The sequence below is a fragment of the Suncus etruscus genome, chromosome 7, assembly GCF_024139225.1.
Source record: "Suncus etruscus isolate mSunEtr1 chromosome 7, mSunEtr1.pri.cur, whole genome shotgun sequence".
NCBI lineage: Eukaryota > Metazoa > Chordata > Mammalia > Eulipotyphla > Soricidae > Suncus > Suncus etruscus.
Window position 1 is genome coordinate 40,786,530 of NC_064854.1, and position 72,089 is coordinate 40,858,618.

At 41.7% G+C, this 72,089-nt stretch overlaps 1 protein-coding gene and 1 non-coding gene across 2 annotated transcripts; one reads left to right on the forward strand and one right to left on the reverse strand.

Annotated features, from left to right (window-relative positions):
* Nucleotides 1-10,406: 10,406 nt before the first annotated feature.
* Nucleotides 10,407-12,416, forward strand: CCDC185 (coiled-coil domain containing 185). Its single transcript, XM_049777550.1, has 2 exons — nucleotides 10,407-11,396; nucleotides 11,523-12,416. The coding sequence occupies exons 1-2, from the start codon at nucleotides 10,407-10,409 to the stop codon at nucleotides 12,414-12,416; spliced, it is 1,884 nt and encodes a 627-aa protein (XP_049633507.1).
* A 10,307-nt stretch (nucleotides 12,417-22,723) lies between these two features.
* Nucleotides 22,724-22,828, reverse strand: LOC126015347 (U6 spliceosomal RNA). Its single transcript, XR_007498219.1, has one exon. It is a non-coding gene; the product is annotated as a U6 spliceosomal RNA (small nuclear RNA).
* Nucleotides 22,829-72,089: the final 49,261 nt, after the last annotated feature.

The following is a 72,089-nucleotide window of genomic DNA, read 5'->3' on the forward strand; positions in this document are numbered from 1 at the left end:
TAATTTTTTTATTTCTACTCAATGTTCATACGACAATTTTTTTTTTATAGAGAAACCATGATTTATAATACTGCTGCTAACAGAGTTTGAGGCACTCCAAGTTCCAAAGCTACACCCACTGCTAATGCAGGAGCCATGACAGCAAGTCTCTGTGTTTGTTCATGGTTCCCAGGTTCTTCAGTATTTTTAAGAATGAAACTAATCAGTAATGAAGATGTTTAGAGCTAGAAAATAGAAACACTTGTTAAAAATTAAAAGATAACATATTTCAGATGGGGAGAGATAATATAGGGCTATGTTAAGTATAGTTCATTTTGTGGGATTTTTTTTTATAGGAAAACTGAGTCTTTGTGATACTTGTCAAGTGACAAGAGTGTTATAAAGTGGGCTAGAGCAATAGCACAGTGGGCAGAGCATTTGCCTTGCATGTGGCCAACCCAGGTTCTCTCCCTGGCATCTCATATGGTCCCATAAGCTTGCCAGGAGCTACTTCTGAGTGCAGAGCCAGGAGTAACCTAAGCATCACCAGATATTGTCCAAAAACCAAAAAAAAAAAAAAAAAAAAAAAAAAAGGTATAAAGTATGCCAAGAGTATACAGAGAAGTCTGGTTTAGATATGCAAGGCTATTTGAGCATTTAGTTTAGGTATGACCCATTGTCTCTTAGTCTCTGGTACACCTAAGCTTTAGGGCAGAATTTATGGTTTTGGGAAATTACTAACTCCTCAGGAAGAGCCCAAGCTTTTTCAAAAATGTTTAAAATGTGATATGGAGACATCTAACATGGAACTTTTTGTAGCAGCTGGCAAGGGGAAACTGGGGCTTCCTTTTTTGCACCATTCAAGTACCTGTGTCCCTCCACCAATGTAAAGTCCCATCCCATCCCTTTGCTACACTCAATTCTGAAGGTAGACTCTCAGAGATTTTTACCATTAGTTACTTGTTATTCTCTTATGAGGTTTCTGTACATGCCACATAGCACATGCGTTTAAAATACCCACATAATAAATTATGTTGAGGATGAAGTTAACAGCAAATTGGATAAGTTATTAAGTGTAACAATTGCCCCCACAATTTCACTGGGAAAACTCTTCCCAGTGTGAAAATCAAAATACCTGAGATAATATTTCAAAACTAACTCACTTTATTACACCAGCGTGGGGCTCCATGTCCCTGCTGAGTGACCAGGTAGCTGAACTTCCTCTATTAATTCACCATAGAAGTGAATTCATGTTCATATCTGTAAGCACTTAAGACCTCCTTTCCTTTTAATTATTGGTCCATTACCATTTGCTGCTTCTAATTGCAGGATGGTTTCAAATGTGATGGAAAAACAAAACATCAAAATCCTAAGAAGCGGAAAAATTAGAAAGGTTTAACTCCTCTCCAATTCCCTGGGCACATAAGATTTTTTCTTGCTATGTTTGTGTGATGCCAGGGTAGAAGCTCAGGTCTTGGCTCCACTGCCCTCATGGCTTCCTCATCCTGGGGTTTTGTCCTCAGGAAAGAACAGCGCTTACCCATTGTGGTTTCAGTTGAGATTTACATAAAAGCACTTAAAGCTAAGTCCTGCACAAGCTCTATAAATCAGCCATCATTTTTACACACATCAGCTCTCACATGCATGGCATATTTGCATTGTGGTAAATGATTGTTTCCATGGGAACTTAACTGTTAGATTTTTCAGGCTCTTACCCCACTGTTTTATTTTCTTGGGGAAAAAATGCATAGGCTATGATTTTGATTCTTTCCTTTGCATCAACATGAGTATTTCATTTTCTGCCCTGGGCAGTTTACCTAAGATTTATTTTATTTTTTTTTTATTTTTACAAATGGTTTTATAGTTCTGGTATTGTCAGTGAGTCTTAGGCAAATGTGAAGGGGACCCTGTTCTGAGTTCTCAGATCCTATTACTTCAGGGCATCTGCTTTCTGTGCATAAGGAAAAAGTGGGGGTGGGTGTGAAAGAGCTGAATGCCTGTGAAATTGTGTTGCAAAACTGTTTCTGGAAATCAAATAATTTCCCCTATTATCCATTCACTGTGGGTGGGGGGAACTGTCTGACCCAAATATGCCCTTCTTTGGGGAAAAAAAATTATTTTAAAGCAACACATTTTTGTTTCAATAAAAAATGCTGAGATATTGAAAGATTTTATTTATAACTTGAATACTACATAAGATCCATGATCTATAGCCATGTTAGTATAGAACTAAGCCATGGTGAAGAATTACAAATAAATAATGTGATTCTAAACATACTTGTAGCCATGAGACAACAAGTAATAAGAAATGTTGAATTAGTTTCATAATTTGTGTTTCATTTTAGACTATCATGTTCAAAACTGCCCGTTTCACAAGTCTCAAATATTCCAAAAGGTCTGATTGTTGGTTTATTTTTCACTAATGGCTGTTGGAATCCAGTGTAATAGAGGTCCCGTGTCAATGGGAAACACCCATATTATTCATGATTATATGTTATATTGGATAGAGCAGCTCTGGCTTCTGTCTCCTTTTAACCATCCCAGAAAGAGCTAGGAGCTTTTGCTAAGAGATGGGATTGGAGGAACCAGAGACATAGTACAGAGGGTGAAGTGCTTACCCGGGTTCAATTCCCAGTACCATATATGGCTCTTGCTTGTTTAGGTGACTAGAGAAAGTATAGCTGGTATTTTCCTTGCATACGGCTGACCATGGTTCAATCCCTGGCACTATAGATGGTTCCTCAAGCTTTACCAGGAGTGACTCCTGAGCACAGATTCAGGAGTAAGCTCTAAACATAGCTGAATGTTGCTTAAAAATAAAATAAAATAAATAAATAATAAAAGCTTAGTTTTGAAGTGTAGTCAAGATATGGATCCAGGGACTTATATTCCCATCGGAGGTTTCTTTAGGGTCTTGTTTCCTCTGCAGGCTCTAGAATTCATTATAGAATTGATGCTGATCTTTCACTTCTGTTGATGACAGAATAAAGGACAAAAGTTTAACTTCATGGAACTGGAGAGATGGTAGAGTGGATAAGGTGTTTACCTTGCATATAGCCAATGTAGATTTAATCCCAACACCCCGTATGGCCCACTTAATCTGCCAGAAATGATTCCCTAAGTACAGAGCCAGGAGTAAGCCCTGAGCACAACCATGTATGGCCCCAAAATAAAAGTAAGAGATTGAAATCAAGGGTAGAACTAATAAAAGTCTTGAAAGCAAAACAGGATGCTATTGAATTTTTGTGGTAGAAAACAGCCTGGCATCAGGGTTGAAAATAAATTGCTGGGGGCTGATGGGGAAAGGAAAGAGAAATTGGAGTCAGAGGGGCTAATTAGGAGGTTAGTTTATTCATTCCCAGGAGCTTGTGGGTAGCATAAACTCAGACAACTGATGAGGATAGAGAAAGGAACAAACTCAAGGGAGAGTTCAGTGGTCGAAGGAGCATGTGCTGTGTTGGATTCTCCCTGGAGAAAACTGGGATGTCTGGACACATAATGGCAGTAACAAGAGGGTTCAGTGATCTTGGAAGCAGTGCTTTTATGTATCAGGTGAATGAAGCCGCAGCGACAAGCAAAGGTGATGTGCTATAACAGTACGGGGAAATGTCTGACAGCACAGAGAAGAGAAACTTTTCCCCAGGGGCCTGCTGAGGATGTGGGAACTTTCCAACTCAGCGGGACAGCCCCCCCCACCCCCACCTGTTCTTTAGCATCTGATGAAGGCCCTGGGGAAGGTAACATGCTGGGAAGCTTCCTCAGCTCCTCTGTGGCAGATGAAAGAGATGTTTTGCAAATTCTGAGCTGCCAAGCATTCTCCTGACACTGACAACAATCAGCTTTCTTTTTCTTTGGCAGAAAAATCCTTACTGCATTTCTCTGGTGACCTTAGCATTTAGGCCTTCTGCCAATTAAGACCTTTGCCTCCTTTCCTCATTTGCTAGAGACTGGAGACTATGAGCAAAATAGGCTCTGACCTCCTGTGCCAATAAATCCAAGGAACAAAAATGTTCTCTGCACCTCTCCCCAGAAAGACAGTTAGTGGCGATGACCTCCACTTTCTCTCTTTCTTTTTTGGGGGGTGAGGTGGCACAATCAGTGATGCTCAGGGCTTACTTCTGGTGGTATAGGACCATCTATTGTGCCAAGGATTGAACCAGTGTCAGCTGTGTGCAAAGCAAATGCCTTATCAGCTACCCTTTCTCTTTCAATTCATTTCTAAGGCCAAAAGAGATAATACAGGGTATTAGGTACTTTCCTTGTATCTGGCTGACCTCATTCTATACCAGGCACCATATGTTCCCCCTAAGCATCACCAGGGGCGAACCTTAAGCCCAGAAATCTATAGTAGTCCCAAGGACCTCTAGGCGAGCCCTATGAAAAATAAAGAAAATCTAAAATAAACTCAGTCCTGTACTGCTACAATTTTAGAACCCTTGGCATTACAATAATTATTCTAATGGCTAATATTTATAAGACAGCAACTCCATGCCATGCCTGCTGTAAGCATGTTCCCCAAGGATTAATAGAAGTTTGGCTTTACAGAACAAAGGCTGCTGCATTTAGAAGACTGAGCATCTTCCTGGAAGCAATCTCACAGATAATCTGCAGTGATGAGGATGTTTTGAGACTCAGAAGAGAAACAAACTCAGCGGGTGAGAGGTGGCTGCTGATGGGTCTCCTGGTTCTGGAGCAGCTGTGCCCATTCCTGGGATAGCAGATCACCTGGTAAAGGCCCATGAGTATTCTCAAAACAATCACAGCATTTAGAAGTTGGATGAGAAATAGGACACCCAGGTATCAGCATGACTCAGTTCACAGCCAAATACTTCACAACTTAAAAGTAAATGACATGACTGCACTGCCGATCTGATTGAATTGTTTTCATTGCCTGCTAGTAAAGATTACTATTACAAAATAATTTTTCAGGACCTGGAGCAATAGTATAGTAGGTAGAGCATTTACCTTGCATGTGGCTGACCTGGGTTCAAGTCCTGGCATCCTATATTGTCTCCCAAGCATAGCCAGAAGTGGCTAGACACCGAACCCCATGCAGGCAGAGCGAGCTTCTGGAAAGGGATGGGTCATTCTCCTCCCAGTACCATCAGCAATAAAAGCCTGGCTGTCATGACCCTTTGGTATAGAGCTGACTGTAGTTTTTTCCTTTCCTTTTCCCATAGTGCTTGAGAGACTACCAGGAGTTGATCCTGGGCCCCTTATACACAAAATAGGCACTCACCCCTCTGAGCTATCTCCTGGGTCCAGAAGTGTTGTTCATCATAGTGCAATTCAGTGCAGTGGTGGCATACATGCATAACTCCAACACCTAGAGGCCTGTATTGATGTTTCTGGACAACTCCTTTGATTAATTTTTATATATGAACCAATACCCTTGCCCCTTCTTTGTTTTTGTCATGGTTGGTCTCACTTTTGGGGTCACATACTTGTTGCAGACCCACTTGAATATTGGAGTATGCTAGGTTCGCACATGTATCATGGTACTCAGATATTCAAGCAGCAGGTCTGGGGATTGTACTTGGAAATGTTGTGTGGTTCTTGAAACAAAAGTTGTGTCTTGGTGCATGCAAGATGGGTGCTCTATTAAGCAACCACATTCCCTGTAGCTGGGTCCATAGTTTAGTCACACAACATAAGCTTGGACTTGACAGATCAGAGCAATGTTTCACTGTTGATTTGTTCTTTCTAGAAGCCCTGGAATATAAGGATATCTGGGGTATGTTGTTAATTGAATGGAATAAAACAATCAATTTATTATTTGAATAAATATCAAACCTATAAATAGAATGAGGAAGAACAAAGTGCAGGTAATTGCCAGTGTTTACATGAGGCCAGTGACTCAGGAGAAGCCCCTCCCTAACTCCTGCTGTCCACAGCTCCGCCATATTGCTGGAAAGGGGTAGGAAAGGAGAGACTGACCCCTGAAGGTGATTTCAGCTTTGTAGTCCTCTTTAAAAATCTATGGGGCAAGAGCATTAGTACAGTAGGTAGTGCTCTTGCCTTGAATATGGTCCATCTGCTTCAATCTCCAAACTCTTATATCGTCCCCCGACCCCTCCAGGAGTGATCCTTGAGCATAGAGGTAAGGGTGAGCATGAGCCCCACTGGATGTTGCTTCCAAACAAAACCAAATTATAGCTTAGGCATTAGCGTTAAGGCTATAGTATCAATTAAAAATTACTCTATCCCTCCATCATTAACATGCCCAATACCCTTTTGATTCCTGACAAGACACTGCTGACCTGCTGACACTTCTAATCCAGTCTTCTCCTCCCCCATTGCACCGTTATCAGTTTTGCATTATCATGATGAACCCCAAACCCCAAGATCAAGGGGTTTGTCAATTTGGCACTATTTATTCCCTTGGTTTATCTTTCTATGTTACACAGATAAAAGAAATATTCCAGTGTTTGTCCTTATCCCTCTTTATTTCTTTCACTTACCATGATGCCCTCTAGTTCCAACTACAATGAAGCAAACTGTAAGATATACCACAACTTCTTCATCATTTTCCACTTGATTTACCACTAAAGTACTAGTCAAAGCTACTTTATTGTTTTGACCAAACTCAACAGTGCACAGGGGCTTACTCCATCTAACTACTTGGGGGAATATATAGTGCCAGGAGTTAAATTGGGGTCTCATGTTTCAAAGCCTGCACTCTAGCTCTTTGAGTAATTTCCCTGCCTGATCACAATTTTCTTAAAAACATATCAATTTAGTCATCTCTGTTTTCTCTAAAGATAGACTGAAGAGTTGGGGGAGTTTAAACAATAGACATTTGTTTCTGACAATTCTGGAGATGAGGACATCCAAAATTAAGGTGCGGGTACTCATATTTTGGTAAGAAATCACTCTTGGACATCCAGATATCCACCTTCTACAGGCTATATCCTGTCAGGGTGTAAAGAGCCGGTCTCTTTTCCTCTCCGTTTAAGCACACTTACCCCATCATGGGGCCCCACCTACATGATCAAATCCCAACCTCAGACCCTACCTCTACATACCATCACACAAGGGGTTAGGGCTTCTACCTGGCAATGCAAATTCATTAGCCACTAACACAAATCTATCAGGCACCTGCTACAGAGATGATCTCAGTCCTACTCTACTGTGCTAATCCCAACCTCATTGCCAAATGTCAAGTACCAAAGCTCATTCTGCCAAACCCTGCCAATTATTAGACTAGCTGAGGGCCATGGGGAGGGAGCCTAAATTTATTAGAACTGTGCACATTCCAGCTGTCTTCTTGTAGTGTCCCTATGCTCTGTAGCAGTTCAGGTTCCACTCTTTGATCTGGGGCAACCTATGGCTCTCAGAACTCTGCACACATTGTGCTCTTTCTTGCAGCCATGCATTATTATCTTAGGGTTCTCATCCCCGATTGCCTGGATCCAGGAATCTCCTAACAGCAGAAAATGGTGACCTGGGTAGTTCACTACTTTGCTGCCATGTCTCTTAGTCATCACTGCAATATTCTGCTCTTTCTGCTACTCCATTATATCTGCCTTCCCATGTCTCTAGTTACTCACTGTTGTAGTTTTCCTGCTTTATTCTCTTGCCTTCCTCTGTCACAACCATGGGCAGCAACAACCTTATGGGCCCTCCTAACCTTTCAGGGTTTCTTTCAGTGACCAGCAACAGCATATCATCACCCCTTAGGTAACTGTGTTGGTATGCTGTTAGTCTGTTCATGCAGAGTTTTCTTCTTCCACTTCAGTCTCAATTTTAGGGACCCTTTTTACAGGGAGGGAACAATACTGGCACAATGCTAGGGATTCATTCCCTACAAACACTCCATCAGTCTTGGATTTATGTGCTCAAGGACTTGCTGCTTTCTTAGGTTCCAATCTTCAAGGCCCACCATTTTTGTCTAAGCCAAGGGCTCATTCCTGTCCTGTGACCCCAAAATGGTTGCAATTAGGCATGTAACCTCTTCCAGACCAAAGACATAACTGTACTTGGTGTTGGAGAAAAGTCTAATACTTCAACCAAGAGCCTTACAATTCTGGGGGATTGTCAAGCAATAAATAGTACAGCAGGTAGGGCATCTTTGTACATGGCAAGTCTGAGTTTGATCCCTGGCACTCCATATGGCCTCCTGGGCACCACCAGGAGACATTCTTGAATGCAATAATGAGTAAGGCCTGGGCACTGCTAGCTGTGCCCTCTCTCCCACACTCATTCATACACAATAAAAAAGCTTTATGATTTCCAACGCAAAGATAATTTCCTGAGAGGCATCAAGATGTTATGAGTATGAAGTCAAAACTCCTGTCATTACACATTAAAGATAGTCCAGCATGAAAGGTACTTGCCTCTTACACACCCACCCAACTTCCAACCCTGGTACTACATGTGGTCCCATAGATGCCACCAGGAGTGATTCCAAAGCACAGAGACAGGGATACAGTCTGATTATCACTAAGTATGGTCCCATCTTTCCTTCTTGGCCCCTCAATAAAACTGCCATTGACCAAGTGACCTCTGGGGGAAATCAAGTAATTTGGCCAAGTCCTAAACTGGATTTAGGAGAGAGTCTCAGTCTTTAGGGATTGCTGAATTGAGGGAGAAGTAGATGAAGAACATTTCTGCAGTAGGCAAGTGGACGTTTATCACCTCTGGAAGAAGTGTTCATCTCTAGAGATCCGTTTTGAACTGTTTCCCACTGCACCTACAGAGAAATGACTTAGGCCATACCTCAGAGCAGGATCAGCCTCTTGGTAACTAACATGTTAGCCTTTACCCACACAATTTTAGGGTTCCTTTAAATTAATTCTTTTTTTTTTCTTTTTGAGCCATACCCGGTGACACTCGGGGGGTTACTCCTGGCTATGTGCTCAGAAATCGCTCCTGGCTTGGGGGACTATATGGAATGCCAGGAGATAGAATCTTGGTCTGTCCTACGTTAGCAAGTGCCTACTGCTTGCACAACTACTCCGGCCCCTAAATTCATTCTTGATTTAAGTTTGGACACTGAAGAAACTTCTATAAATTTGTACATTGATTTGGTTCACATTTTTTTTTGAAAAAATGTCTGTCTTTGTTAGTTTTCGCTTTTTATCTTTTTTTTTTTTGTTTTGTTTTTTGTTTGTTTTTGGGCCACACCCGGCAGTGCTCAGGGGTTACTCCTGGCTGTCTGCTCAGAAATAGCTCCTGGCAGGCACGGGGGACCATATGGGACACCAGGATTTGAACCAACCACCTTTGGTCCTGGATCGGCTGCTTGCAAGGCAAACACCACTGTGCTATCTCTCCGGGCCCCTTGGTTCACATTTTTAACTAGAGTAACAAGACAACAAAATAATTCCTGGCTACATTAAGAGAAGGAATTTTTGATACATCCATTGCTTCTTAGCCTTCAGATAGCCTGTCTGTGCTGGTATTATTACTCTCTCCTGCTTCCCCTTTTCCAGATCTTGAGGGTCAGTCAAGACACTTTACCCAAGACCACACAGGTAAAAAGTTGGTAGAGGAGATGCAAACTCAAGTTGGCCTGGCCTAGTACAATGCTTCCACCATTAGCCCAGGGTGCCTCCACCAGGAAAAACAAGAGACTGGAAAAGGAGAACAAACACCTATAGATGAAACTTGCCATGTAGGGAGTCATTTCAGAACCTTACACACAATACAGAATAAACAGTTGGCTTAGAGGGAGAAGAGACTGGTGTTTTGTATTCTGAAGTATTGTATTTTGGGACCAAAGAGATAGAACAATGAGTAGGGCATTTGCCTTGTGCTTACCTCATACAAGTTCCATCCATTGCACCTCACATGCCCCCCAAGTCCTGCCAGAAAGGACCTCAAAGCTTAAGAGAGTCAGAGGTAAGCTTTGAGCACCACCCAGTATGGCTTCTAAACAAACAAATATAAAAATGGTTCTTTTAAAGTAAACATTAAAACACACTGTTCTTGCTAACTTGGAAGAAAAAAAAAAGATGAAAATGGCAGCCGTTGTGCACAGTTAATGTGCATGGCTGGTCCTTGGAGACCTTGGAAGATGAGGGGAACGCTAACCCGCAGCTAAGGGCGACTCAGAGGAATCTCCAGGCCACTGCATCCGAATCCCACCCCAGCCCCACCCTGTTCCATTCTGGACGTGACGTTTTCATCCCAGAGCTTCTACAATTCAGCTATTTTAAGATATACACATAAGGAGCATATTCAAATTTCTGCCTCGACCCTCTTTATAGGTGACACCCGATTCCTTCTAACACCCTCTCTACCTTGGCACCATCCTCAATCTCCAGCGCCATCCCACTCGGGAGCTGCTGCGTCGTTGGGGACCAGGCGGCTGTAGACCCATTGTGAAGTCGCCTAAGCGTCACAGTTGACTCTAGCAGGGATCGGAGGGCGGGTGCCTGTCCGTGGCACCTCTCGGAGGCCTTGGGGGCCTGACTCAGAGTAGCATGGATGGCTTTGGCCACTTGTCCCCACCGCCGTGCAGGGAGGCCCCGGAGCCACGGCGTCCCAGAGTTCGCGCGTCGTCTGCGCGGTCGAGGAGGCCGGGGGCGCCCCTGGACCCCACACTGTGCTGTTGGACCAAGACTGGGGTGACGGATCAGAGCGAGGAGGCCCCGTCCTGGTCTGCCCGGCGCCGTTCACCCTCCAGCCAGCGGCCTCGGCGGCGCCGCCGCTCCCACGTCTCGCCCAGGGAGAGTCACAGCTTCACCGACTTGTCCCGGAGGCCGTCGGCGGAGCGCGCCAAGAAGCACCGCGCCTGCAGCCGGCGCATGGACGATGCCTGGCGGGAGACGAGGCCCAGGCCGCCGTTGCCGCAGGGCAGCCAGCACAGCCCCTCTTGGCTCTCCCCTAGCCAGCTGCGATCCCAGCAACCGCAGCCCTGCCCCAAGTATACCCGAGTCCCCAGAGATTCGCCCTCTCCACCAGGCCCCGAAGCCTCTTACACCTCCTTGACCGGCGCCTTGGAGGCAGAAAAGAAGCCCGGTGGGGATAAGTGGGCAGTGCGAGTCTGCAGAGGTCTGGATCGCTGTTCTCTTTCCTCCATCCTCACCGACAAGTCTTCTGCACCCTCCCAGGAGGGCAGAGTGCTCCCCGCTTTTGAGTGCTCCCGGAAAAGAGCGTCAACAGACAGCCAATGCTCTCAGCATTCCATGTCCAGCAAGGACACGCAGGTCCTCAAGAGTCAGCTGGAAGAGGCCATCGTATCCTCGAGGGATGAGAAGATTGTGGCCCTGGTGCTCAGCCGGCTCAAGAAGGCCCAGAAGATGCGCGAGCTGCAGCAGCAGACGGCAGTAGCATGGGAGGAACTGAAAGCTTCGGACCACCAGGTCCAGAAGACACTGGAGAAGGAGCGGCAGCTATTGCTGCAGCAGAGCCAAGATCAGTGGCAGCGTGCAAAGGAGCCGCGCAAGGCTTTGCTCAAGCGGGAAACGCGTGTTCGCCGCCAGGACCGCTGTTCTCACCATGCAGGGCAGCAAGATGAACAGCAGAAGTTGCAACTGGAGGAGAAGCAGTGCCTGGAGAGAACCAGCCCCCAAGATCTGCTGAGATTGCGCCAGGAGAAGCTGAGCAGGGCCAGCGCCCAAGACCTGCTGAGACCACCCAATGAAAAGTTGGGCAGGACCAGCACCCAGAACCTGGTGAGCCAGCGGCTGGAACAGCTGCAGAGGAACCGCAGCCTGGCGGAGCATAGGAAGCTTTGCCAAGAGCAGCGCTTGCAGGAGCAAGAGAAAATGCTGCAGGGCGTTCGCGAGTTCAGCAACCTGCAGCTACAAACGAGGCTAGAGCAGGCCAGTCAGAGGAAAAACCTGTACACGTTGGAGGGGCAAAAGAAGCTACAGGAAACCAATACCAGTTCCCTGGTCAACTACCAGGCCCGGAAGGTCCTCATGGACTGCCAGGCCAAAGCAGAGGAGTTGCTCAGGAAGCTGTCCCTGGAACAAAGTTGCCAGAGGTCCCAAGACCTCCATCGGAACCTGATGAAGGAGCGTCAAAGAGAGCTGCAGGAGAGAGTCCAGAGGGAGGAGGAACAGTTCCAACAGGTCAAATGTCGCGCCCAGGAGTTTGAGGACCAAAAGAAGGCTCAGAAGCAACTGCTGATGGAGCTGGCCAACCAGAAGATCCGCCGGGCCCGGACCACGGTGCATAGAAACATCCAGAACAAAGCACAGCATGTTCGTGATCTCAACATCCAGCGGGAGAAGAACCACCACGTCCTGAAGCTGAAAGCCGAGAAGGAGGAGAAGTGCCACATTGAGGGTATCAAGGAAGCCATTCGGAAAAAGGAACAGAAGATAGAGCAGATCTCCCGACAGAAAGAGGCCGCCTTGGAACAGCTGCAAAGGAGCTCAAAGGCCCTGCGGAGAGAAGGAGACAGCACTGCTCAACGCTGTAGCTTCTTTAGCCCAAAGGTGCAGGAGACACAGTTATGTGCTTGTCAGCATAGAGACTACTGAGAAGTCTGGTGACAAATAGCTCCAGCCCAACAGGCCAGAGAGAGATGTGGCAGGGTGATTCATTTTATAACCTGATTATAATTGAGCATTGATTTTTTTTAAATATATATAAAATCACTGCAATTTCCTCTTATGAACTCGCTTATTGATTTGCTTGGATGGATCAAAGTGTTGGAGATGGAAAATTGGGAGTTTTAAGGAAGTGATTTGCCTTGGTAAACTTTTATTTTTACAGGAAAGATTCATTTAGGTCTTGAGTCACCTTCAATACATGGAACAGGCATATTGGAAGAAGCAGGAAACATTTCTAGTTAGGAGACAAGAACGATGACATGACTTAGTAAGGTTTTCTGTGTCCTAGAACTAAGGGTAGGTAAGGTATGAAATGCCTGTCTGAACTATACAAAGATAAAAGAAATCTGGAGCCAGAGGAATAGTAGTATGGCAGGTAAAAGAAACTTAGCCAACCTGTTAACCTGATACAGCATGTGGTTCTCTAAGTACTTTTAGGGGTGATCCCTGACCACAGAGACAGTAGTAAGCCCTGAGCACACTGTTGAGGATGGCCCAAAATCAAGTGAAAGAAAAATCTCCAGGGTGGTGAGGAAGTCCATGTCTGGGGTGAGATGATTGGGACACACCACCATGTACCCAAATGCTTGTATCCTCTCTCCTGTACTAGCCATGCAGTCCCTGGGAGAGGAAACTCTGTGTGTTCATAAGGCTTTGTATAAGGAAACGTACCTATTTAGCCTGACATTTTTTACAAACACAAAACCCTTCTTTTGGGGGATCATGTCTTAGATCTGGGGCTCTGTTATATTTTTGGAAATAAATCTCTCCACTTCCTTGCAGGCTGGATACACTCTGGGCTTCCATGATGTGTTGATAATAGTATTGTTAGCCGAGGGACCGGCCACTCTGTAAGAGGCTGGCTGAGAGCACATTATATCTATTGGGTCTGATTCTCAAGCTCCTTCTTGCCTTTCCTATGTAGCCATGTGGAACGAAATGCTACTGAAATCTTCCTTTCCCCCTCTGTTTCTCCTTCGTCTCTTCTGAAGGAGGTTTTCAATGGCATTCTGTCTACCCACATGTGTCTAATTAACCTAACTAGGATCCAAAAAATATATAACTAAGCATGATTCAATAGCATGACATTTTAAAATCAGGAGCCAGACAAGGAGTAGAGTTTAATTCATCACATTTCAAAGTCCCTACTGAACAATTCTACAGTCTTTAAAAGAAAAAAAAAAGTCAAGTATTTTCTAAGAAAGGGGCCCCTCATCTAACCTTACAAAGAAAAGTAGAATAAACCTCATAGGAAGAGATAAGACTTTTCTTTGGTTATTTGCAGGTCGTACTTGGTGTTGCTGAGGTATCACTCTTGGCAATCCTCTGGAAACTATATGCAGCTCTGGGGAATTGAGCCAGGGTCAATATCATATAAGGAGGCAATCCTGGAGAGTTAACCAGACCAGACCAGTCAGTCAGTACCTGGAGAGGTGGGCCCAGACACAGCAAGAAGGCTCTACTCCACAGTCAGGCATTACTTCTAGTAAATGAGCCCCTAGCACAACACATTAAAAAAAATATAACCACACTGCAAAGGTCATAATAGAGAAGCAATACAGAGCATTGCCATGTTCAATGAAGATGAAGGCTCTGAGGTCTCAACTAGTGTTAGTCACCTATATAGCCTCTCTGATTAGGACTTTAAAGAGTAAATGTGGAAGATGTTCAAAGATCTCAAACTATGGAATGAACAGCCAGTAAGACTCAAGAGGTTATGAGAGTAGAAATTATATCTTTCTTGCCTAATTGCTATGGCAAGTACTTCCAGTTTTGTATTGAATAAAAGTGAGACTGGGCAATTTTGTCTTGTGCCAGACCTCAGAGAAAAGACATCTCCCCCCCCCACACACACACACACTGAATATGTTTGTTGTGGCCATGTAGTAAATATTTTTTACTATATCAAAGAAAATTTCTTCAATTTCCATCTTTTTGAGAGTTTTATCATAAGAGTGCTGGATTTTTTCAAATTCTCTGTATCTATGAGTATTAACATGATTTTTATTTTTATTTATATGTATGATGTTAATTGACTTGTGTGTGTTTAACCATCTCTGCATCCACAAGTTGGCTTTTTCTTGGTCAGGTTGCATAATCTTTTTTGATGAATAGTTCAATTCTATTTGCTTGTATTTTGTTGAGGATCTTTGCATCTGTGTTCATCAGGTATATTGGCAGGTAATTCTCTTTGTGTCTGATGGTGGGTCTCTAGTTTTGGGATTAGAATGATATTAGCTTCATAGAAACTGGGAGTATTTGTTTCTTCAATTTCCTGATGGCCTTGAAAAATATTGGCAGTAGGTCCTCTTTAAAGGTCAGAAATAATTTAATAATGAACCTATCGGGGCCTGGCTTTTTATTTTGGGATAGCCCTTTCTGACCATTTTATTTTCCTTTGTGAAAACTCTGTTCAGATATTTCAAATCATTTTGGCTCACCATGGGAGGTTATAGAAGTCTAATAATGTATCCATTATATCTAGGTTCTCTAGTTTTGTGACATAAATCTTCTCAAAGTAATATCCGATTATCCTTTGAATTTCTGTGGTGTCTGTTGTGATATCTACCCATTCATTTACTATTCAGTTTATTAGGGTTCTCTTTCTTTGTGATTCTTTCCAATGATTTATTGATCTTGTTTATTTTTTTCAAAGAACCAACTTTTGGGGGGAGGGACACATCTGGTGACATTCAGGGGTTACCCCTGGCTATGCACTCAGAAATCACTCCTGGCTTGGGGTCCATCTAGGATGCCAGGGAATCGAACCACAGTCCATCCTAGGCTAGTGCAGGCAAATCTTACCATTTGCACCACCACTCTGGCCTCCAATTCTTGCTTTTATTGATCTTTTAGGTTGTATTTTGAGTTTTTAATTTATTAAATTCTGCTGAGTATTATCATTTCCTTCCTCCTATCTGCTTTCATCTCATTTTACTGATCATTTTCCAATTAAGCTATACCATTAAGCTTTTTATGTATGCTCTTTTTTCCTTCCTGAAGAATTCTTGCAAAACTATAAATTTTCCTCTTAATACTACTTTTTCTATGTCCCATAAATTCTAATAGTCTGTATCCTCATTCCCATTTATTTCCAGGATATTTTGATTTCCTCTTTGACTTTGTCTCTGAATTCAGTTGTGAGCTGTTTAATTTCCAGATGTTATTTCTCTATTTCTGTTAGTAATTACTTCTATTTCAATGCATCAAGGTCTGAAAAGATAGTTAGATACAATTTATTTCCTCTTGATTTCATGGAGGTATGTTTTGTGGCTCAGCATATGGTCTATCTTGGAGAATGTTCCATGTACGCTGGAGAGAAATGTGTATTTGGCTTTTGAGGGATGAAAAGTCAACACCCTCACTTCTATTTCTTCCTTCTAAACCAGTATAACCTTGTTGAGTTTTAGCCTGGTTGATCTATCAAGCGGTGACAGAGCAGGGTTGAAGTCTCCAACTACTATAATGAATCAGGGCCAATCCCATCACCAGTGTCAACTTCTGTTGCAAGTCAGCCCCTGAAGAGGTTGACTGATGGAGGGATGGAGGATGAGGTCTTTCTCCTCCAGCTCGAAGCATGGGTCTGCCACCCTGTTCAGCCGGCGGTTCTGAGGTGAAGCGGCAGGTAAATAGCTCGCAGTCAGGCTTGTGGAAATATTAGCTTTATTCAGTGGACAAGACTGAAGTCCAAAGCTTCAGCATCAGTTCCAGCCAAAAGCCCCTCGCCTTCCATGGACCCTTGTTTTTATCCCCCAGAATCAGGTACCACCCAATGGTGGGAGCAGAATCAGGTACCACCCTAGGGTGGAGGCAGAATGCCAGGTCACATCCTAGAGTAGGGCATAATCACCAATCAGGGTAGGGTCAGTAAGATAATAATCCCATAAAATGTTTACATACACAACAAACTTCCCTCAACTAATATTTCCAGAGTGCATCCCAACCACCACGCCCTCTTCCCCAACCTGCCGGTATAACAGGCCCATTTTAAGTTTAGATTGTTAGAGTCTGGGTTTCTTGATTCCATTGTTGTTGAATTTGTCTTCAATATTAAGTCCTGTACTTTTTTTGAGCTCTACTAATGTATCTGAGATCACTTGGCCCCTGGCCCCCATCCTTTCATATTTCTGCTTCTTCTCCACTCATTTCTTTCTCCTCACTATATTTGGGGGCCAAGGATGTTTGAGATAATTCCCATTTGGACTATTGCATTTCTTCATGCAGTTATTCTAAATACCATAAAAAAGTGATATTCTGTATTTATCCTTCTTCTGACTTACTTTATTTAACATAATATCTTCTTGTTTCATTCATGTTACAGAAAATTGCAGAATTCCTTACAGCTATGTAGTATTCCATTGTATGTATGTATGTATGTATGTATGTATGTATGTATGTATGTATGTACCACATCTTCATGATCCACTCATCTGTTGTTGGACATCTAGGTTGACTCCAAGTCTTATCTATTGTACTGAGTACTGTAGTGAATATTGTTGTGCATATATCCTTTTAGATAAATAGTTTTCTGTCCTAAGTCATATGGCAGTTCAATTTTTAGTTTACTGAGAACCCTCCAAACTGTTTTCCATAGGGGTTAGACCAGGCAGCATTCTCACCAGCAGTGAATGAGAGTGTTTTTCTCACCACATCCTTGCCAACACAGATTTTTCCCAGTATTTTTGATATGTGCCATCATCACGGGTATAAGATGATATCTCTTTGTTGTCTTGATTTGGATTTCCCTAGTGATAAATGATGATGAGCATTTTTCATGTACCTTTTGTCCATCTATTGGTCAAATTTCTTATTCCCGTTTCATTTCTTATTCCCGTTTTTGATGGGATTTTTAGGTTTTGTTGAGTTTGTGAGTACTTTGTATATCCTAGATATCGAACCTTTATCTGATATGTTGTTAAATGCAAATCTTTTCTCACTCAGCTGTCTTCTAATTTAATTCTGTTTTTTTGTTTTGTTTTGTTTTTTGCAATATAGAAACTTTTTTGTTTGGTTTTATTCAGATTTGATTCTATATTCCTTACCATTAGCATCCTATCATTGAAGACTTCTTGAAGGTCTAGTCTTGGAGTGTTCTGCTTATGTTTTCCTCAATGAACTTTATGGATTCAGGTCTAATCCCAAAGTCTTTAATCCACTTTGAATTGACTTTTGTATATGGTATGAGATTTGGATCAATCTTTGAATAACATGGCTATCCAATTGTACCAACACCATGTTTTGAAGAGACAATCTTTTTTCCATTTTAAGTTCCTTGGCTCCTTTGTTAAAGATTAATTTATCATATACTTGGGTTGTCACCAGATATTCAAATCTGTCTTTGTTCCTATGCTGTTTTGATCACTATGGCTTTGTAGTAGAGCTTCAAGTTACATAATGAGTTGCCTTCCAGTTTCTTATTTTCCAACATGGATTTAGCCTTTTGTGACTTTTATGTCTCAGGTCTTTTATGATTCCACACAAACTTTATAATTGATTGTTCTTACAATTGTTCTTCAAGTCCTTGAAGAATGTATATAAATTTGGATAGGGATTTCATTGAATCTACATACCATCTTTTTCTTATCATAGGACACACTTCTCCCCCATCCCCCCAATATGCATCTTATGGAGGAAATGCTGTCTGGAGCTGAAGCCTGAGTGCATGGGAGGAGAAAATCTAAAAAACTATGTGCAGAGTTAAAGCATGTTGTAAGCGTGCCCCGAGCTTAATACACAGAGAGAAGGAGATGGCATTGCAAGTTGTCCAACCAAGGAAAGGAGAACAGTCTCAGAGGTTTATCTCTTCAATCTCAGCACCAACAATTTGGTTTTCAATTCCTGCTGTGTGCTTTGGCACACGACAGACATTGTGAACTGTCTGTGCTCTGCTCTGCTGTGTGCAGGACCTTGAAACCCCGCCTCCCAGAAGTTCCCCGAGGGCACTTCTTCAGAGGTGAGCTGTCCCCACCCACTGGCAATGGTGTGAGTGAGAGAAATAGAATGCCTACCTCTAATACAGGCAAGAGGTGGAGGAGGAGGGAGATGGGGGAATTGATGGTGGGAATGTTGCACGGTGTTTGTGGGGGTGTTCTTTTTTTATAACTGGAACTCAACTACAAATGTTTGTAATCATGGTGCTTAAAGATATTTTTAAAAATTAAAAATACTTTAATACTTTTATGGTCAGGGGCATCTTATAGAGAGAAAATAAGGTAACTGTTCAGGTAAGATGATAATTTTGATAATATTGATTTTGGGGGCCAGAGTGATAGCACAGAAGTAGGGCATTTGCCTTACACACAGACAATCCAGGACGAATCCAGTTCAATCCCTGACATCCCATAATGGTCCCAGAGCCTGCTGGGAGTGATTTTTGAGATTCAGAGTTAGGAGTAAATCCTGAGCACTGCCAGGTGTGGCCCAAAAACCAAAAAAAAAAAAAAATCAATTCTTTCAATTCATGAACATGGCATGCTTTTCCATTTCCTTAGGTCTTCAATTTCTTAAGTGTTTTGAAGCTTTTGTGGGATAGGTCTCTTACCTCCCTTGTTAGGTTAATTCCGAGGTACTTGATAGTTTTGGACTCTGTTTAAAATGGGATAGACTGATTTATTTCTCCTTGAAGTTGTTATTGGTATAAAGGAATGCAAATGTCTTTTGTGTATTGACTTTGTAGCCGACCACTTTGCTGTATTGGTGTATTGTTTCTAGAAGCTTTTTTGTGGACTCTTTAGGGTCTCTGATGTATATATCATCATGTCATCTACAAATAGAGATAGTTTTAATTCATTTTCAATTTGTATTCCTTTGATTCCCTTCTCTTGCCTGATTGCTATTGCTAAGACTTCTAAATTATGTTGAGTGAGAGAAGCCTAATTGTTCTTACGTTGTTTCTGTTGACGTTATCCCAAAATTAAATTGTCTGTTCATTTATTTTGATAATTCTATCCTTCTGTTAGTTTATTTTGATTTTTTTTCCATATGCTGTTGTCTGGAGGTTTTCTGCACTTTATCTTCAAATTCACTGATTCTGTCCTCACCAGCTATTACTCTGCTGGTGAGGCTTTCCCATGATTATTTTATTTTACTTACCAATTTAGTTATGACATTTCTGTTTGTATTTTCTCATTTTTGCACCCATATTCCCCTATATTTTATTGTCAGTCTGTTCTATTGTTTCTCTCAATTTGTTGAACATCCTAAGAATTTCCACTCTGAACTCCATTTCAGAGAGCTTATATGGTGGCTTAATACTGATTGGATCAGCAAGATTGCCATCTTCACCCAGTGAGGTGGGTTTTTGCGCTGCTCTGCCATGGTTCCTTTTGCAGTCTCATGCTGCATCTTTTCAATGACACTGTCAGCTTTCCTTCTACTAGAAAGGTCTCAGGGGGGATTTTATATAGGTGATAGATTATCTTGCATCCTTGTTCGTGTCCACACACTTAGGAGACTACACTGCTGGACATGGCCTCTATTTGGGTGCATGGGTAAAATTAGTCTCCTGCATGCTTGGAACTAGAGTCCCTGGGTGTGGCTTCACCTGAGTGCATGGGCGAAATTTGTTCTCTTACACAAATTTGTTCTCTTATGCTTGCTTGGGAGCATTGTCCCTGGGTCTCTCTCTCTCTCTCTCTCTCTCTCTCTCTCTCTCTCTCTCTCTCTCTCTCTCTCTCTCTCTCTCATTTTTTATCTTTTTCTTCTATCTTCCTCTATTTCTTTCTTATTATATCTACTAAAATTTCTGCTGTGTGGCTGCTATCAAGATTACATAAAACACCTTACAATTATAATATATATTTTAAGCTTATAACAGTTTGAGTGATGATATATAAAACTGTTTTCTCCTTTCCTATTTCATGTTTTTGATGCCATATTTTGCTTCTTTTTATACTGTGTATTCATTAACATATTATTATATCTATATCTTAATACTTTTGACTTTTAACCATTGTATTAGAACTAACCTTTGTACTAGAACTAAGAACTAAGTAACCCATCATTAAATATTAGAATATTATTAAAGTTAATATATACTTATACCTTACTTGTGAGCTTTACATTTTCATCTTACTAATTAGCATCCTTTCAACATGATGAATTCCCAATAACATTTCTTGTTCAATAGCTATAGTGAGTATGTATTCCCTTAGGCTTTGTTTCTCTGGGAAAGTCTTTATCTTGCCTTAATTTTTGAAGGACAGCTTTGATGGGGATATAAGTATTTTTAGCTGGAGGGTTATTTTTAAAAAACTGAGGAACTTAGAATATCAACATATGCTCCTTGACCTGCAAGGTCTTCTGATAAATCTGACAGCCTTGTAGGAGTTTCCTTCTGTGAGATGAGGTTCTCTTACTCTTACTTATATCGAAATTTTCTCTTTGATTTTGATTTTATTATAATTCAGTGAAATCTTCTTCATATTAAAATTTTAAGAGGACCTATCATGATCTTTATGTACTTGAATATTTATTTTTCTCTTAGATTTGAGGGAGACTTTATTATTTATTTAAATTAAGTTTCTATCATTTTTAATAATGTGATATTATTTTGCTTGATGTGTATATAATTCGCATAAAATTTATTTACTGTTTTTATTTCTCTTTTTTTCTCTATCAAGTGGCTAATACCAAATAACTTATGTTCGAGTTCATAGGAACTTTCTTCTGCTTGATAGTTTATTATTGACACTTTATATTATACCCTTTTTTCATTTTATTAACTTTATTCCATTTTCTTTTTATAAATTCTCTATCTTTTTAATTCTCTTTATTCATGTGTTGTTTTGCTGAATCATGCAGTTATCTAACTAATTTCTCTCATGGCTCATTGGGTTTCCATAAAACAATTATTTTTAATTCTTTGGTAATTTGTTTATTTCCATTTCTTTAATTAAAAAATAATGTTTTCTTTGATGAGTGCATTTATGTTTGTTTTTTTTTTTTTGGATTACATCTGACTGTGCTTAGCCTTACTCTTATCTGCTGGCATGTTTGGAGAACCATATGGTGTACTAGAGATTGAACCCACATCTGAATAGAGCAAGGCATACTCCCTACCTGCTGTAATACCACTCTTGGTCTTCCACCCCCCCCACACACACGCACACATTTTAGTGTTTTTTTTTTTATAAACTTGTGTTTATGTGTATGCATTTATTTGTTTATTTTTCATTTAATGGTGCTGGACCATTCCCAGGACACATGTCACATCTTCCAGATTTTACAGATTGTTTTTAGTAAAATATTACTTTCCTATTTAGATAGGTGTGTGGTAGCAGCTGGATAGACTATTTTAGTTCTAGCTCTAGTGAAGGCCCAGCACTCTGAACTCTACAGATCTATCAGCTGAGGTCAGCATCCACAAAGGCACAGGAAGCTCTGCTCGGGACTTCAAGTGTCTGCAGTTGCAACAAGGACTGTTGAGGATCTCACCAATAAAGGCTACTAACCTTTTTACTTCCTAGAGACATGATTTCTAAATATATCCCTTTTGGTGTGATAATTTCTATTTCTAATAGCCCTTGCTGTGATGGTGGCTTACATGCCTAATGTACAGATGTCCATCGAGTGGCCATAGATCCAGGAACTTATAGCATAGTCCCTTATGTAGTAATAAAACTATAGGACCCTGAATGCTGATTAGTGCACATGGAAAGGTGTAAGAAAGATGTGGCAGGCTACTTCTTAAGTGACTGTGAGGATGAGGTCTGCAATGTAGGCCTATATGAAACTGCAATGACTGTAAAATCAAGGGGACTATGTAGCTAGTAGTGATGTTAACTATATAGCCTGAGACATAGGGAGCAGACTAGTCCAAGGAACACAGGCACTTGTCAGGAAGCATTAGAACCCATATATAAATGGCAAGTTTGAGCAGAATAGCTGCAGCTCTAGGATTTGAGGCAATCGTGAGACTTGCTAGGTATTAAGGGAAGTAGCTTGCAGGTTCCCAGGAAGCACAACTTGTGTGTGTGTGTGTGTGTGTGTGTGTGTGTGTTTGGAAGGGGTTCAAGAGCAGCATCTTATCTGGCATTGGAGGTGGGAGTATTAAGGTGGCAATGATTGCTGTTTTTTTTTTTTAGTGATGAAAGTTGTTGTCTGCTCTGTTGATTTGCTCTGGAGAAATCTACAGAGTCCTTTACTGTGCCATCTATGGAATTCAGGAATTCACTACTTGGCCCAGGAGTTATTCTGCTCCTCAGCAGCAAAGGTTACCAAAACCTCCTGTAGAGAAGAGCACTGAGAGCTAAAGTGGGTTCTGTCATTCTTGTGCAGGGGCCATGCTAATCTTCTCTGTGTTGTTCCAATTTTAGTATATGTGCTGCCTAAGCGAGCACTAAAGTGGATTTTGTTTCATGGTGATAATAATAGAGCTTCTCCTCTTACTCTTTGTTTCTAGTCATCTGCCAACATCTCTGCAAAACGGATCTCCCTAGCACTCTGTTCTAGGCTTCTCTTTTTTTTTTTTTAATTTTACTGTGTTTCTGCGATATCTTAAGTGTATCGTCAGTCATCCCAGATATATAATTGCCTTTTTTTTTATTGGAAGAATGAAGGCTGGTATCCCCTATATCATTGTATGTTACTGAGATAATTCTTTTAATCTTATTTCTTTCCCTTCCTTTGGTTGTTGTGATAACAAGGGTTGCTATGATTATACATTTAGTTCTGGTGAACTCTGGGCCACATCTTTTAATTGTAATGTTTTCATACACTTGGTTATGTTATTTATTCTAGAGACTGTTCTCATACTATGATGTGAGGTTAGAGATCCCAAATAATGTACCATGAGGACCATACTTAGTCTGTGAGCAGTGCCAGAAACTGAACTCATGATGCTTCATGCCTGCAAGGCTGATGCCATACTACTGAACTCTTCTAGGCCCTTGCCCATATTTTACCTAATTCTTATTATAACACCATGATTTACAAAACTGTTCATAATTCAGTCATTTGAGGCCTTGAATGTTCAAATACCAATCCACAACCAGTGTGCCTTTCCCTTCACTAGTGTACCCAGTTTCCCACCCACCACCCTACTATGCCCCTTGCAGGCACAAATTTACTTCATATTATTTGTTATAACACAAACGCAACTGCAATTATCAAAACTTAGATCAATTTGAAATGATTGAATCTGAAATGATTGGTATAGCTTTCTGGTGTTACTAAAATTAAATTAAGTGTCTAAGGATTTATTGGACTGTGATTGGTGCTAGTCGAGCCTTCTGTGCTACTGTTCAGGCTGAGTGAGGTTGGTAGATTACTATGGAACTTTCCGATCAGATTTTGTATAATCCTACTATGCTGATACATCTGTAAAATATTGTGTGTGACTGCATGATCCAAAATGTATATATTTGAAACAATCTGTTGGCTTAGAAGTTAGATAAGCTTAATTTAAGGAGTTGGACCATTTGTGTTGAAGGTAGGTGTAGAGTGTGGTATTGGGTTGCTGCAGTTCATGAAGAGAAGGGAATCTGTTCTTCCCTTTCTGAGAATGCCACAGAGGTATCAGATCATATTTGGGGTACCTGGGGAGTATTAGTTTGGTTTTGAGCTTGATGGAGGAGCCAGATGACTATTTATTTCTTCCAGGAAGATGGTGGCTGTGGGTTGGGGTTGCTGGGTTTTTCTGGTGGCCAAGTGTGTGGGGCTTGTCCATTTTTTTAATGGGTGATTTTTTTTTATTGTTGAGCTGCAAGAATTAAACATTCTAGATATTAACTTCTTATTAAATATATGTTTAATAAATGCTTTCACCTATTCTGCAAGCATCTATTTAACTCTGTTTATTTTGTCCTTTCAGACCTAATACTAGTTTTTAAATTCTGTATTTATCATTTTCTTTTCTTTTGGGTGGTGCTCAGAGCTAACTTCTACTCAGGGATCATTCCTGACAATGCTCGAATAACATACGCAGTGCTAAGAATAGAACCGGGAATGGCCATGTGCAAGACAAGCACCTCAACGCATGTACTATTTTTTGCATTCATCCTATTTGATGTGTTTCTATTTATTCATATTTACTTTTATGGCCTGTGCTTTTATTGCCATTACTTTTGATAATTTCTGTGTTATTAGCACAAATAAAATAAATTCTATTTAGGTGAAAAGAGAGCTTTGAACTTCCAAGCCTTAATGTTGAGGGCTGTCTAGAAGAAAGAGTTAACTGAAGTGCTATTTAGCTGTTTCCCCACACCCCCTCAAATAGAGTTCTTTTAAATAGTTTAGGCAAGTAGGATGGTCTCACTACATTTGAAGCAATTATCAGAAAGAGACAAAGCATTTGTCTTTTGACAGGTTAATGGCAATTCCCAGCATCCTGGCTGAACAAAAAATGCATTTGTTCTTTAGAGGTCTGGAGTAGAAAACATTATGTGATGTAAAGAAATGCAATTCAAGAGGTAAGGATTCACTATTTATAAGATATGTTAGAAGCATGTCCAGGCAGTTGTTAAATAGCTTATTTAACGGTAACAATTTTAGCAAAAAGGTTGAACTAGAGGTAGGTGTGCATCATCACAATGTTGTTCATAGTCATAGGAAGAGCTTTTTGTTTTTCTTCAACTATGGTAAATGTTCACCTCTGTCTAAATTTTAATCCACAATACCAATAGCACAAATACGAACAGAAAATTAAAAACAAAATTGCATGCACTTTAATCTATACTTGAGACAATTTATATTTTAGGGCCCCGACTTGAGCTACAATTTTACTTATAGTTCTGATGTTCTTTACTGCCCCTGCATCATATAGGCTTGCTGATTAGAAAGCACTGTATTCAAGTCGAAAAATCTGGAAGAAAAAAAATATGTTTAACTATATTCAATTGGGTTAACTATGTTTAACCCAGAATTTTACCAATTTACACAAAACCATTTATCACTGTGTAAAACACTGCATCCTATTAAAGTTTCATGGAAGACAGTTTGATAGAACCCGAATTAGCTTATTTTTTTAACACTCCTGAGTAGTGTGATCAATCCTTCACTACAATACATTAAATTTTTTTGAATGTATTCCCAAATCTTAGTCTGGCTCAATTACTATGTGTTGGTCACATACACCAGAGGTGTCCATTAAAGAAATTGACAATAGTGGTTAAGATAGAGTGTGGGAGGTGAAGTTCTCAGAGCAGGAGGAGGTAACTATAATAGAGACTTTAGCTTGCTCTTGCTTGACTTGCCAAAATTTTGCAGTCTGTGAAGGGGAACCAGGGGAAGGGATGAAGTAGCCACATAGTATGTTACATCACTCCTCCCTGGCTCCCAGGATGTGCTTTTAGAAAAGCCAAGGAAGTAAATGCCTGCATGAGCTCAGTGTGAATCCTATCTACTGCCAATTTCGCTAAGACAGCCTTCAAGTTGCCCTTGAGACCAGCCATGGGAGCTGGTCCCTAACAATCCCAAAGTTTTGGGGGTGGAGTGTGCATTGGAGAAGAATGTGTATCTAGTTTTTTGGGGGTGATATCTCTTTCTATATATAGATATAGATATATATTTCATATATACATACTAGATATATACTATATGCTATATATACTAGTATATACTAGCTATATATATAGCTACTATACATACACACATATATATTAGGTTTTCAGTCTAGTTGACTTATTAAGGTATGACAGGGTGGTATTGAAGTCTCCCACTATTATTGTATTGCTGTTGATGTCTTCCTTCATATTTGTCAACATCTGTTTTAAATATTTTGCTGGTCCCTCATTGGGTGTGTATATGTTTAGGAATGTGATTTTTTCCTGTTGTACATATCCCTTGATTATTAAGAAATGTCCATCTCTGTCCTTTGTAATTTTTTTAAGTCTAAAGTCTGTGTCATCTGATATTAGCACGACCACTCCAGCCTTTGTAAGAGAGTTGTTTGTTTGAATGATTATCCTCCAACCTTTTACTATAAGTCTGTGTTTATTTTGACTATCCAGCTGTGTTTCTTGTAGGCATAAAAATGTTGGATCCAGATTTTTTATTTTAATTTCCTCAATAGAAATGGGCCTGTTAAAATATGCTACATATCTTGGTTCAAACTTGGGTGGCTATACAGTCCAATAAATTTTCTATTTCTTCCAAGTTCTCTTGTTTGTGGCAAAGAGTTTTTCAAAGTAGTCTCTGGTTACCCTTTTAACATCTGTATATCTGTAATAACTTCTCCCTTTTTATTTCTCATTCGGTTTATTAAATTTCTATATTCTTTTTTGTGAGTTTTAGTTTTTTGGTTTCATTTTTTTTCTTTTTTTTGTATTTTTATCCATTATCTTATATTTACATTTTTTTTTTCATTTTTTAATTATGACAACAAAGATGCAAAGAAAGAGGACAGGGTAAAGTTACAGTGGAAGCCCAATCACCCATAAGCAGAATTCTCGGCAGTCCTATCGATGATATCCCAGCCTTGATCTTTCAACCAAAGAAAATTAAGAAAAACAAAATTGAACCCATGTACAATACAATTAATTTGTCCCTCAAATCCCCAGTTGTATTACATATTATTTCTTAGCAGCACACAATATAATCCAAAGAGATTAGACTTATGTAACTCCTTAAACATTGAGGGCAAAGTACATTTATCTAGTTCCATGCACATGCTTACTAGTTTAAGTTAACCTCAAAAGTTTTAGTGGGTTGTTTTTCTTAAGGATTGGAGTCAAGGGAACATAGTAAAAAATGGTATTAAAGTGGCATTTGTTTGCATAGGCCCACCAAAACATAAGGGACATGGAAAGAAAAATTATGGTCTAAATACAAGGAGACCCTACCCCTGAAATTTCCTGGCACAGGACTGACTCTAGGCTCCAGGCAAACTAGTTTGTCCAATTCAAGTCATCGTCTGTAGTGGCAATACACCTTCATTCCTCACATAGTCTCTGTTGTTGGTATCATGCTTCTGTATTAAAGGTCCTGGAGTCTGCATATCCCATATTGCAGTCAGGATGGTGCAGAGCATCCTCTCGTTTCACCTCACACTTAAGGGGCACTAGAGAGAACCATGTCCTGTAGAGCAGGTCATTGTTGTTGTCACGTCTTCTCAGTGTAAATGGAAGTCTCTTTTTAGGAGGTGGATGTCAGAGCCTTGGTAGTGTCTTTCCTGGTAGAGGACTGCTTCCAGCTGTTGCTATAAAAGACCTTGGATGTTTCGTAGATAGCTTGCCTGGATCCAGATTTTTTATTCATTTTGCCACTCTGTTTCTCTTGACTGGTGCATTGAGTCCACTGATGTTGAGAGAGATAATTGACAGGGATTTAGTATCATCTTTTAGTAGGATTTTGGCATGTCTTTTGGTATGTCTTGTCTTAAACTAGACCTTTCAGTTTATCCTTTAAGGCTGGTTTTGGGTCTGTAAAGCTATTGCTTATCTGTGAAGCTGGGTTAAGTACTCTTGGTGATGCATTAATTTCATCGAGTTTTGTCATCATATCACACTACTGCCTTTAGACCTTGAGGGTTTCTTGTGACAAATCTGCTGTAACTTTTAGGGATACTCCTTTGAGTACAATTTTCATTTTTGATCCTGCTGCTCTCAGTATTCCATTCCTTTTTGTGGAATTTGTCATCATGACTAAGATGTGTCTTGGGGTGCTTTTCTTTGGATCTCTTTTGGCTAGTACTCTTTAGGCATGCGACATTTGGTTGCATGCACTCTTTAGCTCTAGAAGTTTCTCTGCAATAATATCCTTGACTGTTGATACTTCATGGGGATTTTTTTCCTGGGTCTCTGGGACTCCAATGATTCTAAGGTTGTTTCTCTTAAGTTTATCAAAGACTTCTATTTTCGTCTATTCACAGGGGACATTCAGTCTTGATCTACACCTGAGTTTTTTGGTTTGGTCACCTAATGGACAGAAACAGAATTACAGAAGAAAATAAAATAGAAGCTGAAAAGGGTTTATACGGAAATTTTTTTGTTTGTTTTTGTCTTTTGATTGTTTGGGGTTTTTGGTGACATATCCTGTCACAGTTATCAGGGTTATTTCTGGCTTTATGCTTAGGAGTGGCCCATAAGTGATATTGGAAGAAGAACCATATGTGGTGCCAGAAATTTGAACTGGTGTTTAAGGATGAGTAGAAAGCTCCTTACATAATCCAAACATTAAACCTAACCCTACCCCTAATCTTAACTTTTACTGTAAACCTTAAACTTGACCCTAACCCTAAACTTACCCCTAAGCCTAACCCTGACCCTATCACTGAGTCCAATCCCTAACCCTTACCCTAAACCTAACTCTAAAGATGACCCTGACCCCAACCATCACACTAACCATAATCCTAACCCAGACCCTAAGACTGACACTCAATCCTAAACCTAACCCTAACCCAAACCCAAACTCTAATCCTAAGGCTAAATGTTAACCCTAACACTTATTCTAATGCTAACCCTAAACGTAACTAACTATAGCCCTAATACTAAAAAGAAGAAGAAGAAGAAGAAGAAGAAGAAGAAGAAGAAGAAGAAGAAGAAGAAGAAGAAGAAGAAGAAGAAGAAGAAGAACAACAACAACAACAACAACAACAACAACAACAACAACAACAACCCAGGTCTGCCACATATAAGGCAAGCATCATAAAATAATTGAAAGTAAAAGAAAGCTCCTTATTCTCTGGCACTATCTTTTTATCCCTTATTTAGTAAGAGAGAAAAAGAGGAGGGGATGGGGTGAGGGGAGTAGAGAAGGGAGGGGGAGAGGGGGAGAAAGAAAGGAAAAGAGAGAAGAGGAAAAGGAAGGGAGGGAAAGGAGAAGAGAGGAGGGAAGAGGGAAGGAGAGATAAGAAGGAAGGAAAGAAGAGAGGAGAAGAGAAGAGAAGAGAAGAGAGGAGAGGATAAGGGAGGAGAGGCGAAGAAAGGAGAGGAGAATAGAAGAGAGGGAGGGGAGGGAAGGAGAGGAAAGGAGAGGGAGAGAAGAGGGAAAGGAGAGGGAGAGGAGAGGGAGAGGAGAAAAGAAGAGGGAGAGGGAGGGGAGAGGAGGGGAAGGGAGGGGAGAGGAGAGGAGAGGAGAGGAGAGGAGAGGAGAGGAGAGGAGAGGAGAGGAGAGGAGAGGAGAGGAGAGGAGAGGAGAGGAGAGGAGGGGAGAGGAAAAGAGGAGAGAGGAGGGGACGGGACAGGAGGGAAGGGGACACGAGGGGAGGGGAGGGGAGGGGAGAGGAGGGGAGAAGAGAGGATAAGAGGGTTTAGACTCTAAACCAAAGAATAGGAGAGAGGGGTCTCAAACTCAATTTACCTGGGGGCTGCAGGAGGCAAAGTCCGGGTGATCCTTGAGTGCAAAGTCAGTAGTAAGCCTTGAACATTGGGGGGTATGACCCAAACAACTAAAAACAAAACAAAACAAAAAAGTTTCCTCTAGGGCAGGGCCACAAAATGTTGTACGGAGGGCCGCAAATAGCCCGCGGGCCGCGAGTTTGAGACCCCAAGAGTCCACTTCCAGGGCCTTTCCGGAAGTGTAAGCTCTGGTGGTCTTCATTTAGAGTCGTATCAGCCTTTGTTCCTGCTGAATTTTCTCCTGGGCTGTTCAACTTTGGATCGGGCTGTGCCAATTTAAGTCTGAAGCTTAGAGTACTCCTTTTGATTTTATTGTATATATGTGTGTGCGTGTGTGTGTTTGTATTTTTTGGACAGGAGGCACCATACCCAGCAATGCTCAGGGTTTACTCCTGGCTCTCCTCTCAGGGATCATTCCTGGTACATTCAGAGGTCCATGTGGAGTACCAGAAATTGAACCCAGGTCAGATGCATTCACAGTACACGTCCTACGCATAGTATATTACTCAGTCCCTATACTTTGGTTTTATGGTTTCTTGAAATTCATTTCTAAGGTGACCCCTCTTGATTCCATTTCAGTTGTATTAGTCAGCCTTTGCCACAGTTAATTCTGTACAACAAACAGTACACTTATCTTTATACATTTTGTCCTGCTTATTTTTTGTTTGTTCATTTGATTGATTTGTTTGAGGGCTGCATTTGGAGTTACACCTGGCTCTGTACTTGGATTTATTTGTCATTGTTCAGAGGACCATTTGAGATGCCAAGGATTGAACCCAAGTTGGCCATGTGTAAGGCAAACACTATATTCACTGTATTATCACTCTGTCCCTAGACCTGAATGTATATATATATATATATTGGTTTCAAATAAGTTTCTTATCATGCTCACAGAACTATCTACAATAACCAGCCAGAGCAATCTTGCACATTAGATCTTCACAAACAGTGACACTCTGAGAACCCATGTGGAAAAATGATCTATATAAGTGGTAATCTCTGCATGGAGACCTGGGGCACCAATCAATGTATTACTATTGCTTATATACAGAAAGAAGAGGGAAATTTCCCCTTCACCTCTTGAGAGAGTCTCTTTGGAGCTCTTATACAAAGCAGCCTTATTTTCATCCTAACCTTTGTATGTAAATACTCTGCAGGGAAAAGGTAAACCCAGTCTCTTCCGCTTTATGACTCAGACATGTCTCCGAGGTGTCAAACTATCCCTCTAGAGTTAAATAAACCTTTCCAGAACTCTCTTTTCCAATGTAATCTATTACAAATTACCTACTGGGGTTTGCTTTTTAGCCCAGGAAGCAAGCCTCAGTAAAATTGGTTTAGAAAGCTCTGACAATGCAGAATCACAAGAAATAGTTTCTCTACAGTTTCATGCCACTTCAAAATTTAGTGACTTAAAGCAACTGTTTATGATTTCTTGTGGGCCTGAGCCATGCTTAGCACATCTAGGCAGAGCTCGTTCCTGCTCTGTGGTCTACGGCCAGCAGTCACCTTAGCTGACATGTTATAAGCTTGGCTTTATGTGCCTATCACGCTTCAACAGTGCAAACCAGCCTTATCATAGCAGATATAGGAATCCAAGGACTAAATACTCACAGTCTTTGAGGCCTAGCCTCAGACCTGCCTAGGTCCTAGAATTATCTCTTCTGCCATATTTTTTCAGTCATGGCAAATCACAGGGCAGCTCATTTCTTGAGAGGAGGGGTGACAAAAGGGTGGGTACAGCAGGAAAGGAGAATTGGAGTAATCCATCTTCCACAGTAGGCTCAGGCTAGCTTTTTAGTGAGAACAAACAGTCTGACTTCAAAGTAAAAAGCCTCCCCTCATTTCCATAATTACTCCAGAATCTCAGCAGACCCTAGTGCCAGGCCAGTGGGTTTGGGCAGATTACCCCATGTGCTGCACAGAGATCTCTCTTTTTCCCCACCCTAGCCACAATTCTTTTATTCAATGTTTGTGTGGTTGAAAAATAGTAAAGTGAACATCAAGGAGAGTTCTGAAAGACAAAAGAAGCCTCAAAGGCAAGCACATTTAATGAGAGAGAGAGGTGGCACAAGATGATTCATTCAAGAGGACAGTTTCCAGAATGATGTAGAATATTCTCAGCACTCAAGACAAGAGTCCAAATGGAGAACCATGCATGAAATGTTTAAATACATAAAAGATCTGAATATATAACCAAACACTATTAAGTGCAGTGTCTAACCTCCTGCCTTAACTTATCATACCTTATCATGCCTGTACTTTAGATGTGGATTTTTCACTCCTGGGACAGAAAAATTGGTTCCTGATTCTGTAATTCCAGCCCCTATCACTTGTGTAATCGCATGCATTTGCACATACATGAGGATGTCCTTGAAAAAATGTGCAATGACTATCAACATACTATGCTCACAGCTTTTGGGTAGTATCAAACCAAGGAGCAGGGAACATTTTAGGTTGAAATGATCTGCTCCTGATTAGAGGGCTACAGACATAGGAAAAATGGCCAGGGGAAGAGTGATGGTAGCACTGGTTTTCAGGGGCTTTTCTGTCCTATGAAGTGAGTGACTTATAGTAGAAAAAGGATCAGAGCATCTCAAATTGCAGGGTCAGAAAATTAGCTCCTTTGGCTTCAAACTTGGGGTTTTTTGCTAGTAAAATCATTTTCTTGGTGATAATGGTGGATTCAGAGTTGTTACAGAAAAATTCATCAGCCCTTTCCAAGTCATTCTCTCCTGATGACTATTTCCCTCCATTTCTGCCAGGTCACTGATTCTGGCTGCAGTAGCACCTTTTGGGGAATGAGAGCAGAGCAGATGCCTGGAAAACTCCCTTGAGTCAGAGGACCTCAGAAATAGTCTACAGGCAACAGGAACAGATTGAACTCTACCAAGTACATCTCTGGGATATTGCCAGAACAACTTAATCCCTTAAGTGCCCCTATGAGGCAGAAATTACACTTGCATAAAATAAAACTATTCCTACAATCACACTATGTACCTCATGCCTAAACCAGGACTTTCACACAAATGTTTACAGAAACTTTATGATAGCCAGAAGCCAAATATTCATCAACGTATGACTAGGTCAATGGCCTTGCAGACAATGAGCTGTACATACTTGACAATGAAAACAAACTACTGATGTACATGACATGCTGGAAGGGAATAATACAGACAAATGAGTACATGCTTTATGGTCTTATCTCTAAAAATATTTAAGGCTCTAGAGATACTACAGGGGTTAGGCTGCATAAATTGTATGCATTCAACCTGTGCTTGATTCCCAGCATCACATGGGCCCTTGAGAATCACCCAATAGAGGCATGGAGGCCCTTGAGCACCACCACCCAAGCCCTGAGCACCACAGGAGTGACCTTGTTGGAATCACTTTGCCACCCAATTGTAGAGTTCAAAAAGCAGTATATTCCTGACTCTAGAATTCAAGTTTCTGCATGACAAGCTAAGAATCACAGGAAGTGGCCCCATGTCTCCTAAATAACTCTTAGAAAAGGATGAAAAAAGATCCTGGAAAACAGATTATTGATTGTCTGAGAATGGAGGGGAGGTTGATAGAAAGGGAAAGAGAGAGAAAGATTTCTGAGGGTGACAGATATTTTCATTATCTTGATTAGAGTGATGACATGGAATTCTACATGAATTTTAAAGATGATCAAATTGCACACTTCAAAGCAGTACAATTTATGGTGTCAAGAACACTTCAAAGAAGGGGTTAAAACCAAAATGCAATGGAATAAATCATGCACCTCCCATACACACAACTGTCCAATAAAGTTGATTGTGGTCAATTGAACTGGAAAAAATTAGGCATCATCATACCTAGCCTTAACTGTATTCTTCTCAATGAGGAATTCAAATAGCTTGGGTTCCTAGTGGTAGCATTTTCTTTCCTGTGTTGAATTAACACCTTTGAATATGCTGGAAACTTCTAGTTCAGTCCTCCTGTTATCTTCACACCCTGCAGTTCATCCCTTTCTCAGAACCCATTTCTGTGAAGAGATCATCTTTCTCCATGTAGCTGGATGGCCATTTTCATTTATCATTCTTGGAGTGGTGGCTGCCATTGAGATTGTCTCTCTCCACTGAGGTTTTCAGATACCATCAAGGCTAGAAAAGGCTAAGAAATGAGGTTTTGAATTTCACAGAAATTATTTCAGAGAAAGATAAATGCCTGAGAACGCAGGTGAACATTAGTATTCTCCTTTCTAGGCATTTCTACCATATTTTTGAGACATTGTTTCTCTAATTGAAGTACAGCAGGCACCTTGAGGATGAACTAGAAAATGCTCCAAGTATGACATATTACCTGACTCCTTGATATCTCACTAAGTGAGGCAGGTAACTTAGGTGACTTAGGTAAAATGGAGAGCAAGCGAGGTAGCCTTGAGAAAAGTTTTTCTCAGTCCCTTGGGTAAGTGGCTGGCAAATTCTGCCATATTTGGGGCCAGAGTACAGTATAGGGAAGGGTATTTGTTGCTTGTGGCATACGTGGGTTCAATCACTGGCATCCCATATGGTGCTCTGAGCCCACCAGGAGTAATTTCTGAGTGCAGAACCAGAGTAATCCCTGGTTCCCACCCAAAAAAAAAAATCACCACACCTTCATGAGGTAGTTTATAGCATACCTTCAAGTTGAGCCTAAATTCTACTTGATCTACATGGCATAGGAACTGGTCTTCACCGCTCAATACTTGGGAGTCATAAACTCAGGCTGGATCAAAGAACTGCTCTTTGAAAGCAAAGGAAACATCTTTTTAGTCCTAAACCGTGCACAGGTTTTCCAGGATCATTGCTTTTCCTTGCAGAAAAAAAATTTCAGGAGAAGATGAATAGTGAAGTAATTTAATGTGGTGTGTAAAGACTTGCAACTCTAAGTAAATTATCTTAAGAAGCAAAATAGATGAAAGAAACAAGGTCTACATCAACTTACTTATTTTTAAATAATATCTTTATTTAAAAAGAATATCTTTATTAGGGCCGGGTAGGTGGCGCTGGAGGTAAGGTGTCTGCCTTGCAAGCGCTTGCCAAGGAACGGACCGCGGTTCCATCCCCCGGCGTCCCATATGGTCCCCCCAAGCCAGGGGCGATTTCTGAGCGCTTAGCCAGGAGTAACCCCTGAGCGTCAAACGGGTGTGGCCCAAAAACCAAAAAAAAAAAAAAAAAGAATATCTTTATTTAAGCACCACATATGAACTTTCTCGAGCACTTCACCCTTTTATTCATTCAAAACCCTCCCCCGACTTCAGAAATTTTAGTCTAAGAATCAACTTTATTGATTTGTTTGTTTGCTTGGGGATAATAACTTGAGGTGCTCAGAGGTTATTCCATGCTTTATGTTCAGGAGTGACCCCCACACTATACTTTTAGTCATAATTTTTCACTGTAAAGCATGTGACAAGATCATAATTTTCTCACCATATATCTCTTTCCCACTTGCGTACTTCATCAATTCTCTCCACTGCCATCATTTTGACTAAGATAAGATCTTGAAATGGACACGACCTCTAGATTTGTACTAGGCATGGAGGAGACACCAAACCTAGTAAGACCCCTTCCAAAGGAGGTTAGTGATTGGTAGCTGAATGATATTAATTAGTAAGATCAACATGTGGTTTGCTTTAATAAGTAAAATAGTAAATAAGTAAAAAACTATAAATACATAAAAAAAAGCTTGAGAACCCAAAGCAAGGTTCAAAACAAATTATATCCATATAACAAGGGCTTGTTTTGTCATTGTGGATATAGTTTTAATTGAGAAGAAATCAGTATTCTTGTCATGATTCACCAGAGAAACAGAACTAACAAATTATAAAAAATATAAAAAGAAAGATAGAAATATTTAAAGAAGATTTATTATAGGAATTGGCTGCTTAGTTAGGAAGGCTGAGAAGTCCCACAATTTGCCATTTTCCAGCCGAAGAAAAAGGAAAGCAGGAATGTAATTTGGTCTAAATTCTAAGAGCCTAATTCTAAGAGTCCAGGGGATGATGGTGTAATTCTGATCTGGAGACAAAGCCAGATGAATCACTTTCTTAGAACAGGGAAGATAAGTATCTCAGTCCGGGCTCCCTGTGTGTGACACCAGGCGGGGAAAATTCGCGAAAGTACACCGGCCCAGTGGGGCTCAGCTGTGAAAGACTGTGAGTGTGACCTGTCTATGTCTGTCTACTGTCCTCTTGCGTGAAACTCTTGCGAGTGGGGCAAAAAGAGCCTCCAGAAACCTCGCTCGCCCAGACGCCATTTTCAGGGAGGGACTTCAGAGCATAAAAACCGGCTAACCTTTGCAAAAGCTGGCTCCCTGTGTGTGACACCAGGTGGGGAAAATCCGTGAAAGTACACCGGCCCAGTGGGGCTCAGCTGTGAAATACTGTGAGTGTGACCTGTCTATGTCTGTCTACTGTCCTCTTGCGTGAAACTCTTGCGAGTGGGGCAAAAAGAGCCTCCAGAAACCTCGCTCGCCCAGACGCCATTTTCAGGGAGGGACTTCAGAGCATAAAAACCGGCTAACCTTTGCAAAAGCTGGCTCCCTGTGTGTGACACCAGGCGGGGAAAATCCGTGAAAGTACACCGGCCCAGTGGGGCTCAGCTGTGAAATACTGTGAGTGTGACCTGTCTATGTCTGTCTACTGTCCTCTTGCGTGAAACTCTTGCGAGTGGGGCAAAAAGAGCCTCCAGAAACCTCGCTCGCCCAGACGCCATTTTCAGGGAGGGACTTCAGAGCATAAAAACCGGCTAACCTTTGCAAAAGCTGGCTCCCTGTGTGTGACACCAGGCGGGGAAAATCCGCGAAAGTACACCGGCCCAGTGGGGCTCAGCTGTGAAAGACTGTGAGTGTGACCTGTCTATGTCTGTCTACTGTCCTCTTGCGTGAAACTCTTGCGAGTGGGGCAAAAAGAGCCTCCAGAAACCTCGCTCGCCCAGACGCCATTTTCAGGGAGGGACTTCAGAGCATAAAAACCGGCTAACCTTTGCAAAAGCTGGCTCCCTGTGTGTGACACCAGGCGGGGAAAATCCGTGAAAGTACACCGGCCCAGTGGGGCTCAGCTGTGAAATACTGTGAGTGTGACCTGTCTATGTCTGTCTACTGTCCTCTTGCGTGAAACTCTTGCGAGTGGGGCAAAAAGAGCCTCCAGAAACCTCGCTCGCCCAGACGCCATTTTCAGGGAGGGACTTCAGAGCATAAAAACCGGCTAACCTTTGCAAAAGCTGGCTCCCTGTGTGTGACACCAGGCGGGGAAAATCCGCGAAAGTACACCGGCCCAGTGGGGCTCAGCTGTGAAAGACTGTGAGTGTGACCTGTCTATGTCTGTCTACTGTCCTCTTGCGTGAAACTCTTGCGAGTGGGGCAAAAAGAGCCTCCAGAAACCTCGCTCGCCCAGACGCCATTTTCAGGGAGGGACTTCAGAGCATAAAAACCGGCTAACCTTTGCAAAAGCTGGCTCCCTGTGTGTGACACCAGGCGGGGAAAATCCGCGAAAGTACACCGGCCCAGTGGGGCTCAGCTGTGAAATACTGTGAGTGTGACCTGTCTATGTCTGTCTACTGTCCTCTTGCGTGAAACTCTTGCGAGTGGGGCAAAAAGAGCCTCCAGAAACCTCGCTCGCCCAGACGCCATTTTCAGGGAGGGACTTCAGAGCATAAAAACCGGCTAACCTTTGCAAAAGCTGGCTCCCTGTGTGTGACACCAGGCGGGGAAAATCCGTGAAAGTACACCGGCCCAGTGGGGCTCAGCTGTGAAATACTGTGAGTGTGACCTGTCTATGTCTGTCTACTGTCCTCTTGCGTGAAACTCTTGCGAGTGGGGCAAAAAGAGCCTCCAGAAACCTCGCTCGCCCAGACGCCATTTTCAGGGAGGGACTTCAGAGCATAAAAACCGGCTAACCTTTGCAAAAGCTGGCTCCCTGTGTGTGACACCAGGCGGGGAAAATCCGCGAAAGTACACCGGCCCAGTGGGGCTCAGCTGTGAAAGACTGTGAGTGTGACCTGTCTATGTCTGTCTACTGTCCTCTTGCGTGAAACTCTTGCGAGTGGGGCAAAAAGAGCCTCCAGAAACCTCGCTCGCCCAGACGCCATTTTCAGGGAGGGACTTCAGAGCATAAAAACCGGCTAACCTTTGCAAAAGCTGGCTCCCTGTGTGTGACACCAGGCGGGGAAAATCCGTGAAAGTACACCGGCCCAGTGGGGCTCAGCTGTGAAATACTGTGAGTGTGACCTGTCTATGTCTGTCTACTGTCCTCTTGCGTGAAACTCTTGCGAGTGGGGCAAAAAGAGCCTCCAGAAACCTCGCTCGCCCAGACGCCATTTTCAGGGAGGGACTTCAGAGCATAAAAACCGGCTAACCTTTGCAAAAGCTGGCTCCCTGTGTGTGACACCAGGCGGGGAAAATCCGTGAAAGTACACCGGCCCAGTGGGGCTCAGCTGTGAAATACTGTGAGTGTGACCTGTCTATGTCTGTCTACTGTCCTCTTGCGTGAAACTCTTGCGAGTGGGGCAAAAAGAGCCTCCAGAAACCTCGCTCGCCCAGACGCCATTTTCAGGGAGGGACTTCAGAGCATAAAAACCGGCTAACCTTTGCAAAAGCTGGCTCCCTGTGTGTGACACCAGGCGGGGAAAATCCGCGAAAGTACACCGGCCCAGTGGGGCTCAGCTGTGAAATACTGTGAGTGTGACCTGTCTATGTCTGTCTACTGTCCTCTTGCGTGAAACTCTTGCGAGTGGGGCAAAAAGAGCCTCCAGAAACCTCGCTCGCCCAGACGCCATTTTCAGGGAGGGACTTCAGAGCATAAAAACCGGCTAACCTTTGCAAAAGCTGGCTCCCTGTGTGTGACACCAGGCGGGGAAAATCCGCGAAAGTACACCGGCCCAGTGGGGCTCAGCTGTGAAATACTGTGAGTGTGACCTGTCTATGTCTGTCTACTGTCCTCTTGCGTGAAACTCTTGCGAGTGGGGCAAAAAGAGCCTCCAGAAACCTCGCTCGCCCAGACGCCATTTTCAGGGAGGGACTTCAGAGCATAAAAACCGGCTAACCTTTGCAAAAGCTGGCTCCCTGTGTGTGACACCAGGCGGGGAAAATCCGCGAAAGTACACCGGCCCAGTGGGGCTCAGCTGTGAAATACTGTGAGTGTGACCTGTCTATGTCTGTCTACTGTCCTCTTGCGTGAAACTCTTGCGAGTGGGGCAAAAAGAGCCTCCAGAAACCTCGCTCGCCCAGACGCCATTTTCAGGGAGGGACTTCAGAGCATAAAAACCGGCTAACCTTTGCAAAAGCTGGCTCCCTGTGTGTGACACCAGGCGGGGAAAATCCGCGAAAGTACACCGGCCCAGTGGGGCTCAGCTGTGAAATACTGTGAGTGTGACCTGTCTATGTCTGTCTACTGTCCTCTTGCGTGAAACTCTTGCGAGTGGGGCAAAAAGAGGCTCAGAGGAGCACGGCCGCTCCGCTTCGCTACGCGGCCGTGCACTCTTTCTAAGGAAAGAACTCCATTGCAACAAGAAGGAAAAATCACACTAAGAACGGCGCTATATCACAGAAGCAAACATTTCTCTCTGGACTGTCTTCTCTGTTGCATGCTCGGGCCTAAGATTTGACCCAGTGTGAGGCTTCATCCACGGAGGACTCCCCTCCCTTAGAGGCAAGTCAGCCCATACAGAAAGGGAGGAGCCAGAGGAGTGTGCTGCCTACATCATATAGACAATGAATACCACTACAACACGTAGAAAAACCCACAAAACAAGTGTGACAATGGGGAAACAACGCAGGCCAGCATCAGACATAGAGAATGAAGATGACAATTCTGAGGACCAGATAATGACTGAACAACTAATCAACCTCTCAGATAAGGACTTTAGACTAGCAATATGGAAGGTGCTCAACAGACTCCAAGAAACCATGGATCGAGTTGAACAGAACACTAATAAGAACCAAGAAAATATGAAGGCAGAAATGACAAAACTCCAAACTGAAATAACATGTCAACTAACAGGACTGAAAAAGTCAGTAAACGAAGTGAATGACAAAATGGATAAGCTCTGGGACAGGGTATCAGAAGCTGAGAATAGACTTGGTGCTGTGGAAGATGAGATACATAACAATTCCATACAGCAGGAGAGATTGGACAAAAAACTTAAAGCAAATGAGCAGACAATGGAAAAATTAGTCAAAGAATGGGAACAGACGAAAATAGAAGTCTATGATAAGATCAACAGAAACAACTTAAGAATCATTGGAGTCCCAGAGACCCAGGAAGAAAATTTCCAGGAAGAATCAATGGTCAAGAACATCATTAAAGAGAAACTTCCAGAGCTAAAGAATATATGTGATCAAATCCTGCATGCCCGAAGAGTACCAACCAAAAGAGACCCCAGAAAAACCACCCCAAGACACATCCTAGTCACAATGACAAATCCCACAGATAGAGACAGAATTCTGAAAACAGCAAGATCAAAAGGGGAAATCATGTTCAAGCAAGCTTCCCTGAGATTTACAGCAGACCTGTCACCAGAAACGCTCAATGCCAGAAAGCAGTGGTGGGATATTGTGACAAGACTGAATGAAATGAATGCTTCACCCAGAATACTATACCCAGCAAAACTCACTTTCCGGTTTGATGGAAGAATACATGGTTTCACAGACAAAAAACAGCTCAGAAACTTCACAGACACAAAACCAGTCTTAAGAGAAAAACTGAAAGACCTAATCTAAGACAAGACTACCCAAAAGACACACCAAATTTTGAAATAAAGATGGCGTTAAATCCCAGGACAATTCTTTCTCTCAACGTCAATGGACTAAATGCACCAGTTAAGAGACACAGAGTGGCTAAATGGATCAAAAAACTCAATCCAACCTTCTGCTGCAACAAGAAACGCACCTGAATAGTCAGAACAAACATAGACTCAAAATAAAAGGCTGGAGAAAAGTTATCCAAGCAAACAACACCCATAAAAAAGCTGGAGTGGCCATACTAATATCAGATAATGCAAACTTTATACTCAGGAAGGTTGTAAGGGACAAAGACGGACATTTTATATTAATCAAGGGGTACGTAGAGCAGGAAGAATTCACTCTCCTAAACATATATGCACCGAATGAGGGGCCAGCAAAATATTTAATACAACTGTTGACAAATCTGAAAAATAATATCAACAACAACACAATAATTGTGGGGGACCTTAACACGGCTTTGTCAACACTGGACAGGTCAACCAGACTGAAACCCAACAAGAATATACTAGACCTGAGGAGAGAAATGGAAGAAAGAGGCCTAGTGGATATATATAGGACACTCCATCCCCAGAAACCTGGATACACATTCTTCTCCAATGTACATGGGACATTCTCCAGGATAGACTACATGCTGGCACATAAAACATACCTCCATAAGATCAAGAGGATAGAAATTTTGCAGACTACCTTCGCTGACCACAAGGCTCTGAAATTATTTGTGAACTCCAAAGGGACTCAGAAGAAACACTTTAACACCTGGAAGTTAAACAGCCTCATGCTCAATAACCAGTGGGTCCGAGATGAAATCAAGAAGGAAATCAAAAGGTTCCTGGAAACAAATGACAATAAAGACACAAACTCTCAGAACTTATGGGACACAGCAAAAGCAGTACTGAGAGGAAAATTTATAGCTTTGCAAGCACACATCAGGAAGGAAGAAGGAGCTTACCTGAGTAGCTTAATGACACAGCTAATAGAACTAGAAAATGCTCAACAAAAGGACCCAAGAATAGGAAGACAGAAGGAAATAACAAAGCTGAGAGCAGAAATCAACGAAGTGGAAACTCAAAAAACAATCCGAAAGATCAACGAAAGCAGAAGTTGGTTCTTTGAAAAAATAAACAAGATTGATAGACCACTGGCAAACCTAACAAAGAAAGAGAGAGAGAGAAACTTGATAACTCGTATCAGGAATGAAAAAGGAGAGATCACTACTGATATGACAGAGATTCAAAGGGTAATCAGAAACTACTTTGAGAAACTCTACGCCACTAAAAATGAGAACCTGGAAGAAATGGATAAATTCTTGGACTCTTATAATCTTCCACGGTTGAAGGAAGAGGATGTAGCATATCTAAACACCCCCATCACCATTGATGAAATTAAAGCAGTAATCAAATGTCTGCCGAAAAACAAAAGCCCAGGTCCAGATGGATTCACTAATGAATTCTATCAAACTTTCCAAGAGGAACTACTGCCAATCTTGGCAAGACTCTTTCATGAAATTGAACAAACAGAAACACTTCCAAATAGCTTTTATGAAGCCAACATCACCTTGATACCTAAACCAGACAGAGACGCTACCAAAAAAGAAAATTACAGACCAATATCACTGATGAATGCAGATGCAAAGATCCTCAACAAAATCCTGGCAAATAGGATTCAATGCCTCGTTAAGAAGATCATCCACTACGATCAAGTAGGTTTCATCCCAGGAATGCAAGGCTGGTTTAACATCCGTAAATCTATCAACATAATACACAACATCAATAACAAGAAAAATAAAAACCACATGATCATATCAATAGATGCAGAGAAAGCATTTGATAAGGTCCAACACCCATTCTTGATCAAAACTCTCAGCAAGATGGGAATGGAGGGAACCTTTCTCAATATAGTGAAGGCCATCTACCACAAGCCAGTGGCAAATATTATCCTCAATGGAGAAAAACTGAAAGCCTTCCCTCTAAATTCTGGCACAAGACAAGGCTGTCCTCTCTCACCACTCCTATTCAACATAGCACTGGAAGTACTTGCTATAGCGATTAGGCAAGAAAAGGATATCAAGGGAATCCAGATAGGAAAGGAAGAAGTCAAGCTCTCACTGTTTGCAGATGACATGATACTCTACTTAGAAAACCCTAAAGACTCTATCAAAAAGCTTCTAGAAACAATAGACTCATATAGCAAGGTGGCAGGCTACAAAATTAACACACAAAAATCAATGGCCTTTCTATATACCAATAGTAATAAGGATGAAATGGACATTAAGAAAACAACCCCATTCACAATAGTACCACACAAACTCAAATATCTTGGAATCAACTTGACTAAATATGTGAAGGACCTATACAAAGAAAACTATAAAACTCTGCTCCAAGAAATAAGAGAGGACACACGGAAATGGAAACACATACCCTGCTCATGGATTGGCAGGATTAATATCATCAAAATGTCAATACTCCCCAAGGCATTATACAGATTTAATGCCATCCCTCTAAAGATACCCATGACATTCTTCAAAGAAGTGGATCAGACACTTTTGAAATTCATTTGGAACAATAAACACCCTCGAATAGCTAAAGCAATCATTGGGAAAAAGAATATGGGAGGAATTACTTTTCCCAACTTTAAACTGTACTACAAAGCAACAGTTATCAAAACAGCATGGTATTGGAATAAGGATAGGTCCTCAGATCAGTGGAATAGGCTTGAATACTCAGAAAATGTTCCCCAGAGATACAACCATCTAATTTTTGATAAAGGAGCAGGAAATCCTAAATGGAGCAGGGAAAGCCTCTTCAACAAGTGGTGTTGGCACAATTGGATAGCCACTTGCAAAAAATTGAACTTAGACCCCCAGCTAACATCATGTACAAAGGTAAAATCCAAATGGATTAAAGACCTCGATATCAGCCCCAAAACCATAAGATATATAGAACAGCACATAGGCAAAACACTACAGGACATTACAGGCATCTTCAAGGAGGAAACTGCACTCTTCAAGCAAGTGAAAGCAGAGATTAACAGATGGGAATATATTAAGCTGAGAAGCTTCTGCACCTCAAAGGAAATAGTGCCCAGGATACAAGAGCCACCCACTGAGTGGGAGAAACTATTCACCCAATACCCATCAGATAAGGGGCTAATCTCCAAAATATACAAGGCACTGACAGAACTTTACAAGAAAAAAACATCTAACCCCATCAAAAAATGGGGAGAAGAAATGAACAGACACTTTGACAAAGAAGAAATACGCATGGCCAAAAGACACATGAAAAAATGTTCCACATCACTAATCATCAGGGAGATGCAAATCAAAACAACGATGAGATACCACCTCACACCCCAGAGAATGGCACACATCACAAAGAATGAGAATAAACAGTGTTGGCGGGGATGTGGAGAGAAAGGAACTCTTATCCACTGCTGGTGGGAATGCCGTCTAGTTCAACCTTTATGGAAAGCGATATGGAGATTCCTCCAAAAACTGGAAATCGAGCTCCCATACGATCCAGCTATACCACTCCTAGGAATATACCCTAGGAACACAAACATACAATACAAAAACCCCTTCCTTACACCTATATTCATTGCAGCTCTATTTACCATAGCAAGACTCTGGAAACAACCAAGATGCCCTTCAACAGATGAATGGCTAAAGAAACTGTGGTACATATACACAATGGAATATTATGCAGCTGTCAGGAGAGATGAAGTCATGAAATTTTCCTATACATGGATGTACATGGAATCTATTATGCTGAGTGAAATAAGTCAGAGAGAGAGAGAAAAACGCAGAATGGTCTCACTCATCTATGGGTTTTAAGAAAAATGAAAGACACCCTTGTAATAATAATTTTCAGACACAAAAGAGAAAAGAGCTGGAAGTTCCAGCTCACCTCAGGAAGCTCACCACAAAGAGTGATGAGTTTAGTTAGAGAAATAACTACATTTTGAACTGTCCTAATATTGAGAATGTATGAGGGAAATGTAGAGCCTGTTTAGGGTACAGGCGGGGGTTGGGTGGGGAGGAGGGTGATTTGGGACTTGGGTGATGGGAATGTTGCACTGGTGATGGGTGGTGTTCCTTTTATGACTGAAACCCAAACACAATCATGTATGTAATCAAGGTGTTTAAATAAAAAAAAAATTAAAAAAAAAATAAGTATCTCAGTCCAAGCAGCGATAGTCTAATTTTCCTTCTTCCGCCCGTTGGTGTTATGTAGGCTTTGGGTTTTGGTGTTCTTGACCTTTATGAATGAGAATGAGCTTTATTACTCAATCATTTAACTTAAATATTATTCACAGACACATCAGAAATTATGTCTTCCCAACTCCCTTGATCTCTCTTAACTTCGTCAAGGTTATGAGGGATATAAATATACAATTATATAAATATGAAATTAGGAATCATAGAAAGAAGTCATTATACACTGTTGGTAGAAATGTAACTTGTAGCAGTTTTTATGGAAATTACTCAAAAAAAAAAAGAAAATAGATCCAGCAAATGATCTAGTAACTTCACTTCTAGGTATCTATTCAAAAGCATAGACACTAACTTGAAAAGATATATGCACTTCTGTGTTTATTGCAATATTAACTCTAATTAAAATCTGAAAACATCCTATCTAAGGAAAGATAGTTTGTAAATAACATGTATAATGGAGTAATTATATGGAAAATATAAACAATGAAATATTACTCAATCAACATAAATGAAATCTTGTCATTTCTTGTTCTACCACTACATTGTAGAACTCAAGGTAATTATGCTAACAAAAATAAGTCATAAAAAGAAATTCAAATCCTCTATGATTTCATAGATATGTAGGTTATGAAGAAGCAAATCAAACAAACAAAAGTAAACAAAAATAAATTTTTAGATGCTGACAGCAAAAAGATGGCCACCAGATGGTAAGAGGTAGTGGAGTAGAAGAACTGGCAGAAAGGATCAACTGGATAGCAGTGGGTAATAAAAGAACTTTGGGATTGAAGGTAATATGATATATTTATTAAGGCATTAAACTTTTTTTCTGATATTTTTATAGTGTTGTAAACCATTGGTTCCTCAAAAATGTTAACCATCACAACCAGAAAGTATTCTCTATGCTTTGGGCTGTGTTGAAATACAATAAGGGGGTAAAGGTACTCTCTCTTCCCTGAGTCATATGTTCCATGAGGCTAGAACTACTGTAACCATTCTCTACAAAGAGTAACTCTAATCTAAAGCAAAGCCAAAAGAGACTTGTGCTGGGACCAGAAATGTAGAGAGAATATCTAAAATTTTGTGAACCTCTAGGTTTTACCATGTCCTAAATGCCACACAATTTCTAGACTTTTCAGTTAAACAAATAAATATGTTCTTTGTATTGTGTAAGTCAAATTTGAATTGGATTATCTGCTTCCTACATCTAATACATCTAAAAAATATACCTGATTGATGAAATACTATTCAGGAGCACAATTTCTTACCCCAAATCCCTGGAACTAAATGTGTTACTAATTTAAAAAGCTTCATCCTTAGAAAAGTAATTCAGTTCCCAAATATACATTATTTAATACCACAAGTGGGGTCTAGGGAAGCACTCTGCAAGCGATATATTCGATTTCTCTAGAAAAGTATATGAATATTCATGTGAGAAGGATAAAGACTATAAATGGACTTACTTCAGTTCAGGTCAAGTTCTGCCACCAAAGGAGCTTGCCTCAAAGTTGCAAATAAAGTTCAATCAGGGTTGCAGATAAAATTCAATATATAGTTATTTCTGCCCCATATTTACTCAAGTTCAGTTGGAAGAGAATATTTTGAATTATGAATTAAGATTAAGATTATATGTAACAACTATATATAACAATATATAATGATTATATGTAAATAGAACTAGATTCTGTGTATTGTCATTGCACATCAAAACTCTTTTGGCTGATGTTTATTTACAGATTAACATACAATACACAGGCCAATGACCATGCTTTGAGTAACACATAAAGGACAAACTTAAACACTGAGAAGAACAAAGACAGTGTAAGGATAGACCAGTGAGAGCACACAGATATGGACTAATTAGACATGAATGCAGAGGTGAATCTGCAGTGGACCAATAACCACATACATTATCCTCTCCCTATTATGACTCCTTGCAAAGAAAGCTGGATGCTGCAAAGAGGGGATTGTTTGGAGGTGAGGAGATACTGTAGTGAGCAGAAGCTGAACTGTGTCTAGAGAAAGGATTCCCCAGGGTGTGAAGGATGGGAAGTCAGGTTCCAGAAAGCTTCAAAATGACTCCGCCAACTCACAATATCCCTTTGAGTGTATGGGTGGTTGGTGTGGGTGTGGGTGGATGGGTGACTATGGTGAGGAAGCCTGAAAATGAACATGACTAAGTTTCCAGGTCAGAGGCTGATGTACGGTAAAGGCTGGTCCAATGGTGCTGAGGATTGTTAGAGCAGCTCCTCCCACAAGCATTTTTCCCCCAAACCAACATTCCGTCTTCCTGTGCTGCCTTCTCCCTGCTTTCGAAAGTTGCCCTATAGAGCAGAGAGCATCAACTGATAGGGTCAGAAAGAGACCTGTAAGAAAGAAAAACACTGCCAAGATCCCAGCACTGAGATTTAGGGAAAGCATCTCACTTAGAGAGCATGAGAATTCAGTTCTGTTCATTGTATAGGTCACAGGGATTATTATTCTTTGCTATAATATACTCCACAAAGTACTGAGAATGATCTCACAGCACCAAGTCTAGATGCAGATTCAGTCCCTGTAAGTAGCGTCTATTTGTCCCTGTCTGTCAGAACCACCCAAAGGTGCATTGGTCTGAGGAAATAGCATTCATTGCTATTGGTATCTGAGTCACAAATAATTCCCTTTGGACTGCTATCAGGCTCTTTAGATATTGTGTAAATTGTCCTGGTGGCAGCCATCCAAAAGAACTGTTCAGATCTTCCTCCTGTGAGAGCAAGATTGATGGATGGTTCCAAAGGCTCTATTTCCTCCCCCTCCTCCCCGCACACACTCACCCATCCCATTCCAGCTGCTCCCAGTCAAGGACCGAGCAAAGAGAAGAAGCTACAGCAAGCATCAACACATTGATTGCTGCAGATGGGCAGCGATGATGAATCACTGTGGTTCATAGATTTACCATCAACTTGGCAAACAATGACACCTTAGAAAGCTCCACCATCTCCCAATCCAACCTCCTTCCTTATCCTTTCTCTCCTGCTACTCTTTCCCCTTTAACCTTCAGACATTTTCCCCACTAAAATAACTCTTACATGAAGCTGGTAAGATAGTACAGTGAGTAGGGTACTTGCTTTGCATGCGGTTGACTGATCTCATCCCCAGCATCTCATATGGTTTCCTGAGCCTTGTTAGGAGTAATCCCAGAGCACATATAGGTGTGGTCCAAAACACAAAACCAAGCAAAGCAAAAACTCAAACAAGCACACTTCTGCACAAATCCTTGATGCTAAGGCAAATCCACAGGACACCCAGACTTTTCAGTCATCCCAAGACCTCAATCCTGCCCTTTAATGGAGCCTCTTGGACCCGTGCCTCTTTGTTCCATGTATGTAAGATAAGATTGGCAAAAGTTTCCACTTGGCATATGCTTATCATGCCCACTGCTTTTAGCTGCTCATTTTTCCTTCTCTGAATTAGGCACCAGCCTAATCAAAATGAAAATGTCTGGAGTTGGCAGCCTAAAGTAGCGATGATACAAATTGGCATATCCTTCCCATTCATTGTTTTAAACAGGAAAATGAATCTTCCAGCCCCAGAAATTACACCTGGTCGTGTCGAGATAACAGAGAATTATTTGCTCTCAGAGAAGCAATCCTTTAAAGAGGGCATGCATGTTTCATGGCACGTAAGTCGAGATTTGAATGTCAAAAGGAGAGTGTAGGGGAACTTTGTCATAAATTATATGACAGCTGCTGATGCATTGTCCCAAAGATACCAAAAAGAGATAGAAAACTAATATAGCTCTCTGGACAGACTGCTTTACTGTATTTCTAAATCACTATAACATGAAGAAATTGCAAAGAGGATGAGTTGAGAGCCCCAATGCAGGTAGAAAGCTCCAGTCAAACATTTCTATATAAGGAAGTCACAAAAGCATCCCCAAATGGACACTTGCCTCTCTAAGACTAGCAGGGCAGCCCTCATAATTGTCTTATGCATTGAATCAGAAAGGACGGAGACCACCAAGACTGTCATGACAAATGTCCCTATGGGAGACTTCCACAACCCACACCATCATGGGCCCTGGCAGACCTCAGATACAATGTAGCCTTGCTAGGTCCCCCATGTCCTATCTTGGGGCTCCTCTCCTCTAAACTTAGAGAGACAAGAGAGAATTCCAGCCTTGCTTCTCTGTGGCTTCTATATCTACAGGTTCATTTTGGGACTACACTCCTATGTCCTTTAGAGATTTCACTTGTATCAGGGACTTGTATCATTTGTATCCTTTAGCCACTGGACTCTTGGCTCCTGGTCCAACATTTAATGAAACTCCCTTTTAAGTTGTCAGTGACCTGTCTAATGATTCCAGTCTTTGTCCCCAGACCCCACCACCTTGTCCTTGGCCTGATGTGCTTCTGCCATCAGACCCAGCTCCTCCTTGCAAGGGAGAAAGAGCACTGGGCTTTTACAGATCCCTTCAACATCTGCTATGTTCTTTCTTCCTCCTTATCTCTGAGTTTAACCCCCAAGGTTATAGTTTCATTTTTGTTTTTCTCAAATATTTTTCTTGGGTTGCTTGCTGATGATTTGTGATCTGTGGAAGAATTATTCACAACTACCTTTTACTCAGCACCAACTGTGTCACAGGCTGACTCTACAGACTCTGTAGGATGGGATAGGACATTTTATTACACCCACTTTATGGATGAGAAAGCCCTGATACATAGCAGTTTTAATCATCCTGCTATCTAATTTTTAGTTTTCTGTCTCTTTTGTTTTTGAAAAAGCCTTGGCCTAAATACAAGGAGACCTTACCCCTGAAGTTTTCTGGCATCAAACAACTCTAGGCTCCAGGCATTTTAGGTTGTCCAACCCAAATCATTGTCTGTAGTGTGTAGTGCCCATATACTTTTATTTTTCACATAGTCACTGTTGTTGCTGTCAGGTTTCTGTAGCTAAGGATCCTGGAATATGACCATATTTTAATGTAGGCATCAAAGTCAGGATGATGCAGAGCGTCCTTTAGTTTCACTTCACAATTAGAGGGTGATGCAGAGAGCTGGATCCTGAAAGCAAATCGTTGTTGTTGTTAAGTCCTCTGGTGTTGTATCAAATAATTAAGGATGGTGGTGGATGGTGAAGGATTTCTCTCTGCCACCCCAGGTCATGTGGCTCCAAGATCCCCATCCAGCCGGCGGGTCCCAGGTTAAGGTGAATCGCGGAATCAGACTCATCCAGAGACAGGCATCAGGAAGCATCAGCTTTATTCATGCCCTACCCACCACATGTGTGGCCTCTATCCTAACCTTTCAAGCATTCAGCCATTCTTAGCTACCCTGCATCTTAATTCCTTTCAGCCATCTTCCTTTGACCTCCATGCTGGTCAAAGACCAAAAGAGGCAAAGACCAAAAGCCAGAGAGCCCAGCAGGGCAGACGCCCCTAATCCTCTGGCTCAAAGGCTTATCTACCTATTCCAAGACCCCACCCAGGAATGAGCCGGGTCTTGCAGGTAAGGTCACACCTAATATTCAGTTCCCAAGACCCATCCCAGAAATGGGCGGGTCTCAGATAGGTACACCTAAATCCAGGGTGGCACAACACTCTGGGTGTTAAGGGAAGTCTCTGATGGATAGGTCTATGCCAGAGCAGTGGTAGGGTCTTCCCTGGTTAAGGATTGATTTCAGGTGATGTTGTAAACAACCATGGTTGTTTTGCAGATGGCATCCCTGGTTCAGGGGTAAAAGGACAATGCCTACCTGAGCCAGGTCTTTATGACAATGTTCAGGTTGTAAGATCCCACTGCATTACAAGATTTGTGTGTTCCCATCTCTATTAGATAAGAATGTGTTTGTATATATAGTAATTTCCCATTTTAATGTGTCTATGCAAAGGAAGAACAATGCCACATGGCATGATTGGTGCCTATGGGGATGCTAGAACAAGTCCAACAATCCCCTTGACTTGGTTCTAACATAAACTTTAAATGGAGGGACACTTCTACAGACTTCCTTATTAAACAGATAATAAAGAGAAGGACAGATAACAAATATATAAAGGGGAAATTTTAAAGTAGTTGGGTGGGGTGTTAAATTCAGTGAACCACTTTGGTCTGTGATTTGGCCTGTACGGTATTGAAGGCAAAATGGGTAAATGAGGGGAAATAATGGTTGGGACTAAGGCAGTAAGGACTATAGATGAGCTTTGTAGGGCACTGTTAAGAGCACAATACAAGATGAATATTATGCATATGTAAAATATATGCAAAAAATACTATCAATGTATATTGTACACGTGGGAGCACTAGCCCCCGCGCAGTTTTTAAAATGGAGACCAATGAGAAAAAATTGCCAGTGACTGCCCCAACACAACTCAGTGCAACATCTGCCCTCCCTACTCCAAGTGCCCCTCCCCGCTAGTGTAAGGAGTGGGGGAAGCCTGAGGACCCCTATAGAGTCCACCTGGCACCCACTTATGGCCCCTGGGCCGGCACCTAGGGAAAGCCTGGAGTCCAAGGGAGAAAAAGGGGGATGGCTGGGGGCCTGCCAAGCCTCCCAGCATCCCCAAAGCTAGGGAGAAGGCCTATGTCCTGAGGCCTCCCCAAACCCCATACCTGGCAAAAGCTAACCTCCAGAATCAAAGAGGGAACAGGAAGCCAGACATCTGCCTGCCCTCCTCCCCATGCCTCTCACTCCCCCCTCTCCCTCCGTGTAAGGAGAGGAGGGGTTAGTTTTCTGTCTTCAAGAGCATAAAATACATTTTTACCTTGATGCCCAATTTTACTTCTAATTTATCAAGTCCAAGCCCCATGCATAATTTTCCCTTAAAATATATTCTCTTCCCCTCCTCATTCAAACTCTCAGACTACTTTTATTTTCACATGTCCTTCCTTCCCTACTATTTCCAGTAAGTCAATTTCTATTTTGTCAATTCCTATTTTTTTCAGTTCCCAAAGAACCTAATGCACTCCACATTCTATCATTATTTTATCTTCAAATATCTGTTTCTTTGACAGTTAAGAATATATACTTGGGGGCCAGAGAGATAGTATGGAGTTAAGGCATTTGCTTTGCATGCAGAAGGACAGTTCCAATCCTGGCATCCCATATGGTCCCCCGAGTCTGTTGGAGGTGATTTCTGAGCATAGAGCCAGGAGTAACCCCTGAGTGCTGATGGGGGTGACCCCAAACCCAAAATAAATAAATAAATAAATAAATAAATAAAAAGAATATATACTTATTATAAACAGTCACATGTTTAATGTAAATACATAATATATGGGCCGGAGTGATAGCTTAGTTGTAGGACATTTGCCTTGCATGCTGATAACCCAAAGTGGACCCAGGTTTGATCCCCAGTATTCTATATGGTCCCCTGAGCCTTCCAGGAGTGACTTCTGAGTGCAGAGCCAGGAATAACCCCTGTGTGCCACTGGGTATAGCCCCAAAACACAAATTAAAAAGCCATAATATATAAATACATTATATTAATAATAAATATATTTATATAAGTACATGTATTATTTAAAATTGATTAATTTTTGATATAGCATTGGTATATAGATGGTCACACAAATAAAAGCTATAGAAATCATCTTAATTCCAGGCATCAGAGTTACGGGGGCCTAATTAGGGTTGGTTCTCTGTTTTATACTGAGCCCTAAACGTGACTCCACTGTTCATTTTTTTTGTTTTTTTGTTTTTGTTTTTTGTTTTTGGGTCACACCCAGAAGCGCTCATGGGTTACTCCTGGCTCCATGCTCAGAAATCGCTCCTGGCAGGCTCAGGGGACCATAGGGGATTCCGGGATTTGAACCACTGACTCACACTTTTCTAATTCCTTTTCAATATTATAATTCTACTCCATTTTCATCCTAATAACTGTTCTTCATGTCTCAATGGAGGCAGCATCTCCAAGCTCCAGTCTTTCTTCTAGAGTCAAACCTGACTTCCCAACAGGCTGCATTCTGAGAAACAAGTTATTATTGGACCATGTCATGATTGTGTAACATCATTGAATGGTATATCTTATGATACACCTAGATTTATGCTATAACCCATCAGGACCTCCATGGTTACATGCTGTTAGTATTTTTAGGAGATTCATGATGATATAATACTGTCAGTTTTATCTTTCTAGAATGCTCATTCTATAATAAGCTCCAGTTCATCCATTTTTGTTGGCTACCTGGCAAAGTCAAGTGTATATAGTAGAGATCCCAACCCCCCTTGCTAAGTCCCACCATCCAAAAATTTTCATGAGTTTTCTCCTCCCCTGTTTTTTCAGCTTAAAAACCTTGGCATCTTCCCAGGTCCTTTCTTTCTCTTGTGCTCTATTCTGATGTTGACCTGTTGAATTTTTATTCAAGCATAATGGGCTGCCACTATTTTTTATCCTCTTGGCTGCCACATGGTCCTTGTCATGGAATCATTTGCCTTGATTTCCTTATTCTTTCCTTACTGACCTCCCTTTCCTCCTTCGGGTCAATCCATCACTCAGAGAGAGAGAGAGAGAGAGAGAAAGAGAGAGAGAGCTACTAAACCTTACCTCACTTTACATACTGAAAGACCAAGAAGGTCTTTTCAAGAGTGTAGAGATCTTGTACAGCCAAAGATCCAACATTCTTGTTGCTCTATTACTCTCTGTTGCTCATTTGACTTCAACCAGGTTGAGTCAACCAGGTTGACTACTCTGAAGCTATGTAATTCAGCTTTTACCTCTCTTGACCTTGACCTGCTTGCTAGTCCAGTTGCCTAAATTATTCTTCCTTCAGCCTTCCTAAAGCTCACGCCATTCTTTCACATCTTTGCTCCAATGTCAATTTTTTTCAACCTTTATAGTTTGCCTGTGCTGGCCCCTCCACTGTTCTTAGCACTTGGATATTCTTAGCACTAGCTGGGTTCTAAACACTATTGTCTACTTATGATTATACTTATAACATGCTCTTACTTTTGTCATATATGCTCCATTACATTGGAATGTAGTGGTCTGCTAGCTTTGCCTATTTGTTGCCTACTCTGCCCTCTGACAACAGTGAGCACACATAGTAAGTAGGTGCTCACTTTTATACCTACAAAAAATGGACCTTATTAACTTCCTTCCCTCACCCTCTGCTCTGGATTCCTCAGGTTCCTCTGTCTCATTGTGTCATCCTCAGCAGGCTCTGCCTAATTCATTCAAATCCTCCCCATTATCCATCTTGTTTTCCTCTCTTTAATTATGTCAGTATGAAAGTTACCAGGTCAGGTATCTCCTCCTCTAGGCAAACCTCTTCCCACTCCATCCTGTACTAATTTGGCTCTTCCCAGAATTCTCTCGCTTCAATAGATCTGGCTATCTGGGTTAGTTCTGACTGACTTTCACTCCTCAACAAAGACTGCCAAAGATTCCTCAGAGAAAATAGTTCCTATTTTCTTCCTAAGCCTTGTGATTCCTATGATGAGAGAGAGAGAGAGAGAGAGAGAGAGAGGCAGAGAAAGAGAGAGAGAGAGAGGCAGAGAAAGAGAGAATGTACAGGTGGCCAGTTCAAAATTGAAAAAACCCGAAGGGCATTTTTTTTGTTTTTTGTTTTTTGGGGCCACATCAGTTTGATGCTCAGGGATTACTCCTGGCTATACACTCAGAAATCGCCCCTGGCTTGGGGGACCATATGGGATGCTGGGGGATTGAACAGGGGTCTGTCCTAGGCTAGCACTTGCAAGGCAGACACCTTACCTCTAGCACCACCTCTTCAGCCCCCAGAGGGCATTTTTACCCTCCATGGGAACAAGCACTTTGTGAGGCCATCCCCAATAAAACAAGTGACAATGGTGCCTAGAGTGACATGGGATGTACAAATGGACAGATTTCAAGAAAGATAGACATTGGAGAGAGTTTGAAGTGGGCCTGGCCCATATTGACTTGTTGAGGCCAACTGGTGACAAGCACCCATAAAGATGGCCCCTAAATTCTGAAGATTTGTATGCAGAGTCCTTACTTGGCACTTTCTGTCAAGATTATAGAGCATCATTTATTGATTGAGTTTATTTAATTAGTATTAGAAGTATTAGAAGAAGTGCTATATATGGGAAGAAAAGATCTTGTTGATCCTTAAAAAATATTCTGAAATATTCCTTTCATCCCAGAGAAAGAGAATCTATCTCAGCAGTGAATGGTAGGCCAGAGTTTTGCAGAAGGAAGTACAGCTACACACACAGTTATTTTTCTTGGTATCTGAATCTCGCTGATGATTCTGTGAATAGCTAGAACCAGGTTATGGAGAACTTTCTCGTCCCAAATATGTAACTGAGAAGATTCTGAGTAATTTTTGATGGGTGAGTCAATAAATACAAAGCTCAAGTCTTCCCATTTCTGTGTAAGTGGTACATAAGTAGAGAACTGAAAACGGGCCATTTTCTGGGAATTCGCCATTGGCATTTTTCATATTCTTCAGCACTGCAAAGGGTGCCCCAAGCAAAGGGAGAAAATAGCTTTGCTCTGGGTTAAATGTTTGAGGCATTCTTCTGGGATGTGGCAGCATGACTGGTTTGGGAGAAAAGCCAGCTCACAGCAACCCTAGAAACCTGTTAATGTGTGTTTTCAGGACCCCCCCCCCCCCCCTGACCTTTCCCAAGCTTTCAGCAGCTTGTAGAACATCTCATCTTGGACCATGATCAGGGCTGATGGGGCAAAGGGGTCCTTGCATAAACTCTAAAATGTACGCAGGCAAGGACTGACTCCATGTGTGCAGGGCATCATGGGCCTATATTATTCCAATCAACCTGTAACAAGGCTGAAAGGCAAAGGAAAGGCCTGAAGAGGGCACACTCATGTAAAATATAGTGGTGATTCTGATAGGCCTGGGAGGGTAAATAGGGTGAGCCGGTATCCAGCCAGATCTAGGTTTGGCCATCCACCCACCAACTCTCAAGGAATCCAAAGGTCTCAACACCCCAATGACCTTCTTCCAGCCCCATCTGCTGTTGCGCCATGTCTTCTAGAGAAAGACAAAATCTCTCTGTACTTTCCTTTTCTGTCTTCCTTTCTGTCTATTTGTCTCTGTTTGGAATCCAGAATTACTTGGATATCAATGGTATTGGATCTTTTCCTCCAGCTCTTCCTCCCTCCCAGCAAAGGTTCTGAGTGAATTCAAACCTCAGCAGCTGTGAGCAGCACTTGCCCATATGAGTTTCCAGGATTCTGTAAGCATCCGTTTACTCCATCAGCTCATGATGCTGTTTTAATAGGAGATGATTTGTGAACTTTGGGGGCATGGGAGACTCAGAAAGGTTCTAAAAACACACTTGAACCACATCCCAAGGTTGCTGAGAGCTGCCTCTGCTCCCACCCCAGGCAAGCTTTGTGCATCCCAGAAGTCTGCATAAAACATTTCACTAGGACAAAGCAAACAATGTATTAGGTGACTGCCTGGCTCCCATCCTGCTCCAGGGAGCCTCAGTTCTAAATTCGGGGCTTAACTAGCAGATGACAAGGGCCTTCTGCTTATTTTACGCAGCTGCCTGCATTTGCTGTTTCATCTTGTTCCTTATCTCGTCTGCCTTATGGGACTGAAAGTAGACAGAAATCCAAATCCATCATTTTTGCAGTTTGTGGACAGCCTCCAGTTCACTAATTCTGCAGTGCATTTGAAGTTCTGGGGGTGGGCAGTAGAATAGAAGCACAAGTCACAGTCTTGGCAAAGCAACCTCCCAGTCAGGTCTGGGGCCACTGAAGCACAAGATTTGGAGCTGAGGAAAACTTAGGAGATGCCCAAGATTTTAGCTGTGCTGGAAAACACTTCCAGAAATTCCTATGTCTATTAAAAGTTTTTTCAAATTAAGTCTATTTTTTTTCTTTTGGGGCCACACCTGGTGATGCTCAGAGATTACTCCTTGCTATGCACTCAGAAATCTCTCATGGCTTAGGAGACCATATGGGATGCCCGTCCTAGGTTAGCTGCATGAAGGCAAATGCCCTACCGCTATGCCACTGCTCCAGCCCCAAATTAAGTCTATTTTTTATTTAGACTTAATAAGTAGTTTTTTTTTAGACTTAGAGCAGTTTTTTTCTTTTTTCTTTTTTTTTAATTTATTTAAACACCTTAATTACATACATGATTGTGTTTGGGTTTCAGTCATGTAAAGAACACCACCCATCACCAGTGCAACATTCCCATCACCAATGTTCCAAGTCTCCCTTCGCCCCACCCGACCCCCCGCCTGTACTCTAGACAGGCTCTCCATTTTCCTCATACATTCTCATTATTAGGACAGTTCAAACTGTAGTTATTTCCCTAACTAAACTCATCACTCTTTGTGGTGAGCTTCCTGAGGTGAGCTGGAACTTCCAGCTCTTTTCTCTTTTGTGTCTGAAAATTATTATTACAAGGGTGTCTTTCATTTTTCTTAAAACCCATAGATGAGTGAGACCATTCTGCATTTTTCTCTCTCTGACTTATTTCACTCAGCATAATAGATTTCGTGTACATCCATGTATAGGAAAATTTCATGACTTCATCTCTCCTGACAGCTGCATAATATTCCATTGTGTATATGTACCACAGTTTCTTTAGCCATTCGTCTGTTGAAGGGCATCTTGGTTGTTTCCAGAGTCTTGCTATGGTAAATAGTGCTGCAATGAATATAGGTGTAAGGAAGGGGTTTTTGTATTGTATTTTTGTGTTCCTAGGGTATATTCCTAGGAGTGGTATAGCTGGATCGTATGGGAGCTCGATTTCCAGTTTTTGGAGGAATCTCCCTATCGCTTTCCATAAAGGTTGAACTAGACGGCAATCCCACCAGCAGTGGATAAGGGTTCCTTTCTCTCCACATCCCTGCCAACACTGTTGATTCTCATTCTTTGTGATGTGTGCCATTCTCTGGGGTGTGAGGTGGTATCTCATCGTTGTTTTGATTTGCATCTCCCTGATGATTAGTGATGTGGAACATTTTTTCATATGTCTTTTGGCCATGTGTATTTCTTCTTTGTCAAAGTGTCTGTTCATTTCTTCTCACCATTTTTTGATGGGGTTAGATGTTTTTTTTTTGTTTTGTTTTTGTTTTTGTTTTTGGGCCACACCCAGCGGTGCTCAGGGGTTACTCCTGGCTATCTGCTCAGAAATAGCTCCTGGCAAGCACAGGGGACCACATGGGACACCGGGATTCGAACCAACCACCTTTGGTCCTGGATTGGCTGCTTGCAAGGCAAACACCGCTGTGCTATCTCTCCGGGCCCGGGTTAGATGTTTTTTTCTTGTAAAGTTCTGTCAGTGCCTTGTATATTTTGGAGATTAGCCCCTTATCTGATGGGTATTGGGTGAATAGTTTCTCCCACTCAGTGGGTGGCTCTTGTATCCTGGGCACTATTTCCTTTGAGGTGCAGAAGCTTCTCAGCTTAATATATTCCCATCTGTTAATCTCTGCTTTCACTTGCTTGGAGAGTGCAGTTTCCTCCTTGAAGATGCCTGTAATGTCCTGGAGTGTTTTGCCTATGTGCTGTTCTATATATCTTATGGTTTGGGGGCTGATATCGAGGTCTTTAATCCATTTGGATTTTACCTTCGTACATGATGTTAGCTGGGGGTCTAAGTTCAATTTTTTGCAAGTGGCTATCCAATTGTGCCAACACCACTTGTTGAAGAGGCTTTCCCTGCTCCATTTAGGATTTCCTGCTCCTTTATCAAAAATTAGGTGGTTGTATGTCTGGGGAACATTTTCTGAGTATTCAAGCCTATTCCACTGATCTGAGGACCTATCCTTATTCCAATACCATGCTGTTTTGATAACTGTTGCTTTGCAGTACAGTTTAAAGTTGGGGAAAGTAATTCCTCCCATATTCTTTTTCCCAATGATTGCTTTAGCTATTCGAGGGTGTTTATTGGACTTAGAGCAGTTTTAAGTTTAAATTAAGATTAGGTAAAGAGAGTTTCTATTTATACCTCCCATCCTTGTCATCCTTATACTCACTATTCCCTCTACTATCAAAACCCTTCAATACAGTTGGCCCAAATGATTCTTTTTTTTTTTTTTTTTTTGGTTTTTGGGTCACATCCAGCAGTGCTCAGAAGTTACTCCTGGTTCTACACTCAGAAATCACTCCTGGCAGACTCAGGGGACCATATGAAATGCTGGGATTCGAACCACAAATGCCTTATCTCCATGCTATCTCTCTGGCCTCCCGAATGATTCTTAATGAGCCTATGTTAACACATCTTTGTCACCTAAAGTCCACAGGTGTCAGTAGGTTTCATCTATAACCTTGATGATGGAACATTTTTAAGCCTTGAACACTCATTTTACATGTCTTCTCTTCAAGCCAAAGGGTTCATCCCTGGATGAATGGATGAACAAAATCTATCCAATGGGATATCCCTCAGCCTATAAAAAGAAAGAAATTCTGATACATGCCACATGATGAATGCGTTTTGAGAAAACTGTGACAAGTGAAATGAGCCAGTTCCAGAAAACCAATCTTGCATGATTTCACTTATATAAGATCATTAGAGTAGTTAAATTCAAAAGCAGTAAGTGGTCCAGGAAAGTATTACAAGGGTTAAGGTACAAGCAAGGCATGCACATCTCCCTGGTCCCATCTCAAGAACCACAAGCTCCCCAGAGCATCAGAAGGAATCTCCCTGAAAGTTCCTGAGCACTACACAGGGTAGCCTGGGCTTTCTTATTTCCTAACACAAACCACTTGCCAGGTTAGCAGAGAATCAGCAGTGGGTGGTCCCAGGGACCCCACTTGTAAAGTCCTCACTAAAAAGTGAAAATATGTCAAACAGCAATGGTGGCTATTGGAGATTAGGAAAAGAGTAATGGAATTAGTGGATATGGAGTTTATGTTTGGGAAGATGAAGACATTCTGGAGATAGCACAATATCACTGAAATTAATTTTACTAAAAAGTACATGAAATAATAAGATGGTAAGTTTTATGTTATGCATATCTTCCTATAGCAAGAAAATTGCATGCAAGTTACAATTGTAAAGAAAATCACCTCTTCTGACCAACGTTCCTGGTTTCTGTGTGAAGAAGCCTCCCCACCCCAGGTGCTTGGTGGCTCAGTTCCATTGCCCTATTTACTTACTGCACATCACTGACCATGGTCTGAAATTATGGAACTTGTTTTCTTGTAAGATTCACAAGCACAGATATCTCAGCTAATTTGTTTACTGCTATGGCAGTGGCTTGCACCATGCTTGGCACTTACAGGGCATTGTTTGTAACAGGAAATATTGAAAGCTCTATGCAGCACAAATTATCACAAGTATCTCCTTGCTTTGGAGATAAAGGGGAGGTTGGGCCTCATGCAGCAATACTCAGAGGTTACTCCTGGCTCTGTATTCAGGGATCACATCTAGAAGTGCTCAGGGAACCATATGGGATGCCAGAGATTGAACCCGAGTTGGCCAGATGCAAGGCAAGCATCCTACCCATTATACTATTGCTCTGACCCTCCTACTTGCTTGTTTTTTGACTTTTCTCCATCTGGAAGGAGTACACATAGTGAGGCTAGTTCAGGACCATTTGTTGCTAAAGGCAGCACCAGAGGGTTAAAAAATACTATAGAAATTAAGGTACTTGCCACTTGCCTTGCATGTGGCTAACCTCAGTTCAATTCCTGACACTTCATATGACCCCCATATGACCATTCAAGCACTGCCTGCTCAGGAGTGATTCCAGGGCACAAGATCAGGAATAAGCTTTGAGCTCTGCCCAGCTCTTTCCAGCCTGATCACTCCAACAATAAAGGCAGCAACAATTGACCTGGAGCATCCTTTAAACAGTGATGGATGCTGACCTGACGAACTCATAGCTCACTGATGCTGCCCTCCGCATCATGAAAAAGACACCTCAGCTTAGTCTGGACCACTATGTTATATTAAACTCATGTTATCTCCCATACAAAGGAGTCTCCAAAATGAACTCAGGCCCTGCCCTTTTCAATATATAAACTATGTTGTGAGATCTGCTTGACTGCTTAACTTCATTATGTCATACATAGACACAGTGACACAATTGTTAGGAAGAAAAAAACACTCCTTGGATTTCTTTTGGGAAATCAAAGAATTTTTCTACAGAAACCCCCACATCAGATATCTCATCATGCATTCTTGGTCAAAACTACATGCCTTGTTTAGGCCTAAATTGCCTGCCTACACACAGCCAAGTCCATGGGAGCCTTTATAATTGTCCCTGCTTATATCATTCCTTAAATTTGAGATGTTCAGCCTTTTACAAAGCACATGGAAAGTTACAAAGAAACAAAAGTTGGATCTTAGGAAGAAAGCAATACCAGGGGGAGAGACAGACAATCAAACTCAGAGTGAAATTGGGGGCTGATTCTCTGTCGTAATATTTAGCTGGCATGGAGCTGAAAGCAGGGATCATGCAGATGGAATAGAGAGTGGAACTTGATGGAAGGTTCTAGGGTCCAGCTTCTTTCTCAACTCTTACTGAAGCTTTCTTCAGGATAAAATTGGCCCATAGTAGTAAGGAAGTGATGGAAGCCTTGGAATCTGCTCATCTTGGTTCTTCCAAGAGCATGAGTTTTCCTGGGCACATGTTTGATTTCATTTCTTATTTTCAAACTCATTTATTCTCTAATTCTAATGTGCATTCATCATTCATCTCATGCCAGGCTTTATGCAAGAGCTGGGATACAAGAAATTAGACAATATGATATCATGATAGTACTGAGAGTATAGCACTTTCCTGGCATGTGGCTAACCAGGATTCAACCCCCACCATACTCCATGGTCCCCCAAGCCCACCAGGAGTGATTCCTGAGTATAAAGTCAGGAGTAAGCCCTGAGCACCTCTGGGTATGGCCCCAAAACAAAACAAAAAAAAGGAAGAAAGAAAACCTGTCTGTCTTTGTGGAATGTAGTACCTGATCTGGGAAGACAGTCTACATATATGTTCTAAAATTAGTTTGGTGTACTGGTAGGCACTAAGGATAAAACAGAACAATAAGATAGAATGTTATGAGGTCTACATGAGCTCCCTTGGAGGAAACATTCCAAGAAGGTGATAGTTGAATTGTGAGAAGAAAATAAATAGAAAGACTGGAGCAGTGTTTCCCAAGGGGAAAATAACGCCCTTCAGGGGTGCTGAAAAGATGGAAGGATGGGGGGCCGGAGAGATAGCATGGAGGTAAGGCGTTTGCCTCTCATGCAGGAGGTCATCGGTTCGAATCCCGGCGTCCCATATATGGTCCTCCCGTGCCTGCCAGGAGCAATTTCTGAGCCTGGAGCCAGGAATAACCCCTGAGCACTGCCGGGTGTGACCCAAAAAAAAACCACAAAAAAAAAAACAAAACAAAACAAAAAAAAAAAAAAAAAAAAAAAAAAAGATGGAAGGATGGTAATAGCTTTGGGTACAATTCAGGAGTGCTTTTTTTTTTGTTCACTAAAAAATGCTAGATTTTCAGGGAGGTTTTAAGTATTTTTTTTCTGAAAAGAATAGTGTTGAACAATAAATTTGGAACTTCTGATATTCCAGATAGATATAAATATTCTTAACATTTTTAAACTATTTATTTATTTATTGATTGATTGATTAGTTTTGGGGCCACATCCAGCAGCACTCAGGGGTCACTCCTGACTCTGCACCCAGAAATGATTGCTGGCAGATCGGGGGACCAATGGGATGCTGGGAATCGAACCAGATCCCTCCCGAGTCTGCCACGTTCAAGGTAAATGCCCTACCACTGTGCTATCTCTCCAGTCCCAGGTATAAATATTTTGAGGCAGGAATGAGAATGAGGGTTTAAGTTTAGCTCTGTTATTAGAGGGGTAGAGAATAAGGAGAGAGTGGCAGAGATGAGCAAGAAGGTTCAGCAACCTTAGTGGGCCCTAATTATAGGCAACCAGATAAGGGGTGATCCCTCCAACTCTTGCCATAGACACTGCCTTATGCAAAGACTGAAGCAGTCCCCTCACCTCGTCTACAGACTTTTTTTATGATGCATCAACTATCCTGATAAAGTACTTTCTAAACAAAGGAAACCAAAGACTCTTCATTCAGCTGTCATGCCTCATTAGTGTCCTTTATTTTCAAACAGTTGTCGAGTGTCTCAATATTTATGATGGTGATACCTTTTTTAAACTAGGGATAAGGATAATTTGTAGAATAGTCCAGACCTAGACTTTTACTGATATTTTCTCATGACTGCATTCTGACATTCTGAATGCTTTGGGCAGTGATGCCCCCAGGAAAGATGTTTTGCTCTCATGCACAATATCAGGAGATATGAGCTATCACTTTCTTGCATGACTTGTGTAAAGTTGGATCATTTGATCGAAGTAGTCTGGGCCAGATTTCTGAGCTGTAAAGCAACTTTTCCTCACCCCTTAGTTGCTTAGCAATTAATAAAAATCTGTGGGGGAGCTATTTTGAGGTTGTATACATGCACCTCCAACCTTACCCACCGTCTTCTCAGCATCCATTGGTGACTCCAACTTGAATTGATAAATATGGTGAGGGTTGCCAAAGGATGGATTTCTAAAACCATTGTTCCTTTCACATTTACTTTTTACTTTTTATGGTAAAAAAATAAAGAATATCCCATTTATTTATTCACTTTTTAGTTTAGTCTTTGGAAGCAAAACTTTTAGAAGTAATCCAGTTGAGTTTAACACAAGAATCTAAAGAATTTGTCCAGAAGTGTCCTTCCTTAAAGTCTCACTGAGCATGAATGTGGCTTAGCCTCTCTCATAGTCATCAGGCAGGCAGAGGAAATCAGGCTGCTGGAGCTTTATTGTCCGAGATCTGTGAGTGTTGATAGGGCTGTTTCCTGATTCCCATTGAAGGGCTGGGTGTAAATAGGGCAGCAGGCAATGGTTAAAGGAATGATGGTGGACAAGAGACTGAGTCTAGTAGCATTAATACAAATAGCACTAATAGCACAAATAGTCTAATACAAATAGCACTTCTGTATTGTATCTTCAAGTGTGTCTCCATAGAGTAGGCCTTTTACAGCATGAAACAGGAGTGTTCTCTCCCCAAGTTCTATGAAAACAGCACCCTATGCTGTAGAACTTCACAATCTGGTAGAAGGAGCAGTGTACAAAAGCAGGGAGCTGGGGTTTCACTCAAGTAATACCATAGGCTTTCTTGTTGACTTCCTGGAAGATGAACAAACAAGGACAAAAAAAGGACCCAGTGACTAGAGAGAGCTCTACTGGATAGCGCATATGCTTTGCATGCAGGAGGCCTGGGTTTGAGTTCTAGCACTGCATGAGTCCCTGAACATTGCTGTAAGGAACTCTGAGCACAAAGCTGTGAGTAGCTTATGAGCACTATCATACATGGTCCAAAAATCAAGAGGAAGGAAAAATGGAAGGAAGGAAGGAAGGAAGGAAGGAAGGAAGGAAGGAAAGAAGAAAGAGAGAAGGAGGAAAGAAGGGAGAAATAGAGGAAGGGGAGAAAAGGAGGAAGGAAGAGAGTATGTACACAGATAAGAAGGGAGGAAAGTGAATGAAAGAAGAACTCACAAGAACAGTGTGAGTCTGGGTGGGAAGGGAAGAGATGCCAGGCAGGCAAGTGTACTGGATACCTCCAGAGGCATCTTTGCAGGAATCTAAGGTTTTATGTGAGCAGCTCAAGACAAAAGCTATTTAAAATTGAGGGCCACCCCATGCCAGAAACTGAAGTATGGGGCACTTGCATTCCAATCCACACAGCACATTTGGCTTAAAATCAGTCCCTGAAAACTTAGACTAATTGCAATAGAGGCGGGGTTTGTTTTGCTTCTGAGCATGGCGCCAAATTGGTGAGCGGCTCCATCTGCCAGCCTCCAGTGCTTGTCAACACAATTCTACTGTGTCGTTGTTCATGCAATGGTGCTTCCTTGGGTTTTGAATGGCAAAGCAGCAATCATCCTTCTCCCAACCATGAACATCCCAGGATGCTCACTGTGAATCAGGCCCATGCACAGAGTTGCCAAGTCTGGCAAAGAGGAAATGAACCCATGAAGAATAAAGGTGGGGCTGCATGAGAGAAGCAGCTTCTCCAGATCTACCAATAAGCTCTCCAGGAAACATTCAACCTCGTCTTTCATTAAATTTCAAGCCTCGGGAGCCTTTTCTCTGCCAACTGCTATTTGTATATAACACGAGTACAAGGGCTGTGACAGTTGCCAGGAAGCATTCATGTTTGACCTCTCATGTGCCAGGCCAGACCACATGATTTCACAGGCCTTTGACAGCCTGAGAGCCTGATGTTTCCCACCCCTGACTTAATGGAGCCCTGGACTGTTTTTCTCTGGCCACTAATGAAAGTATTCCTCAAGATTTGTGCTTTGAGTATGCCATTGACTCTGGTAGCACTTGAGCTTCTTGAATTGTACTGGAGTTGTATTTGGATAACTCACAAATGCAGTCATGGGTCTGTCTCAGTGGGTGAAGAGACCATGTTAGAAAGCTTCATTTGAAATGCTGGCTGCATTTCCCACTTTGTACGCTTTAGTGGTTTTTGTTTGGAAGTCACTCACAGTACAGGGTTTTCTACAATATAGGCTTGACACCAAGCTTTCAAAAACATGCCAAGCCTTACAATGTGGGACAGACATGGATTCTCATATGCAACTTCTTTTTTTTTCTTTTTTCTTTTTATTTAAACACCTTGATTACATACATGATTGTTTTTGGGTTTCAGTCATGTAAAGAACACCACCCATCACCAGTGCAACATTCCCATCACCAATGTCCCAAGTCTCCCTCCTCCCCACCCCATATGCAACTTCTTAAGTGATTGTGTGCAAACTTTGAAACAAGCCAACTGACATTGTTGCAGCTGGCACAGTTGCATGATATCAAAGAGCCTCGGAGTTATGTCTAGTCATGTGGAGGGTATCTTATCCTGACCCTGGAGGCACTGTTGGTTAATGTGCTGCCCTGGTAAACTGGGTGTGAATGGTTTCTGTATCCCTCGGACAGAGGTCAGTTCTCCATCCTGCACCAGGAAATTTCATTGAGCCCACAGAGAGGTGTCAGAGCCCTGACCTGGCCAATAGGAACCTTCCTGTATGGCTGTTACAAGTCAATTCAATAAATATGTATTGGCATTCAACACTAGGACAGATGCTCTGGGACAAGAATTCAGGATGTGCAAACATACCTGCCTTCAAGGATAGACAAACTAGCTGGGATTCAACCAACATTTATTGAGGGGAAATGGCAGTGAGAACAGAGACAGAGGCTGACATCTCTGTGTCTCTATCCTCCCACTGACAGGTGTCGAGGTCTGGGGCATGCTTCATGGCACTCAGAGCCTCTGGGAACTTGTGTCTTCATTGCCAATGGAAATGAGCAAATCTCTCCTGCATAGATTTTCCATGCAGGTGAATGAGAGAGAAAGCATTCAGCAAGATACAGTGATCCCCTATAAGGCTGTTCTGAGTAGCCTTTCAAGGTCCTCCCAGACTCTCGCCCTCCTTAACCTCTCCCATGTCAGTTGATGCTTTTACAGATGTAGAAATCCAAGGGACAAGGGTTGTCGGAAACAAGGTGACTGGTAGCAACTCATTGGTAAAATGCCAGTTAACTCTCATGGTGCCATGAACATTGGTGGGAAGAAATATTCTGGCATTTTCTCAGTACATATACCACTAATAATAATGACTACTGAACTTTATCCAATAACATGAACTTTCTGATGTGCTTTCTCTCCCCTTGCCCCTCATCAACTATTCCAAAGAGGATACAATTTGAAAAACCACTTGTACCAGGATTTTTCTGCCTAAAAGATGGAAGCAGAGCTTTGTGAATGTTCTGGCCATTATCCTCTTCAACCTGGGGTCAGGAGGGTTTTGTTCAAATTTGAAAAAGCAAGTGTCTTTGTTTGTTTGGCGGTCTCAACTGATGGTGTTCACAGCTTATTCTTGGCTTTGCACTCAGGAACTATTCCTGACATTGCACAGGGGACCATTTGGGGTGGTGAAAATTAAATCCTGGTCAGTTTTGGGTAAAGCATGCATCTGACCATACTACATTACCTGTACTATCACTCTGGGGCCCCAAAGCTGATTTTTAGTGCAGCAACCCTGACCCAGCCTAATCTGCTTCAAACTCCTTCCTGCTTTATGTCACAAACAGGAGGAACATTTCCATTGTCCTTCTTATGTAAAACTTTTGACTCTGCTAAGAATAAAAGACACCTGTCAGCTCCCAGAGCAGTTGTCCCCATGGCCTTGCCATGTTTGCATGTGTATGTACAAGTCTGTCTTTTTTGTTTTGTGTTTGTTTTGGGGCCATACCTGGTGACTCTCAGAGGTTACTCCTGGCTAGCACTCAGAAATTACTCCTGGCTTGGGGGATCCTATGGGAAGCCAGGGGTCCATACTAGGTCACCCACTTGCAAGGCAAATGTCCTACCACTGCACCTCCACTCAGGCCCCCCAAGTCTGTCTTTGCTCTTCTTCCCATTGCCTCACTAGGTGAAGGAGGCTCATGAACACTGATTTGTAAAGTTTTGCACGTGTTGCCAGTTCCTGTTGATGGCTCCTTCCCAGAAGCCCAAAAGCTGATCAGCCACATGTTCTCTCTCCATCTCCTGCAATTTGGCTTGTGGTTGCTCCCATTAAGATAGGTTATATTGGTCCTGACTCCTGGAGCTGCCGCCCTGCACACAGAAGAGACGCATTAAAAAGTGTAAAGGACACCGGCCCAGTGGGGCTCAACTGTGAAAAACTGTGAGTGTGACCTGTCTATGTCTGTCTACTGTCCTCTTGCGTGAAACTCTTGTGAGTGGGGCAAAAAGAGGCTCCAGAAACCTCACTCGCCCAGACGCCATTTTCAGGGAGGGACTACAGAGCATGAAAACCGGCAAAGCTTTGCAAAAGCCGGCTCCCTGTGTGTGACACCAGGCGGGGAAAATCCGCGAAAGCACACCGGCCCAGTGGGGCCCAACTGTGAAAAACTGTGAGTGTGACCTGTCTATGTCTGTCTACTGTCCTCTTGTGTGAAACTCTTGCAAGTGGGGCAAAAAGAGGCTCTAGAAAACTCACTCGCCCAGAGGCCATTTTCAGGGAGGGACTACAGAGCATTCGCTACGCGGCCGTGCACTCTTTCTAAGGAAAGAACACCATTGCAACAAGAAGGAAAAATTACACTAAGAACAGTGCTATATCACAGAAGCAAAACATTTCTCTCTGGATTGTCTTCTCTGTTGCATGCTCGGGCCTAAGATTTGACCCAGTGAGAGGCTTCATCCACGGAGGACTCCCCTCCCTTAGAGGCAAGTCAGCCCATCCAGAAAGGGAGGAGCCAGAGGAGTGTGCTGCCTGCATCATATAGACAATGAATACCACCACAACACGTAGAAAAACCCACAATACAAGTGTGACAATGGGGAAACAACGCAGGCCAGTATCAGACATAGAGAATGAAGATGACAATTCTGAGGACCAGATAATGATCAACCAACTAATCAACCTCTCAGATAAGGACTTTAGACTAGCAATATGGAAGATGCTCAACGGACTCCAAGAAACCATGGATCGAGTTGAATAGAACACTAATAAGAACTAATAAGAACTAATAAGAACCAAGAAAATATGAAGACAGAAATCACAAAACTCCAAACTGAAATAACATGTCAACTAACAGGACTGAAAAAGTCAGTAAACGAAGTGAATGACAAAATGGATAAGCTCTGGGACAGGGTATCAGAAGCTGAGAATAGACTTGGTGCTGTGGAAGATGAGATACATAACAATTCCATACAGCAGGAGAGATTGGACAAAAAACTTAAAGCAAATGAGCAGACAATGGAAAAATTAGTCAAAGAATGGGAACAGATGAAAATAGAAGTCTATGATAAGATCAATAGAAACAACTTAAGAATTATTGGAGTCCCAGAGACCCAGGAAGAAAATTTCCAGGAAGAATCAACGGTCAAGAACATCATTAAAGAGAAACTTCCAGAGCTAAAGAATATATGTGATCAAATCCTGCATGCCCGAAGAGTACCAACCAAAAGAGACCCCAGAAATACCACCCCAAGACACATCCTAGTCACAATGACAAATCCCACAGATAGAGACAGAATTCTGAAAACAGCAAGATCAAAAGGGGAAATCACGTTCAAGCAAGCTTCCCTGAGATTTACAGCAGACCTGTCACCAGAAACACTCAATGCCAGAAAGCAGTGGTGGGATATTGTGACAAGACTGAATGAAATGAATGCGTCACCCAGAATACTATACCCAGCAAAACTCACTTTCCGGTTTGACGAAAGAATACATGGTTTTACAGACAAAAAACAGCTCAGAAACTTCACAGACACAAAACCAGTCTTAAGAGAAAAACTGAAAGACCTAATCTAAGACAAGACTACCCAAAAGACACACCAAATTTTGAAATAAAGATGGCGTTAAATCCCAGGACAATTCTTTCTCTCAACGTCAATGGACTAAATGCACCAGTTAAGAGACACAGAGTGGCTAAATGGATCAAAAAACTCAATCCAACCTTCTGCTGCCTACAAGAAACGCACCTGAATAGTCAGAAGAAACATAGACTCAAAATAAAAGGCTGGAGAAAAATTATCCAAGCAAACAACACCAATAAAAAAGCTGGAGTGGCCATACTAATATCAGATAATGCAAACTTTATACTCAGGAAGGTTGTAAGGGACAAAGATGGACATTTTATATTAATCAAGGGGTACGTAGAGCAGGAAAAATTCACTCTCCTAAACATATATGCACCGAATGAGGAGCCAGCAAAATATTTAATACAACTGTTGACAAATCTGAAAAATAATATCAACAACAACACAATAATTGTGGGGGACCTTAACACGGCTTTGTCAACACTGGATAGGTCAACCAGACTGAAACCCAACAAGAATATACTAGACCTGAGGAGAGAAATGGAAGAAAGAGGCCTAGTGGATATATATAGGACACTCCATCCCCAGAAACCTGGATACACATTCTTCTCCAATGTACATGGGACATTCTCCAGGATAGACTACATGCTGGCACATAAAACATACCTCCATAAGATCAAGAGGATAGAAATTTTGCAGACTACCTTCGCTGACCACAAGGCTCTGGAATTATTTGTGAACTCCAAAGGGACTCAGAAGAAACACTTTAACACCTGGAAGTTAAACAGCCTCATGCTCAATAACCAGTGGGTCCGAGATAAAATCAAGGAGGAAATCAAAAGGTTCCTGGAAACAAATGACAATAAAGACACAAACTCTCAGAACTTATGGGACACAGCAAAAGCAGTACTGAGAGGAAAATTTATAGCTTTGCAAGCACACATCAGGAAGGAAGAAGGAGCTTACCTGAGTAGCTTAATGACACAGCTAATAGAACTAGAAAATGCTCAACAAAAGGACCCAAGAATAGGAAGACAGAAGGAAATAACAAAGCTGAGAGCAGAAATCAACGAAGTGGAAACTCAAAAAACAATCCGAAAGATCAACGAAAGCAGAAGTTGGTTCTTTGAAAAAATAAACAAGATTGATAGACCACTGGCAAACCTAACAAAGAAAGAGAGAGAGAGAAACTTGATAACTCGTATCAGGAATGAAAAAGGAGAGATCACTACTGATATGACAGAGATTCAAAGGGTAATCAGAAACTACTTTGAGAAACTCTACGCCACTAAAAATGAGAACCTGGAAGAAATGGATAAATTCTTGGACTCTTATAATCTTCCACGGTTGAAGGAAGAGGATGTAGCATATCTAAACACCCCCATCACCATTGATGAAATTAAAACAGTAATCAAATGTCTGCCGAAAAACAAAAGCCCAGGTCCAGATGGATTCACTAATGAATTCTATCAAACTTTCCAAGAGGAACTACTGCCAATCTTGGCAAGACTCTTTCATGAAATTGAACAAACAGAAACACTCCCAAATAGCTTTTATGAAGCCAACATCACCTTGATACCTAAACCAGACAGAGATGCTACCAAAAAAGAAAATTACAGACCAATATCACTGATGAATGCAGATGCAAAGATCCTCAACAAAATCCTGGCAAATAGGATTCAATGCCTCGTTAAAAAGATCATCCACTACGATCAAGTAGGTTTCATCCCAGGAATGCAAGGCTGGTTTAACATCCGTAAATCTATCAACATAATACACAACATCAATAACAAGAAAAATAAAAACCACATGATCATATCAATAGATGCAGAGAAAGCATTTGATAAGGTCCAACACCCATTCTTGATCAAAACTCTCAGCAAGATGGGAATGAAGGGAACCTTTCTCAATATAGTGAAGGCCATCTACCACAAGCCAGTGGCAAATATTATCCTCAATGGAGAAAAACTGAAAGCCTTTCCTCTAAATTCTGGCACAAGACAAGGCTGTCCTCTCTCACCACTCCTATTTAACACAGCACTGGAAGTACTTGCTATAGCACTTAGGCAAGAAAAGGATATCAAGGGAATCCAGATAGGAAAGGAAGAAGTCAAGCTCTGACTGTTTGCAGATGACATGATACTCTACTTAGAAAACCCTAAAGACTCTATCAAAAAGCTTCTAGAAACAATAGACTCATATAGCAAGGTGGCAGGCTACAAAATTAACACACAAAAATCAATGGCCTTTCTATACACCAATAGTAATAAGGATGAAATGGACATTAAGAAAACAACCCCATTCACAATAGTGCCACACAAACTCAAATACCTTGGAATCAACTTGACTAAATATGTGAAGGACCTATACAAAGAAAACTATAAAACTCTGCTCCAAGATATAAGAGAGGACACACGGAAATGGAACCGCATACCCTGCTCATGGATTGGCAGGATTAACATCATCAAAATGGCAATACTCCCCAAGGCATTATACAGATTTAATGCCATCCCTCTAATGATACCCATGACATTCTTCAAAGAAGTGGATCAGACACTTTTGAAATTCATTTGGAACAATAAACACCCTCGAATAGCTAAAGCAATCATTGGGAAAAAGAATATGGGAGGAATTACTTTCCCCAACTTTAAACTGTACTACAAAGCAACAGTTATCAAAACAGCATGGTATTGGAATAAGGATAGGCCCTCAGATCAGTGGAATAGGCTTGAATACTCAGAAAATGTTCCCCAGACATACAACCACCTAATTTTTGATAAAGGAGCAGGAAATCCTAAATGGAGCAGGGAAAGCCTCTTCAACAAGTGGTGTTGGCACAATTGGATAGCCACTTGCAAAAAATTGAACTTAGACCCCCAGCTAACATCATGTACGAAGGTAAAATCCAAATGGATTAAAGACCTCGATATCAGCCCCCAAACCATAAGATATATAGAACAGCACATAGGCAAAACACTCCAGGACATTACAGGCATCTTCAAGGAGGAAACTGCACTCTCCAAGCAAGTGAAAGCAGAGATTAACAGATGGGAATATATTAAGCTGAGAAGCTTCTGCACCTCA

Bases quoted from the DNA above. Each gene is read 5' to 3' on its own strand.
- CCDC185 (XM_049777550.1), top strand. From the start codon at position 10,407: ATGGATGGCTTTGGCCACTTGTCCCCACCGCCGTGCAGGGAGGCCCCG. The intron at 11,397-11,522 runs GTTCGCCGCCAG...TTGCGCCAGGAG, and splicing joins TGCTCAAGCGGGAAACGCGT to AAGCTGAGCAGGGCCAGCGC.